At 38.0% G+C, this 72,089-nt stretch overlaps 1 protein-coding gene, 3 long non-coding RNA genes and 1 pseudogene across 6 annotated transcripts; 2 read left to right on the top strand and 3 right to left on the bottom strand.

Annotated features, from left to right (window-relative positions):
- Positions 1 to 28,967: 28,967 nt before the first annotated feature.
- Positions 28,968 to 30,383, top strand: LOC137239943 (uncharacterized). Its single transcript, XR_010949561.1, has 3 exons — positions 28,968 to 29,018; positions 29,074 to 29,215; positions 29,810 to 30,383. It is a non-coding gene; the product is annotated as an uncharacterized lncRNA (long non-coding RNA).
- A 6,117-nt stretch (positions 30,384 to 36,500) lies between these two features.
- Positions 36,501 to 39,097, top strand: LOC137239941 (uncharacterized). 2 transcript variants are annotated; one of them, XR_010949559.1, is made up of 4 exons: positions 36,501 to 37,518; positions 37,909 to 38,240; positions 38,298 to 38,442; positions 38,500 to 39,096. It is a non-coding gene; the product is annotated as an uncharacterized lncRNA (long non-coding RNA). The 2 variants fall into 2 exon arrangements; XR_010949558.1 differs by having other exon boundaries at positions 38,298 to 39,097.
- Positions 39,098 to 40,914: 1,817 nt separating this feature from the next.
- Positions 40,915 to 71,690, bottom strand: LOC137239940 (uncharacterized). Of its 2 annotated transcripts, none has more exons than XR_010949556.1 (5): positions 71,621 to 71,690; positions 71,391 to 71,531; positions 41,654 to 42,080; positions 41,064 to 41,396; positions 40,915 to 40,949 (listed from the first exon to the last, which is right to left on the bottom strand). It is a non-coding gene; the product is annotated as an uncharacterized lncRNA (long non-coding RNA). The 2 variants fall into 2 exon arrangements; XR_010949557.1 differs by having other exon boundaries at positions 71,598 to 71,626.
- LOC137239074 (putative nuclease HARBI1) lies at positions 43,846 to 53,222 on the bottom strand. Its single transcript, XM_067763988.1, has 3 exons — positions 53,159 to 53,222; positions 48,110 to 48,411; positions 43,846 to 48,054 (listed from the first exon to the last, which is right to left on the bottom strand). The coding sequence occupies exons 1-3, from the start codon at positions 53,220 to 53,222 to the stop codon at positions 47,443 to 47,445; spliced, it is 978 nt and encodes a 325-aa protein (XP_067620089.1). The 3' UTR covers positions 43,846 to 47,442.
- On the bottom strand, positions 69,540 to 70,274 carry LOC137239073 (DNA-directed RNA polymerase II subunit RPB2-like; annotated as a pseudogene).
- Positions 71,691 to 72,089: the final 399 nt, after the last annotated feature.

The following is a 72,089-nucleotide window of genomic DNA, read 5'->3' as shown; positions in this document are numbered from 1 at the left end:
GGAGCTAGCTCAATCACCGATAGCGGGGATGGATACGGTAGAGTTTGAGTCGGAGGAATATTGAGAATTGATAGGCACGATACCAATAAATGCTGAGCGGCTGCCGGACCTGAAAGTCGAAGAAGGGTTTGTTTTCAAAAAAATGATTGCAAAAGATGTAGAACTGGAGGAAAACGAATGGAAGTTGTGGGTGCCGGCAGCATTGACATCGACCTTAATAGAGAATGCGCACTGTTGCGAAACTGCTGCGCACGGCGGTATGGCAAAAACTTTGCATCGCTTGCGACGCTTATACTATTGGCCAAATATGGTTGTACAGGTCCGAAACTACGTCCGTGACTGTCAGGTTTGTAAGGAAAGCAAGCCCAGTAACGCTATTCTGAAACTTGGTATGCGATCGGAGGTAGTTACCGAACGACCCTTTCAGAAAATTTATATAGACTTTTTAGGCAAATACCCTAGGTCCAAACGAGGCAACGCCTATATCTTTGTAGTCGTGGATCACTTTTCGAAGTTCACGTTTTTAAAGTCAATGCGCGAGGCTACGGCCACCAACATTGTGAAGTTCCTCACCGAGGAAATCTTTCATAAGTTTGGTGTGCCGGAAATAATACACTCAGATAATGGACAGCAGTTTACCTCCAAACACTTTGCCAAAATGATAGAATCGTATTACATTAAACACTTGAAAACCGCGTTTTACTCGCCACAATCAAATGCCGCTGAGCGGGTCAACCAATCGGTCTTGGCTGCTATCCGTTCATATTTAAAAACAGACCAGAGGTATTGGGACCTATATCTGGCAGAGATTGAGTGCGCGTTGCGCAGCGCCGTACAGTCCGCAACGGGTGTGTCGCCATATTTCGCCTTGTTCGGCATGAACATGTTCACCAGCGGCGCAGACTATAAGCTGGCCCGGAAACTAAGTTCCCTTAACGACAGCGAATTACTATTGCTGAACGACAGCGACAGAATAAGATTAATGAGAGAGAAAATTAAAGAAAACTTACACGCAACCTATGAAACAAACGCGGCGCGGTACAACAAAAGAATCCGTGAAGTGCGCTTTGTACCCGGACAAGAAATATATAAGCGCAACTTCGTATTAAGCGACTTTAATAAAAATATAAACGCAAAGCTTTGCAAAAAGTTTGTTAAGTGTACAGTAACGCGAGCGTTAGGTAAAAACATGTACCTGTTGGAAACGTTGTCGGGAAAAAGCTTAGGTGCGTGGCATGCCAAGGACCTCAAACAATAGTCCTCCTTCATTCACTCACTATCTCTCCGGCGACGAGGGTCAAGTCGTCCGGAGATCACAACCGATCCATTATGTCAGCCAACCTGAAAGAAAGATAAACAAAATATCCATAAAGTAACTGGCTTATATATGAATTTTATGCATAATAATACTTCCCGTAAATCTATCTCCGGCGATCAGGGTCAAGTCGTCCGGGGAGGTCCAATATGGTGTACATACACAAATGCCCGGCATAGCTCGCGAAGCAGGAGACAGTGTCAGGTCGTAGGTCGTCCCCGCGTTGTGCTTCACTCACACCTTGGCCCGCTCGGATGTAGAGAGCCTCATAGGTATGTGCGTAGTACGCCGTCAAAACAGCAACATTAAAATACAAATTTAAAACATATGGACAAAAGAACCGAAAAATTACCAGCGGGTCCCTCCTAAACCGGAGGTGGTATCCACAGTATGTTTGCGCAGAACACTTTTCTACGTTAGCAGCCTTCGGCCGCGCTTATAAAACAGCACCCTGGTTGGGTCTGACACCGGTCTGGAGGCCAAAACTATATCCACGCAAAGCACTTATGTTCACAGTTTTTTTTGTTGGGTAACACAACAGAACACCCATCATACGAAAATCACCATCTTCCACTGCAAATATCTCCGGACAGAGATACAATTTTCATTTTTCGCCTTCGGGGCATTGTTCTCGAGATTAATACGCGTCGTGTGAAACCCCTCTCGATATTTTTTTGGTAGCACATCAGCATTTTTAACATAATAAAAATTATAAAAGTGTGTTTATAAAATATGTAAACGTGAGAAATGTCAAATGAAAATGTCCCAAAAACACCATTGTGAACTCACATAAATTCACAATGACAAAAAAGCTTTATTTGTAAGATGGGCGGGCATGATATGGTTAGAATAAGGACAGGGATAGATATAGGGTGGTCATGATTGCGATAGACAAAAGAAAGACCGTGGGAAACGGCATAAGGAAACGGTTCTTTTCAGCGGTTTGGATAGTATAAAAGGGGTAACTGGAGGAGAACAAAAGTTAAGTAACATATAGCATCATATCGGGCTACAGTGCGCGCGCCGCTTTTCAAATAAATGGAAATATATTTAACTTGTGTTTGTGATTAAGTTTGTTTAAAGAAATTCCCTGTGCGTGAGGATCCAGAAAGGATCAGAGTAGTGCCGTATAATTTCAACAATTTGTGAATTTTAATATAAGGCTAACTGCCTTCATGTAAAAGCGCGGCGTCGATCGAAGATTCTAAAAGAGAAGGGCGACACAAAACCCAACCACCAGGACAGGATTTCCTTGCGGCATAGAGATGTGGAATATTTAATTATCAGGTGAGTCCTTAAATGCTAAAGGATTTTTTTTATATAGACTTTCGCGCCGTTTGGGGTTCACGCGACCTCAAATTCGACTTCGGTCACCAACCTCCTCAATAAATCCGCAGGCACGGATTTGCCTGAGTGAAGATTCCCACTCAATCATTGGTTCTTGGATTCTAAATTATTGCCTTTTTGTTTTTTTTTTTTGATTTTTAAATTTCTTTTTTTTGATACACCACCGTGGTGTGATGGTAGCGTGCTCCGCCTATCACACCGTATGCCCTGGGTTCAACTCCCGGGCAAAGCAACATCAAAATTTTAGAAATAAGATTTTTCAATTAGAAGAAAATTTTTCTAAGCGGGGTCGCCCCTCGGCAGTGTCTGGCAAGCGCTCCGATTGTATTTCTGCCATGAAAAGCTCTCAGTGAAAACTCATCTGCCTTGCAGATGCCGTTCGGAGTCGGCATAAAACATGTAGGTCCCGTCCGGCCAATTTGTAGGGAAAAATCAAGAGGAGCACGACGCAAATTGGAAGAGAAGCTCGGCCTTAGATCTCTTCGGAGGTTATCGCGCCTTACATTTATTTTTTTTTTTTTAAATTTTTTTTTTTTTTTATATAATATTAACATATGTGTGACATAAGGCGCGTGAACGCCAAATCGGCTTGGGGAGCCTTAATTAAAAAAAATGTAATTGGCGCTAATTGAGATTTTCTTCTTGTAAAGGGAACCGAAGGTGGCCAGTGAAGCCTGTTCCAAGCGCCAGGGAATCACATTTTTTTCAACTTCAACATCCTTGTTTTTAAATGCAGCAATTTTTTTTCGCAACTTCAATATCAACTTGTTGCGAGTATCAACAATTTTTACAAATTCAACACCATTTTTACACAAATGCCACCATACAACATTTTCATCGAATAAAGCGTAATTGCATCTCATCATATTTTGATATTGCAATCTCATCACCCATAAATCCTTTTATTTGCATCTCGGAAAGCTGCGTCCAATTGGATTTGTTTATTCACCTAGCCATTTACCCTAACGTTGGAGCGACCTACCTCGTTATAGCAGTCGCCAAAAAAATTCACCAATGCCAAAACAAGAATGGCTGTAAATTCCTCTTCCACGCACCAGAATGCTGCTAGTCACGTTGAACAGACTACGAAAGCAACAAATTTAAAAATTCAAGAACGATTTTTGGCTTTCGTGGATTGTAACTAGAGCTTACGATTTCTTCTCCAACACAAGCGAGATTTTCGAGACCCGAGAAATCGACTTCTCGCGAGATTCTCATGTCTCGAAGTACTCGTAAATCTCGCGAGTTTCTCGACATAAACTTAATCGCTGTATGGACAGTATATATACACGTGGTTTTTTTTTACTTTTGACTTCTTACTTGATTTTATTGCTTTCCAATTACACTTAACTTAAAACATATTTATTATACATATAATCATGGTATAAACAAGAAGGTACATAGCATTGTGAATGATAACTAAGTGTGATATCTTATCTGTCAAATGCCTGACAGGATGTTCAATATGGCTACTTTTTAGCGTTTTGACAGGGTGTTCAATATGGCGGCGCCTATCTTCAACGGGTGATAGAAAGAAATACAGAATGAGACAGCGATAGTCAAATACAAATCAGGTGATCCAATCACTTTGGAATTTTGACGTCCATGCAGAAGATATCACACTTAGTTATTATTCACAATGGTACATAGTTCCACTCAAATTTAGGGATTTTTGAAGTTCCTAATCTTTGCTGTTTTGCTAGAAGCATTGCCATACCGTTACTATTTAAGCCGAAATTGTGAGTTCAGGATGAAAACGCAATGGTCATCTGAAACAATAATAATATGATTTAGCACGATTTATGTGCATATATAAAATAAAATAAATAAATGTAAGGCGCGATAACCTCCGAAGAGATCTAAGGCCGAGCTCCTCTTCCAATTTGCGTCGTGCTCCTCTTGATTTTCCCTACAAATTGGCCGGACGGGACCTATATGTTTTATGCCGACTCCGAACGGCATCTGCAAGGCGGATGAGTTTTCACTGAGAGCTTTTCATGGCAGAAATACACCCGAGGGGCGACCCCGCTTAGAAAAATTTTCTTCTAATTGAAAAACCTTATTTCTAAAATTTTGATGTTGCTTTGCCCGGGGTGCGAACCCAGGGCATACGGTGTGATAGGCGGAGCACGCTACCATCACACCACGGTGGCCGCGGATAATGACTAATACATTGGTTAATGACTCATATATTTATGGCAGCTTGATCCCTAGACAGAAAAAATACACGAAAAATCCTACTGTTCTAGCATGGCGCTATTATCATGCCTCTACAGTGGATATTTCTCAAGGCATGTTGAGAAAAAGTGTACCTCAAAAGTATGCAGTGAGTGGTAGGTGTTTAATTTGTTACGTTTGTGGGACGTCAATGCTAAAGGGGTACGAAATGTGTATAGGCGGGGCTTGCCTCAAGGTGACCCCTGGTACAACGGACAAAATAACACTTATAACTACTGCTAAACTGCAGAGCTACAGGGCAATGTTCTCCCTAAAAAATGATTTTACAATTTCCTCTTCAAGCGCCACGCTTGAATTATACAATAAATAAAAATTGTGGACTTGTGGCTAATTTATCACCATTCAATTTCATAAAAATTGCGTTCAAGTATGCTGAAGTCTTTCGAAATTTCGGTGTCGGTTTATAAGGACCTCCTTTGGGCACGAACGGACACTTAAGAAGGCTATATTCTTTTGCTTTGTATACTTCGATCCATGTTTCTTCCACCAAAGCAATTTTCAAGAGCTCGAAAAACTTATTAAAAACATTCTTTTCTAGGCTGATATTTCGTATTAAAATTTTTCCAACGCATTCGCAAATTTTTTATTTTTTTGTTTTTATTTTAAATAACTATGGAAGTAATTTAGTCGTATCCGTTGATATGATATCCATCAAAATTAGAAAAATTCGTAACATTTTTCAATCTGGTAGCTTGTTTTGGGTGAAATTGTCATTTTCCCCGCAAAAGTCTAGTGGTTAATGTCACACTAAATGTAACTACCTCCATTTTTTGTATAAAGCATATAATTTTGATCAAAATATTTTATTTTTTTAACGAGACATCGAGAACACGCCTTCTCGCGAGATTCTCGAATTTCGAAATACTCGCGAGCTCTCGACTTTCAATTCAGTCGCTGCACTGGCAGTATTCTATACATTTCGATGTTTTTTACTTGTGCTTTTGTGGACATTTTCGCTTGTGCTCGAGAAAAAATCGTAAGCTCTATATAAACAGCCAATGAATCGATTAAATTGAATGTCGAGAAACTCGCCAGCCTTTCGAGTAGTTCGAGACTCGAGAATCTCGCGAGAAGGCGAGACTCGTGAAAAATCTCTTTTCGTACAAGTTCGGGAAATCTTAAGCTCTAATTGTAACCAAAAAACCGGTCAGGAAATCGCTGATTTAATTTGCCATACTCTAGGTAAACATGAAATCCCATTAAAAGATTGTCGTGCACAAAGGTGCGATAACGGCGCCAATATGAAAGAAGCTTACAACGGAGCACAACATTACATTCTCGACAAAACTCGAATGCAGATTACTCGCCTAGTGCAACCCACAGTCTAAATTTATGTGGTGTTGATGCTGCAGAACGTTGTACGGCTGCAATTACTTTCTTCGGAGTTGTAAAAAAGTGTTTTACTATATTCAGCAGCAGTCCACAACGATGGGACATCCTAAAAAAAAAATGTACCGAGCTCTCTTCACAGTCTTTCAGACACTAGGTGGTCGGCTAGAATTGAGGCAATCAGACCATTCGCAAACCATGTTCCAGGATTAACACAAGCAATAAACGCATTACTTAAGCTAAATTTGACTGCACAAGCATACGGAGATGTTACCGGCATTCTCAAATACATCAACAAGTTCGAATGTATCTTGCTGTCCTCAATTTAAATACTGACTACCATTAATGAAAGAAACGTCGTACTCCAAGCTAGAGACGCCACCATAGATGTTGAGGTCCGACATCTAGATGCCTTATTAGCTGATTTGAAGTTGATCAGGAACCAATGGGAAACAATTTTAAACGAATGCAACAGTTGCTATTCAATTGAACATCTCGCCAAAGTTTCCGGACATTCGAAAGAGAAAACCCAAAAGACGTTCTGAAGATAATTTAAATGAGATGATTACGGATGATTCAGAGTCTTATTTTAAAAACAATACATTCCTGGTGATAGTTGATTCGGTAATCACTGGCATTAGTGAACGATTTGCAGCTATAAGAAATTTGAGCGAGACGTTTTCCTTTTTGTGGCAATTTGAAGACATGGATGAAACTACGGTTCGGGCGAGCGCAGCAAAATTTGCTGAAAAATACAAGTCGGACGTTTCTCAAAGCTTAGAATGCGAAGTAATGCACTTGAAACACATTTACGAAGTAAATTTTGATAAAGCTCTGTCACCATTGGAATTGCTAAATGCCATCTATGTTCAAAATCTGTATACAATTATCTTTTGCACTATATCTGTCACTGTAGATAGTGCAGAACGTTCTTTCAGCGTCCTTGTAAGAATCAAAAACTTTCATAGATCTTGTTCATCTCAAGAACGAGTTTCAGGACTTGTCACGCTTTGTGTTGAATCCGTTTTGGCAATATAGTTAAATTTTGATATTATCATAAAAAATATTTGCAGCGAAAATAGCAAGAAAAGCCACTCTTTGATATCCGCACCTTCTATATTGAATAATTAAAATTTATAATCATCATTAAATTTATCATAAATGTGTTAAAATATTACTAAATAACTAGAAAAATTATTTGAAACAAGATGTGGCTGTTAAAAGAGAATTTTATTTACGTTACAATAAAATAGTATAAATAGTAAATATTCTGTGTTAATTTTATTTTCAGCTCTTAGTCCAAAAATCATTTAGTTGATGTGGAAAAAATTTTTGTTGATGTAAGTAATTCATCAATACCCAACAAGCAAAGTAAACGTAATGTAAATTTATAAAAAGTTTTCTCACAAAACCTAAGTTTACAAAACGCTGATTTTTTGTTTACAAATTGTTTAGAAATAAGCGTGAAATAATCCAAACGACTCGTTGCTTTCAAGCTTATAAATGTAAACTTATAAAAAATTTCTAAAAGAAAGCTTGTTATAAATGTTTCCCAAAACTTTTTATAAATTATAATTTTTATTTCAATAATTTCAATATTATTAACAAATAAATATGTGTATGTATGTACCTAAATATCCATATGTACTAATTCTGAATTTCATGCATACATTAAATGAAGAATGGCTGCAATTATAATCGGTTGAAGGAGAATCCAGGAAACGGTTTAAATGCAGCCATTCCCTCTCATGAATAAACGTTTATGAAAATAATATGAAATTTTCCAAGTTGAAAAATATTGACAAATAGTTTTCTCGTCTTTTTTTTTTTGTAGACATTTACAATTTACTTGCACAGCTAAATTATTTATTAACATTTGCCCTCAAAGCTTATAAAATGTTTTCTGAAAAAAATTTAAATATATTTAATACTGAAAACGTTTATATAACGTTTAACACAGCAAGTTCCTGTTGGGTAATGATTCATGAATGAAACGTCATAATTCAAATTAATAAAATGTATTAGTGGATTTTTTATAAGGGGCCCGTAAATTGCTTAGTCCCGGGCCCGGATTTTCTCTCTACGGCCCTGATCCTAGGTACTAGTCATCACACTCCTCACCAATCTAGGGCGTTGATCAGACAATTAAATACAAGCGTTGGACGCGTCAAATTTCTATTGATAGTCATAAGTAAGACCAACTGAACCTTAATCAGGTTATGCTACGCCTCACATTTTCAGACCGTGCAGGCTGTCAAGTCAACCTAAATAAAACCGTATAATTAAAAAGAGAAACAATCTAAAATTTCGTCATATTTTGTAAGATTTCTTTAACATCTAAATCAGGGAGCCAAACTGTTATTCCTTTTGTAGTAGAAGTTTTTCAGAAAAAATTATTTTCGGACTGTAAATTTTTTGTTTCGAAAGAAATCATTAAATCCGGAATTTTATTTTATAAGTCCGAGAATTTAATTTAAACCGGGACTTTTATTTTTTATGGACATAATAACTATGGAACGGCTCATCCAAATGAGACAACTTTTTTTCATACAAAATAACTCTTGTTTCACCAGAAAGCGGTGTATCAAAAGCAATATCTCAACTGGATCAAATGGCGAAAAAACAGGTGCAAGTTTACTATGAAAAAAATAACAATAGCACTATGAGAGTTGGTTTTAGTTTTCTATGACAAATTTTCGGTATTTTATTGCTAACAAAAACTTTCAAATGACCATATATGTATTTAGGTCTCAAATCAAGACTTTTAGAAGAATCTATTGGTAAAATGATCATGCCATTTGGATGAACAGTTCCATATTATAGAGCCGGACTTTTATTTGTCCCTAAACAATAAAAGTGCGGACTTTACTTTTATTTGTTCATATTTTTGAAAAAAGTCCGAAAGATAAAAAGGATGCATGAATCGTCATGAACATGCTATAGGTATCCCCGTTATCCCATAAATTTTCGCCTAGGAAAATTTTTTGACTCGGACTTTTCGACTCAAAAACTATTAAAATGGATCTCTGATCTAAATAAATGAAAAGTTTATACAATTCAGAAAACGCCAAAATGCCCTCTTTCTGTCAACCTATATTTGGCAGTTGTCTAAAATTTTTCTTTCTTCTATTCTGATTTAAACAATTATTTCAATTAGGAAAAAAATGTATCATAACAATAATAATGACAAGATAATTATTGTTAGGCCTTGAGCTCGATTCGAACCCACGATCTTAAAAATCAGTAGGCCGATATAACAACAAAAATTGATAAACCATTTTATTTCCACATCATACACATTACACTGGTTAGATTTATTAACCGATATCGCGTAATCGATTTTTCGATAGGATTTGGGCTCAGGGAAAAAAGTTCCACTACGCATAACCAAAAAAATAATTTTAGGGCCAACGAATTTAAGGTTTTTTCATGACCTACTAAAAAATTTTCATTTGATTGTAAAATTTTCATGTATACCCTGTCCGACCCAAAAATGTCCACAAAAACCGTTGTCGGTAACAGTTTTTTGAAAAAAAGTATTTTTTTTAAACTGTTATCGCCAACGTTTTTAGCGGAAATATTTGGGTCGGACAGGGTATACATATGAAAATTTTTTAGTAGGTCATGAAAAAAACCTTAAAAATCAAAGTCGAAAAAAGTAAAAAATGAAATTTCGCAGTTTAAAAAATGATTTTTTTGGGTATACGCAGTGGAACTTTTTTTCCTGGGCCCAAATCCTATCGAAAATGGCGCGATATCGGTTAACTTTCGTCCATACAAATTGATCCACCCTAATACACATATTTGACCCTAAATCCCAAGTGATAGAAAAAATGCCCTATTACCGTTTACAACTCAACTTAGTTGGGTTGTAATTAAAACAACTCAACTTTAAAACAACTCAACTCCTGTTTGGTATTACGAATTACAACTTATTTCAGTTGAAGATGAATTGATGTTGCCAACCTAAAAAAGTGATGATTTGACAGATAAATGAACAGCTGATCAATTTGTGGCGGAAATTGAAGCATTTGCAAAAGTGATTTGTTTTATTAATGGCAAATTGGATATCAATTAAATAATATTAAATTTGGTAAAAGTCTAGTTGGGGGGTCGACTGCTCATATGTTACCAAATATGCTGCAAATACGCGACAAAAAATATCGCAAGAGGTGTCAAACGACGCGTATATATCAGTATTAATAATTCGAAGGCAGAAAATAAAAATTTCAACTCGTTCAAAAGATATTAGGGAAAAACCGAAAAATGACCCGCGGGTCCCTCCCAAACCGGGGGTGCGATACATAGTATTTTTGCGCAGATCACCTATCTGCGTTGGGTTTGGAGACCAAAACTATATCCGCGCAAAACACATGTTCACAATTTTTTTGGTGGGTACCACAACATTACAACAACCACATGAAAATCGCAAAATTCAACTGCAAATATCTCCGGACAGAGATACAATTTTTCTTTTCCGCCTTCGGATTATTGTTGTCGAGGTCAATACGCGTCTTTTGACACATCTCTCGATATTTATTGAAGCGTATTAGCAGTCGACCCCTCAACTAGACTTTTACCTTAAATTGATTTTATAACGACGAAAATTTTGGTGACAAAATTTGACATGTCGCGAAAACGGAAATAATTCGCATGATCACACCAATCAACTACACTCCTTGCTGACGGCAGCTATCAAAAATGCTGTGGAAATGATTTTAGTGTGGACTGGACAACATCTACAGTTTATAAAGAGGTTTTAGATATTGAGGAGCATATTTGTGTGAAGTGGATTAGGTTAGGTTGAACCTGCCGGTCCATGAGGACCTCACATAGACTGATTGAGTCCGTAGTGTTACCAGAAGTTTGTTTTAACGACCAAACTGAAAAACCCTATCAAAAACCAGGACCTATGTTATAAAATAACTCCGTCCTCTTGGCAAATACTAGAAGCTTCCTAGGACTTAGGCCACTTGCTGCTTCTAGATCTGACAGCTGTATCACTCCTAATAGCTGTAGTCTTAGCCTGGCAAGTGCAGGGCACGAGCACAGAACCTGCTCGATCGTTTCCTCCTCCAACCCGCACTTCCTACATCTGCTATCACTGACCAAGCCTAATTTAAAGGCATGTGACGCCAGAAGGCAGTGTCCAGTCAGAATACCCGTCATGAGTCTACATTCCTCTCTTTTTAATGATAGAAGCAACTGTGTTAGTCTAAGGTTGTAAGACCTACACATAATCTTCGACACTTTACAGCCCCGCGCTTGAACCCACGCCTTTCCTGCTTGGTCGATCTTGTGCACCTCTCGCCTTCGCTTAATCTCGCCCAGTCTAATTGGGACGTCTACGGAGCAAGCTTCAAGGGATGCGCCCTTTTTAGCTACTTCATCCGCTTTTTCATTCCCATCTATTCCGATGTGCCCTGGGACCCAATATAGATGTATGCTTCTCCCTGTCCCGAATCTCTCCAGGGACTGCTTACACTCTAACACACATTAAGATTCTGTGCTATGCGAGATTATTGCCTTAATTGCTGCTTGACTGTCATATAAAAGTTAACACGATTGCAGCTTGGGCTATTTTCTTCCAGGGTTTCTACTGCTCTGGTTACGGCTACTATTTCCGCTTGGAAAACGCTACAGTAATCTGGCAGCCTGTATGATCTGTTTATTTACGCATCAGCACAGTCTACCGCAGACCCTACTCCTTCCACTACTTTGGAACCATCTGTGTACACATGTATCGCCTCGTTTGAGCACCCTTGTGCCAACCGTCCACCTCTATTGTGGCCTTAAGATCGCCCTCGAAGCGCAGATAGGGAATTAGGTAGTCTGTTCGTCTTGTGATTGATGACGCTATACTACTATGGCCGTATAGTCGGCGCTCAATCTGCCCCGAGGCACCGAGCCTGGTTGCAGTTGTTAGCGCTATGTTCTTTGCTACCAGGTCTACAGGTGGAATGTGCAGAATAGCACACAGTGCAGCTGTTTTCAGGGCTCCCGTAATGCTAGGCATTGATAGTCTGCATACCCCCTCTAATTTTTTGAGGTAGGTTGCTTTTTGTGTGGCTTTCCACCAAACAAGAACTCCACAGTATAGGATAGGGCTTAAAATCGCTGTAAATACCCAATGAGAAAGAGAGGGCGATAAGCCCCACGTACACCCCAGCATTCTTTTACATGTATAAAGTTCCGTTGAAGCCTACTTCACGCTCTCCTCCACGTTGAGCTTCTATGACAGCTTACTGTCTAGGATGATTCCTAGATATTTTGTGCAAGGTTTCTCCTGTAGGTTCACTCCTCCTAACTTAGGCCTGATCCAATTTGGGAACTTGTACCTCTTTGTAAACAAGACCATATCCGTCTTATCCGCGTTGACTTTCAACCCGACATTTGATACCCAGGTATGAATATCCCGAAGCGCCCGATTCATCAATCAGCTAATCGTTGGAAGGCACTTTCCACTTATGACAATTGCAAGGTCATCCGCGTAAGCCGTAAGTTTTACGGGTCCCTCATCGAATCGCCTGAGTAGTTGGTTGTTGATCAGCGTCCACAGCAGAGGTGATAGCACCCCTCCCGCGGCGTTCCCCTGTCCACTGATTTCGTGGCCTCGTACAATCCCCGTTGTGATGTAATCTTCCTGCAACTTAACATGCAGCCGATCCATCTCGTTAAGACTGGATATACTTCAATGTAATTAAGACCATCCATAATCGCCCATTTAAAAACCTTATTGAAAGCCCCGACAATGTCTAAGAAGATTCCTAGAGACCACTGCTACAACAACAACAACAAGAATCCTAGAGCATATTCCTTATATTCCAGGGCTTTCTCTATGCTCATTACCACCTATGCAATGCGGTGTCTATCGACTTGCCTTTGTTGTAAACATGCTGTGTTGTGGAAAGCAGCTTTTCATCCACGTTGGACTTTATGTACACATCTATCAGCCTCTCAAAGGTTTTGAGCAGAAATGATGTTAAGCTAATGGGTCTATAGTCTTTGGGATATACGTGACCGATCTTCCCCACCTTTGGTAGAAAAGCTATACGAGCAGTTCTCCAAGAGTGAGGTACATGATTCAGTCTTATGCACCCATCGAATATTATTTTAAGCCGCCATCTGGGCCCGGCGACTTAAACTTAGAAAACGTCTTCATTGCCAATTCGATCTTGGTATCGGTCACCAAGCCCGGCACTACCCGCTCCTTTATCGAAGTGTTAGTGCTGTCTGCTGGCTCTTCTAAACCACCTCCCGATGGGAAAGGTGTATCGAGAAGCACCTCAAGGGATTCCTCACTATTACTTGACCATTCCCCGTTCTCTTTCTTTATTAGTCTCTGGACTATGTTTCCCCTAGCTAGGACTTTTCTCAACCGTGCTGTTTCGCTGGAGCACTCTATGTCTGTACAGAAACTTTTCCATGAGATTCTCTTCGTCCTGGAAATTTCACGCTTGTAGATCCTCAGTAGATCCCTGTAGTCGTCCCGACACGCGTCGCTATCCACGATCTTTGCTAGCTTAAACATTTCTTTTACCTGTATTCTTAGAAGACTCAGCTCATTGCTCCACCATGGCGGCTTTGGTTTTCCTCTGAATCTTCTTAGAGCGCAAGCTTTGTTATACGCAGTCATAAGCGTCCTTGTTAGGAATTCATTAGACTCCTCCAGTTCTTCCACTTTGGCAACCTCTTTGGGTTGTCCCAGTTTCGTTTCTACCTGTTTCTGGAATTTAGTCCAGTTTGTTGACCTAGGGTTTCTAAAGGTTCCTTCCTGCTCTACCCTCTTGAGGGGGATGCTGAAGCTGATATACGCATGGTCGGAGAAGGATGGTATATCAAGAACCATCCAATCATACCTTGATATAACACGTTCGGAGCTCAGTGTAATATCCAAAACATTGTTGGATTTTGGACCAATGTATGTAGGGACATTTCCCCTGTTGGCTATCTGCAAATTGGTTTGCAGGATGTAACAAAATAGGCAGGGCCGTAGAGAGAAAATCCGGGGCCGGGACTAAACAATTTACGGGCCCCCTAAAAAAAATCCACTAATACATTTGATTAACTTGATTTAATGGCGTCTCATTCATGAATCATTATTGATGGATAACATCAAAAAAAATTTTTTGCCACATCAACTAAATGATTTTTGGACTAAGAGCTGACAATAAAATTAACACAGAATATTTACTATTTATACTATTTTATTGTAACGTAGAAATAAAATTCTCTTTTAACAGCCACATATTGTTCCATATAATCTTTTCTAGCTATTTTGTAACATTTTAATACATTTCTGATAAATTTAATGATGATTATAAATTTTAATTACTAAATATAGAAAGTTCGGATAGGTATCAAAGAGTGGTTATACTTGCTTTTTTCGCTGCAAAATTTTTATAATAATATCAAAATTTAACTGTCTTGCCAAAACGGATTCAACACAAAGCGTGGGAAGTCCTGAAACTCGCTCTTGAGATGAACACGATCTATGAAAGTTTTTAGAAGGACGTCGAAAACACGGTCTGCACTAGCTACAGTGACAGGTATAGTGCAAAAGATACGTAAAACAACACAAATGTTGGGGAAAATCGTATACAGATTTTGAACATAGATGGCATTTAACAATTCCAATGGTGACAGACCTTTATCAAAATTTGCTTCGAAAATGTGTTTCAAATGAATTATTTCGCATTCTAAGCTTTGAGAGACGCCCACTTGTATTTTTCGACCAATTTTGCTGAGCTCGCCCGAACCGTAGTTTCATCCATGTCTTCAAATTGCCACAAAAACGAAAACGTCTCGTCCAAATTTCTCATAGCTGCAAATCGTTCAGTAATGCCAGTGATTACCGAATCAACGATCACGAGGAATGTATTGTTTTTAAAATCAGGCTCTGGATCATCCGTACTCATCTCATTTCCATTATCTTCAAAACGTCTTTTGGGTTTTCTCTTTCGAATGTCCAGAAACTTTGGCGAGATGTTCAATTGAAGAGCAACTGTTTTGTATTCGTTTAAAATTGTTTCCCATTGGTTCCTGATCAACTTCAAATCAGCTAATAAGGCATCTAGATGTCGGACCTCAACATCAATGGTGGCGTCTCTAGCTTCGGGTACGACGTTTCTTTCATTAGTGGTAGTCAGTAATTTGAACCAAATTGAGGACAGCCAGCAAGATTCATTCGAACTTGTTGATGTACTTGAGAATGCCGGTAATATCTCCATATGCTTGTGCAGTCAAATTTAGCTTAAAAGTAATGCGTTTAGTGCTTGTGTTAATCCTGGAACATGGTTTGCAAATGGTCCGATTGCCTCAATTCTAGCCGACCACCTAGTGTCTGAAAGACTGTGAAGAGAGCTCGGTACATTTTTTTTTTGAGGATGCCCCATCGTTGTGGACTGCTGCTGAAAATAGTAAAACATTTTTGTACAATTTCGAAGAAAGTAACTGCAGACGTACAATATTTTGCAGCATCAACACCACGTAAATTTAGACTGTGGGTTGCACAAGGCGAGTAATCAGCATTCGAGTTTTTGTCGAGAATCTGAGGTAGTGCTCTGTAGTAAGCTCCTTTCATATTGGCGCCGTTATCGTACCCTTGTGCACGATAATCTTTTAGTGGGATTTCATGTTTACCTAGAGCATGGAAAATTAGATCAGCGATTTTCTGACCAGTTTTTTGGTTACAATTAGATCTTTCGATTTCCCGAACTTGTTCGAAAAGAGATTTTTCACGTGTCACGCCTTCTCGCGAGATTCTTGAGTCTCGAACTACTCGTAAGGCTCGCGAGTTTTTCGACATTCAATTTAATCGATTCATTGGCTGTTTAAATAGAGCTTACGATTTCTTCTGGAGCATGTACAGAGCGTTTTACACACTGTCCAATTTCCTCACCAACTCACAAGGAATATAAGTAATTTTTTTGCCTACCTGCATACCCCTGTTTGCTTCAATACTTATTGAACACTTGCAGAAGACTGACAATCACAAAATCACCATAACAGTCAACCAGCTGATTAGCAGGAATAGTTCTGGAAACTGGAAAAAAAATAGATAGTTTTTGGTTGGCGGGCTTTTTGGCGGTCTGGGGTGGCTGTTTTTTTTCTTTTCGGTCTGGAGCTGCTAAGCAGGTAACATCAAAAAAAAAAAAAGAGGTCGTCGAAATATTACCACCGAACTGGGGAATCTGGTCCCAACAGAAAAAAAAGAAAAAAAAAACACCTAACCGAAACCTTTAGACGTTTCACTGCTCCTCTACATTGTTGCAATCGAAATTGCACATAAACTTTCGAAAGCTGCCTCACCGTTCGACGCCAGCGGCTTGATCATACCACACGAGTGATTCTCATGTGACCATTTCTTCACTGGGCGCTGTATTTGAAACCACACCTGAAATAATTATAAATTGCCTCATCAATCAAAGATTCACCACCTGGCACAAACTGCTTTGGCCAGATTATTTCGTGCATAGGAGTATTAGAAGTGCGGGTCCTCCTGAAAATTTCTTAAATACCTCAGCACGCAAGGATTCCCTGTACGCACAGCGCGCAAGTTGGTATGTATTAATGAAATTAGTATGTGGCTGTTGCAAACATTTATTAAATTGGTCTGGAACTGCCTGCCTGAATTTTCGCGCTATTCCCAATAGCCCAGGAATTATACAAATAAGCCTTAGGATCTAATAAACTTTATTGATATAGAAGTATAAACTATGTATCACACTCACTGAACATTCCCCACCTAAATTATGCAGCCTTACACTGTTCATTGTAATTATAAGGGCACAGTCCCAATACGCTTCGAATGATATACAGAAAATAATATATATGTTAGTATCCCTCGCTCAAAAGAGGATTAAACGTGACCCAAAACTAAGCTAGTTGTACATAAATGAAAGATGTAAAATAGGACGATATCAAAAAGAAAGACTAGTAAGAATTTTGTTAGTAAAATTACAAGGATCCAGACTTCCCTCAGTGAATTCATTCGTTTTGTATACTTATAAGCTGTGCTATCCATATATGTATATCTATACACGCGTGTAGGTATACCACCATCTTTTTTCAGATATGTATGAATAGTCTCAGAAAGTCATTACCCATTATTTTTGGTTCTTCTTATCAGTAAGCATACACTTGCGTCCCAGTATCCAAGGGTACCCTAGGGCTTCTTTTTTTTGGACAAATGCTACTTGATTAAGAAACCGCGGTTTGAATAAGTATGTACATATATTGAGGTAGGTCAATAGTTACTTTTGGTTTTACCTCCCAAGAAAAATCGTTAGTCATACTAGATATCGTGTAACGCTTACAATATAAGTTAGTTGATTTTTGTAAATGAAGATTTTGATCACCGATAAGTAATAGAAAAAGAAAACAAAAGCTAAAGCGTATTAACGTATTCTAAAATAACTAAGTGTAAGCAACTAAATTATAAGTAAAAATGTGAATTATATTAAATAAAGTTAGCTAGGGAAGTTTAATTCGAAATATGATGGTCTGATTCCTTAGGAAATGTGGGTGGTAACTAATGGGGCTTCATCACCAGCTAAAAGCCATGGAAGGGAGGGCAGAGGGCAGCCGTCCGATATTAACTGCGCTGCGAAGGTAAGGGGGAGCGGATTGGTAGCCGTGGAAAAGTACCAGTGAAAGTGTAAGTTTTAGGTTTGTTTAAATGTGTGCAAGACTAATTTATCTTGTTGACCTTGTTGGCGAGGGTGTGCTTTACTCACATCTATGTTTTTGGGAACTCACGCTGCTGAAGCTCCGGGATTAAGCAAGTGCACACGCCATAGTTGTGGGTAGGTGAAGGGCGCTCCTGAATGAGGAAGAAGGCGATAACGTCAAGGGGTTCATAACAAGCACAAGTGAAAATTTCCACAAAACCACATACAAAAACATCGAAATATATAGAATACTGCCAACGCAGCGACTGAATTGGAAGTCGAGAGCTCGCGAGTATTTCGAGATTCGAGAATTTCGCGAGAAGCCGTGTTCTCGATATCTCGTCAAAAAAATAAAATATTGTGAAGAAAATTATATGCTTGATACAAAACATGGAGTTACATTTAAAAAAAAAAAATGTAATGCGCGATAACCTCCGAAGAGATCTAAGGCCGAGCTTCTCTTCCAATTTGCGTCGTGCTCCTCTTGATTTTTCCTACAAATTGGTCGGACGGGACCTACATGTTTTATGCCGACTCCGAACGGCATCTGCAAGGCAGATGAGTTTTCACTGAGAGCTTTTCATTGTAGAAATACACTCGGAGCGCTTGGCAAACACTGCCGAGTGGCAACCCCTCCTAGAAAAAAATTTCTTCTAATTGAAAAACCTTATTTCTAAAATTTTGATGTTGCTTTGCCCGGGGTGCGAACCCAGGGCATACGGTGTGGCAGGCGGAGCACGCTACCATCACACCACGGTGGCCACCACATTAACCACTAGACTTTTGCGGGGAAAATTAAAATTTCACCCAAAACAAGCTACCAGATTGAAAAATGTTACGAATTTTTCTAATTTTGATGGATTTCATATCAACGGATACGACTAAATTACTTCCATAGTTATTTAAAATAAAAACGAAAAAAAAATGAGCCGCATGCGTTGGAAATATTTTAATACGAAATATCAGCTTAGAAAAGAATGTTTTTAATTAGTTTTTCTAGCTCTCGAAAATTCCTTTGGTGGAAGAAACATGGATCGAAATATACAAAGCAAAGGAATATAGCCCTCTTAAGTGTCCGTACGTGCCCATAGGAGGTCCTTATAAACCGACATCGAAATTTCTAGAGTTTAGCATACTTGAGCGCAATTTTTATGAAATTGAATGGTGATAAATTGGCTACAAGTCCACATTTTTTATTTATTGTATAAATCAAGCGTAGCGATTGAGGGGGGAATTGTAAAATAATTTTTTAGGGAGAACATTGGCCCTGTAGCTCTTCAGGTTAGCAGTAGTTATTTTGTCCGTTGTACCAAGGGTCACCTTGGGGCAAGACCCGCTTATACACATTTCGTACCCCTTTAGCATTGACGTCCCACAAACGTAATAAATTAAACACCTACCACTCACTGCAGACTTTGGAGGTACACTTTTTCTCAACATGTCTTGAGAAATATCCACTGTAGAGGCATGATAATAGCGCCATGCTAGAACAGCAGGATTTTTCGTGTATTTTTTTCTGTCTAGGGATCAAGCTACCATAAAGATATGAGTCATTAACCAATGTATGAGTCATTATCCACTACTTTTCAATAAATTGCATGTTTTATTGTATTCTCAATCGATATATTTGCACATAAATCGTGCTAAAGCATATTATTATTGTTTCAGATGACCATCGCGTTTTCATCCTGAAAGCACAATTTCGGCTTAAATAGTAACGGTATATCCAAGGCTTCTAGCAAAACAACAAAGATTATGAAACTTCAAAAATCCCAAAATTTTTTTGGAACTACCTTTTTTTATACCATGATTATATGTAAATAAGTTGAGTTAAGTGTCATTGGAAAGAAATAAAATAAAGTAAGAAGTCACAAGTAAAAAAAAACCAAGTGTATAAATACTGTCCATACAGCGATTAAGTTTATGTCGAGAAACTCGCGAGATTTACGAGTACTTCGAGGCATGAGAATCTTGCGAGAAGTCGAGTTCTCGATTTCTCGGGTCTCGAAAATCTCGCTTGTGTTCGAGAACGGCCAATTTTTAAATTTGTTGCTTTCGTAGTCTGTTCAACGTGACTAGCATCAGGCGTAGCATCAGCATTAATAACAAACTACTTGGCTTTCTTGCGTTGTTCTAATATAGTTCCCCTCACGTTTTTTGCACAAATTTATAAACAGCGTTATGAGCCAGCTGCCAAATGAAATATTTATTCTTAAATTTTAAGGAAAAGGACTTTTCAAAATGTTTTTCACACTGCACTATAATATTAAAACGATTCGTTGCTTTTGAAATTCGGCTTAAAAAATGCACATGGAACAACTAAAGACTCTCCTGAATTAAAAAAAGTCTTAGTACCTCTAAATCGCGGCCCTCCTCAGAAAATCCGGGCCCGGGGGAATCCCCATTCCCCCTCCCCTTTCGTCGTGCCTGAAAATAGGGATTCGCCTCTCTCGTTCGTATCTGCTCCTCCCCATGCATTTTGGTGCGCATTTGCATCCGCGCCTAAGACCATCCGCCCTTTGCGCCCTTCGTGCTGTTCTAGCCTATTGCACTCCATCGGTGGAACCTCCGCAGCATAGGCTATGTTGCCGGATGCCAGGATAAATGCCTGCTTATTCCTTTGCTCAACGGCCACCACTACGAGGTCATCAGTAGTTAATTACACTACTGAGGACCTCGTAGTGGTGGCCCTTGAGCATCAGCATCAGCCGTTGAACAGCAGCATATATGAGTGCAGCTGTTTCCTTACCATTACTACAGCCCGCACCCGTCCTTCCGTTTGCGCATAGTAACCCTCCTCAGGGGTTATAAGGAGTTCGCTCGACGCCACTTTACTGTGTTGGAGGTTTATCTGTAGGATTCGCAGCACAATTGGGCTGTTTGTCCCCCTCCAGCACATTCGTCGTGACGTCGTCGTCCTCCCCCTTGCCCTTTTGGTTTAGAGTGTTCGAAGCCCCCTTCAGCCTCTTGTAACTGTTGTGCCGGGTATTCCTCTGTGCGACTCACAGCACCATCTGGCTGTTGGTCCTCTTCTAACCCCTTCGTGGTAACGTCGGCTACCCCCACCTGTCTTTTTTCCCTTAGGCTTTTGAGGTCCTTTTCGACTTCGCCCACTTCCAGCGTGTTAGGATTTTTATCCTCGGGACTTCTTTTCCTCAGACGCATATAAATTTTGCCTGTACCAAAGGACATTTTTCTAAGCTGCGTGTACAATATATCCTCCGCCTGCTTGTTTATTTGGAAAATGTAGAACTGACCTTCCTCCGTAGGCCGAGATACAGTAATTACCTTCCCATCCTGTGTCGGTATGCTCGGATTCTGATTTTGCAGAAATCGCAGTGTATCCTCCGACTTCATCACGCATGGTATCCATACCTTAACTTTTGGTACCGTGGGGATTTGCACTTTATCCACCACCTCAAACCTCGTGTTCGGGCCTTGCGTTTGGAGGTTTGCAACCACTTCCTCCAGCCACCGCAAGCTCGCGATATTTTCGCACGCTATCATCTTCATACCATTATACCATCCCGCCGAACCAAAGGTTGGAAGGGGCTTACTTGGTTGTTCCCGCCTCATCTTAAGCACTAAGCTAATAAGCTCCCTTTCTACAGATCTCCACCTTTCAGCAGTCATCTGCCCGAAAGGACTGCTACGATCAACCAGCGCCACAGTCAGTGACTGCTTTGCCACATCACTCATCTTCTCGGGAAAAACCGAAGTCTTAGTGTTAACTCCCTTTGGCACCTCCGAGAAAGCCGGAGTCTTAGCTTTAACTCCCTTCAGCGTTCTCTCCCTTTGGCTTATCTCCTACTTCCGTAGTTGGAACTTCCCTCTGACTCGCAGCTTTCGAGGTAGTTGCTACCTCGCTATTGAGGCCCATCTGTCTTACAGCTTTGGGCCTACTTGTCTTGTCTATGCGACTGCCCTGCCATGCGGCTCTGCGACGGGGTCCTTTTTGCCTCTTGGAAGCAGGCTTATCGCCTTCTGCCGAACGTTGCCTCTTCATTCTGCCATTCGACGCATCTTCCTCCTCGTACTTTCTCTGCTCCGTACGCTTCTCCACTTTTCTACTCCGTTTTCATTTGTGTGCTTTTCCAACACGGAGTTCATTGAATCAGCACTACTCTCGCTCCACGAGTCCGACGCATCGCCTAATGCGTATTTGTCGTCCTTGGCTTGCGACTGAGTCCTCCTCTTATCATCCTCCTTATTACAATTTGGTAATGAGTCGTTCATCTTGGTCGTACGACCACCTGCCCCGCAAGGCGGGCTCAGCGGTCCAGTATCATATACGGGGAAAGAACCGTCGGCCAAAGCAGCGCCCCTTACTGTGGTAAGGCCATCAATACTTCCCGAGGTGGCCCGGTATCGGGAAAGCTCCGTTCGAATACAGCCGAATTTATCCCCTGGCTGCAAATCGTCCAATCGGCACGGTCCGCATAACACCCTGGATTAGGGGGAAGTGGATTAAAACCCATATGTCTCTAGAGCAAAGCGCTACAAAAACCGCATTATACTCTAAAACAGGATTCCCAGGAGTAGTGGGCAGTATCGATGGGACTTACGTTCCCATAATTTCACCTATTTTGGCTGCATCCGAACTGCGCCTTGCCTCATCCAACTTCGGGATGTCGCTCCAGAAGGTCAAAAAGATGTTCAATGTGTACAAAATTGCTCATTATAAAGATTGTTTAAATGAATTTAAAAAAGGTTTAATTACTCGCTTTCCATTTTTTTATTTATTTTCCAGCAGCGTTTTACAAGAAGGTGCCTCATCTAATTTTTTTCAAAAAGTATCAAAGGTGGTATCAAAAGACACGTTTCGACATCCGTTTTAAGAATTCGAAAGCGGAAATTAAACATTTTATTTCTATCGAAATATATTTACAAAAACCCATAAAATGGCTCCGAGAGGTTCCGAAATATGAGGCCCGATCCATAGTTTTTTTCACAGAATACCTTTTTGCGTTGGCGGCCTCCGGCCGCGATTTGTAAAAATAGCCCTGGTTGGGTCCAACACCTTTCTGCATGGGTGTGTACAAAAAATCTGGCAAAATACAACAACCACATGAAAATTTGAAACGAAATGATATGACAGAAATGAAATTTTTATTTTTTGCTTTTGGATTCTAAAAACGGAGGTCGAAACGTTTCTTTTGAAACCAACTTTGAAAAGTTTTGTTAAAAATTAGGTGTTGAACCGTCTTGTAAAACGATGTATATTGGAACAATTTTCCGTCATCCCTTGTCAAATTTGGTTTTTATTTAAAGCAAAGGCGAGCATTTGGTTCAACAAACAATGCCTGGAATTGAATGTTACTCCGAAATTCGCAAAAATAACAATAAAGGCAAATACCAAATCTAGCAGGAAAACAGTTAGAAATGCGGAAAAGGATTTTTTAAAATATGAGTTGGAAAGCTTGTACTCGAAGAAGGATGAGATAAATGCCGAGTTATTATCTATCCATTTAAGATTGGCAGAACAACTACCTACGACTGCATTAATGGAATGTTTCGACCGCATTACGACAGAGGTCGATCAGGAACTACACCAAAAATACAGGTCGCTGAACCGAAAATTGGACAAGCTGGCAGGACGACGAGAGGGTAACCAAAACCAAAACACTCACCAGTTTCATGACAAGTTCGTTAACCTCACAACAGTGGCCATTACCAAGGAAGAGGCACAACTTCTCGAAAAGGGCCTGAAGCACAATATCATGGACCAGAATACAGTAAGAAAAACGGAGCAAGCGATTGTAGATGCGGAGATCGCAATATCATTGATACCACAGGAAGAACAGGAGCACGCAAGACACATGTGCAGGGAAATCATAAAAAAGGAGGTGAAAGCACAGGAAGGACAAACATCGAATACAGAGGAGAAAACAATAAAGAATCTACGGCATAAACTGAGGAAAAACAATATTGTCACAACGAAAGCGGACAAAGGAAACACCACTGTGCTAATCGAAAAAGAGCAATATATATCCAAAACCGAGGATCTCATAGAGGAAATGAAATGTCGTAGAATGAGAGAGGATCCCACAGATGAATACCAAAAACAAATCAAAGTTGCTTTAAAGAATGCAACCAATAGTAGATTCTAACATGGCACATAGATTGGTCCAATTGAACCCTTCGGCTCCTCCACTGGTTGCGCTACCAAAAATCCACAAGCCGGACACGCCAATGAGGCCCATCATTAATTTTAAATCGGCACCATGTTACAAACTGTCCAAATATTTAAAAATGATATTGATAGATACTCTGGAGCTAAGGAACGAATATGCAATAGCTAACACAACAGAACTAATAGGGATACTCGAGACCGTAGAGCTAACAAGAAACAGCAAATTGGTATCTTTTGACATAAAAGATTTATACCCATCTATACCACTATCGGAGACTTTGGACATAGTTAGCTCAACAATAGTTCATAACACAAAAAACAAAGTGAAAAGTATGCAAATCACAAATACGCTAAGAACCACTTTACGTCAAAACTATTTTCAATTCAACAATAAAATATATAGACAAACAAACGGTCTTGGAATGGGAAGCCCCACATCAGAAATTCTTATGGAAGTGTTCATGCAAAATCTGGAAGAAAAGTACATACAGGAGCTGAAGTCCAAATTAGGCGTGTCATTTTATGCTAGATACGTGGATGACATAATATGCGTTTTAACTACTAATAACGAAGAGCTTGTACTAGAGTACCTCAACAAGCAGCACGGAAATATAAAATTTACAATGGAAACCGAAAAAGACGGCGGAATCAACTATCTAGACCTCACGATAAATATTGATAAAGAAGCCAAAAGATTTAACTATGACATATATAGAAAGTCAACGGCCACCGATACAATAATACACAATACCTCAAATCACCCTCAACAGCATAAAAATGCAGCATTAAGGCACTTGGTACATAGCCTTGAAAGAACACCGCTTACACAAGAGGCATATAAGAGAGAACTTGAGGTCATATATAATATCGCTGCAAACAACGGATATAAAAAAGCACTAGTAGATAGTAGTAGAATTGGCAAACTTCTTTAAAAAATATAACATTAACACAGCATTCAAAACAATCAACAATCTAGGGCGAAAACTAAGAACTAACATTAACTCAGAGGATCCGTTTAGCAGCCACGGCGTATACAAGCTTACCTGCGGATGCCAGCATAGTTACATAGGACAAACAGGACGGCAAATAAGAACGAGGTTCAGAGAACATATTAGAGATTACAACAAAAAAATACGGAATCCAAACATTATACCCGAGTCTAACTTCGCGAATCACATGGTCGAGAATGAATGCTCCCCAGCAAACATGAATAAAATAGTTAGGGTTCTTCACATACAGGAAAAGGGCCGACGTCTCAACGTACTCGAAAACATGGAAATCTACAAACAGAAAACATTCGCAGGTAGAATAATAAACGAACAGATAAACACAATTTCTGACACAATATTCGAGCCTTTAAAACTTGATTACAGGAAACAACTTAATCACACAGGTACAACAGCCAAACACACAACAACAAATAAACACAAAACAATTAACACACCAAAACAAAAAACCGACAAAGAAGGTCAAACGACTAAAATCACAGATTTCTACCTACCCCAGTCAGCCACACAAATCGATTATTAAACCACCCTCGGTTCTGAATGAATACACAGCACATACACATAACTAAATATACACAAGCTTCAATTTGACAATACCGGCTCATATAACCTACGAACTATAAATACAGGAAAAACGACAACAACAGATCAGAACGAAAATCGACACTGACGATGGCACAACGCCGAAACCGGTTTGTCTCAAAACCAAATTTGACAAGGGATGACGGAAAATCGTTCCAATATACATCATTTATACACTCTGTCGGAATATCAACCAAACAAGATAAGTCAGTTATTGCTTGTCAGGCTTTTAACTTGAACGCGAACGGACTACTAACAATTTACAAGCGACGCCTACTGAAAATGTATAAAGCAAAGGCGAGCATTTGGTTCAACAAACAATGCCTGGAATTGAATGTTACTCCGGAATTCGCAAAAATAACAATAAAGGCAAATACCAAATCTAGCAGGAAAACAGTTAGAAAAGCGGAAAAGGATTTTTTAAAATATGAGTTGGAAAGCTTGTACTCGAAGAAGGATGAGATAAATGCCGAGTTATTATCTATCCATTTAAGATTGGCAGAAAAACTACCTACGACTGCATTAATGGAATGTTTCGACCGTATTAAGACAGAGGTCGATCAGGAACTACAATAAAAATACAGGTCGCTGAACCGAAAATTGGACAAGCTGGCAGGACGACGAGAGGGTAACCAAAACCAAAACACTCACCAGTTTCATGACAAGTTCGTTAACCTCACAACAGTGGCCATTACCAAGGAAGAGGCACAACTTCTCGAAAAGGGCCTGAAGCACAATATCATGGACCAGAATACAGTAAGAAAAACGGAGCAAGCGATTGTAGATGCGGAGATCGCAATATCATTGATACCACAGGAAGAACAGGAGCACGCAAGACACATGTGCAGGGAAATCGTAAAAAAGGAGGTGAAAGCACAGGAAGGACAAAAATCGAATACAGAGGAGAAAACAATAAAGAATCTACGGCATAAACTAAGGAAAAACAATATTGTCACAACGAAAGCGGACAAAGGAAACACCACTCTGCTAATCGAAAAAGAGCAATATATATCCAAAACCGAGGATCTCATAGAGGAAATGAAATGTCGTAGAATGAGAGAGGATCCCACAGATGAATACCAAAAACAAATCAAAGTTGCTATAAAGAATGCAACCAATATAGTAGATTCTAACATGGCACATAGATTGGTCCAAATGAACCCTTCGGCTCCTCCACTGGTTGCGCTACCAAAAATCCACAAGCCGGACACGCCAATGAGGCCCATCATTAATTTTAAATCGGCACCATGTTACAAACTGTCCAAATATTTAAAAACGATATTGATAGATACTCTGGAGCTAAGGAACGAATATGCAATAGCTAACACAACAGAACTAATAGAGAGACTCGAGACCGTAGAGCTAACAAGAAACAGCAAATTGGTATCTTTTGACATAAAAGATTTATACCCATCTATACCACTATCGTAGACTTTGGACATAGTTAGCTCAACAATAGTTCATAACACAAAAAACAAAGTGAAAAGTATGCAAATCACAAATACGCTAAGAACCACTTTACGTCAAAACTATTTTCAATTCAACAATAAAATATATAGACAAACAAACGGTCTTGGAATGGGAAGCCACACATCAGCAATTCTCATGGAAGTGTTCATGCAAAATCTGGAAGAAAAGTACTTACAGGAGCTGAAGTCCAAATTAGGCGTGTCATTTTATGCTAGATACGTGGGTGACATAATATGCGTTTTAACTACTAATAACGAAGAGCTTGTACTGGAGTACCTCAACAAGCAGCACGGAAATATAAAATTTACAATGGAAACCGAAAAAGACGGAGGAATCAACTATCTAGACCTCACGATAAATATTGATAAAGAAGCCAAAAGATTTAACTATGACATATATAGAAAGTCAACGGCCACCGATACAATAATACGCAATACCTCAAATCACCCTCAACAGCATAAAAATGCAGCATTAAGGCACTTGGTACATAGACTTGAAAGAACACCGCTTACACAAGAGGCATATAAGAGAGAACTTGAGGTCATATATAATATCGCTGCAAACAACGGATATAAAAAAGCACTAGTAGATAGTAGTAGAATTGGCAAACTTCTTTAAAAAATATAACATTAACACAGCATTCAAAACAATCAACAATCTAGGGCGAAAACTAAGAACTAACATTAACTCAGAGGATCCGTTTAGCAGCCACGGCGTATACAAGCTTACCTGCGGATGCCAGCATAGTTACATAGGACAAACAGGACGGCAAATAAGAACGAGGTTCAGAGAACATATTAGAGATTACAACAAAAAAATACGGAATCCAAACATTATACCCGAGTCTAACTTCGCGAATCACATGGTCGAGAATGAATGCTCCCCAGCAAACATCAATAAAACAGTTAGGGTTCTTCACATACAGGAAAAGGGCCGACGTCTCAACGTACTCGAAAACATGGAAATCTACAAACAGAAAACACTCGACGGTAGAATAATAAACTTTATCTTTTCGTTTACAATCACCCCTATTGCGAGTGTCGATCAGCAGTAGAATAGAAATTTGTCGACCGAGTCGATTGTCTTTTATTTTCGTATTGTGTAACTCGATCGAAAAAAATTTGTACCATTGTGAATAACTCGCTGCAAGAAGACGAGAAAGAAGAAAACTCGCTGAATTGCAATCAGCTGTTTACCATTTGTTTACATTTTTGCCGTGTTTGATAAAACCAAAATAACAAAACATTTTTAAAATAAATTTAAATTAGATATTTTATAATAAATATTATAAATGGATTGTGTTGAGCTGTGGTTAAGTGATAGTGAGGAAGATGAAGATGCACATACAAGGCTAATAGAGCTGGCATGGGAAAGACGCAAGCTGAGGGATTCGTCGAATCCTTTGGAAATGGAAGATCACATGTAACTATCTGGATTTAATTTGTCTTAAAGTTAAAAATTTATTAAAGCTCCCATTTATACAGATTTTTGAAAAACTTTCGTTTACCGAAAGCTTCATTTGCGGATTTACTGGCATTGCTAGATGCCAAACTACAACCTGGTGTTAGAAAGACATCTATCCCAACAATTTTAAAGCTTGCAGCAACTTTACGGTTCTGCGCTCACGGATCATACCAGCTGAGTGTAGGAAATGACTTTAATATAGGATTCGGCCAATCTAAAGTATCCCTAGTTTTATCTGAAGTATTCCCAGCTTTGGAGGAATACGTTTGCAGAAATTGGGTGACAATTCAATATACTGAGGAGGAAAAGCGTCAAGCAAAGCTTTATTTTTTTGAAAAAAGTGGAATACCAGGCGTGATAGGTTGCATAGACGGGACGCATGTCAAAATTGTTGCTCCAAAAAAGGAATTCAGCATTTGTACTATAATCGCAAAGGATATTATAGTTTGAATGCAATGATAGTAAGTATTTTACAAAGAAAATATCGTGGAGTTGATAATTTTTGTTATTTCATAGGTTTGCGATAATGCCATGAGAATCCGCTATGTCAATGCCAAGTATCCGGGGGCAACGCACGATGCAAACGTTTTCAACATGTCCACATTGAAACCACGATTGGAAGATGACTACCGTAGGGGTGAAAGAAATATAATATTAGGTATGTAAAGTACTCCATACACCTATTTGTGAACGTGAAAATGGTCCGTGGTGATTTCTGAAGTTTACCCAAAGGCACAGTATTCCATATGAATTCTTAACAAATGAATACGACAGCATGACGCTCTTAATACCCGCCCAAAAATATTTGGAGGGGTGTCAAAAGATGTGTTTTGGACCCAGTATTGCGAATCCGAAATATAAAATAAAAAATGTTGCTTTTGTCAAGAGATATTTGCGAAAGAAATTGAACATTTTTATGTGCTTGTTGTATACACAAAAAAATTTTGTGTTAAACTCAGCCAGGGTAATTTGCTGTCGTATAGATTTAACAAATCCCTTTGCATGTTAAAGCACTGCAGCCAATAGATTCCATTTTCAACAAAATCTGTGATTCAACTAGAAATTTGGGGAAAATAAGAATATTCATTGTTTTGAATATAACAATTAGAAAGATATTTGTGTTGTAAAAAGCGGTGTAACAAAAATATATTAGACAAAAGAAATATATTCACGTTAGCAAGGAGGTGTATGGAGTCCTTAATGCTTAACTTATTTTCATAATTTTATGGTTGTAAAATATGTAAATATTTAGGCGATGCAGGTTACGCCCTACAACCTTATATGCTTACGCCATACCGAAACCCAGAAGATGGAACAGCAGAATGTATGTTTAACAGAAAACATTCCCAAGGAAGGAATATTGTGGAACGTACTATTGGAGTCCTTAAAAATCGATTTAGGTGTTTGTTAGGGGCTCGTGCGCTTCACTATGAGCCAAAGAAAGCTACACAAATAATAAACGTATGCGCAGCTCTTCACAACATTTGTTTATCTTATAATGTTCAATTATCAGGTGAAGAAATATCTGACTATCAAAACCCGAATGACGATTTCCAAGATAGCACAACATATGAAGGTGGTTCAGTGGCAAACGAAGAAGCTAGGGCAGTTAGAAATAATATTTTACAACATATGCAGTTCTAGTTTTACGATGATAACAAACAATTTTTATTTAAATTCATATTCAGTCCATTTTAAATTCAGAGTACACTTATTTTAAATTAACAAAGGCTAACTAAAAAAAATTCATGTTTTTTATTAACATAAATCAAAATATGACTTCATCTAAAAAAAATATCACAAATTCAGGTGTGAATAAAAAATGTATCTTAAAACTACTATCTACATAAAAAATCAAATTATTTCAAAGTTACTATTTACATTTAAAATATCGCATTGCCTTAAAACTACTATTCACATTAGTGCTTTGGTAATTCTCTCCTTCTCCAACTCCAAAATCTGTTCTTTCAACCTTAATTTATCTCTCCTATGCTTTTTCTTATTAATAATTTCTTCTTTTAGCAGTTTAAACTTTTTTTTCAATTTCTAGTTCTCTTGCTTTAAAGTTACAGCCTCAAAATTTAGCGCAACTAACCTCCTCATGTATCCTTCTATATTTACAACACTTTTCTTAATACCTAATGTATTTCTTTTCAGGGCCTTAAAATGTTTACTTTGAATGTCAATCTGCTTCTCCAACAGTGACCTTCTTGCTGGAGTTGCCTGTAGTGCAGCTCTTTCCTGGATCTCGCATGATACGCTTCTTTCAGGTACTTCATTTTCCTGCTCATCTTCAACAATTTCAGTCGACCTACCACCAACTCTTGTTTGGACCACCACATTGCCCATTCCAATTTCTTCGCCAGGGGGATCAATATAGGCGTCAATACTTAAAAAACTCATAATAGCTTCCTCTATCGCCGAAAACGTATGGACGTTATTTGGGCCTCCACCAGTTGCTTGGTACTCCATTCGGTTCTGCGAACATTTTTTCTTCGTTTTACTTTTCAAGTCCGTCCACACCTACAAAGGAATGTTCAGTATTTTCTTTATGGACGCTATATACAAATTTGTTTACCTTTAACCACTTTTCCCAAGAACGCATCGGTGGTCCCAAGCTATTGAGCTCAGCCGCTATCAATTCCCATCTTGATTTTCCCTGGGCTTTCCCACACACGCCTTTGCTAAATCAGGATGTTCTTGCATTAGCTGCACCAGTCTTGCGATTTGCCGTTTATTGCTTACAACTTTTGACCTGCAATTAAAATAACTACTTTTTATTATTTAGGTTTACATTTTTTACTTTTATTCAAATTTTTTTACTTTTTTTTTTTCAATTTTTAAATTTTTTCACTTTTTTTTATCACTTAAACGCTTCAACGACTGCAAAATGGCTGTAGAAAGACAATCGATCAAAAAAATATTCACAGTCGATAAATGAGCGAAAAACAAGTAAGGAAGGCTAAGTTCGGGTGTAACCGAACATTACATACTCAGTTGAGAGCTATGGAGACAAAATAAGGAAAATCACCATGTAGGAAAATGAACCTAGTGTAACCCTGGAATGTGGTTGTATGACATGTGTATCAAGTGGAAGGTATTAAAGAGTATTTTAAGAGAGAGTAGGCCATAGTTCTATGGATGGACGCCATTTAGGGATATAGCCATAAAAGTGGACCAGGGCTGACTCTAGAATTTGTTTGTACGATATGGGTATCAAATGAAAGGTGTTACTGAGAATTTTAAGAGGGAGTGGGCCTTAGGTCTATCGGTGGACGCCTTTTCGAGATATCGCCATTGAGGTGGACCAGGGGTGACTCTAGAATGTGTTTGTACGATATGGGTATCAAATGAAAGGTGGTAATGAGTATTTTAAAAGGGAATGGGCTTTAGTTCTATAGGTGAACGCCTTTTCGAGAAATGGCCATAAAGGTGGACCAGGGGTGACTCTAGAATATGTTTGTACGATATGGGTATCAAATGAAAGCTGTTAATGAGTATTTTGAAAAGGAGTGATCCTTAGTTCCATAGGTGGACGCCGTTTCGAGATATCGCCAATAGGGTGGGACAGGGGTGACTCTAGAATGTTTGTACGATATGGGTATCAAACGAAAAGTGTTACTGAGCATTTTAAGAGGGAGTGGGAATTAGGTCTATAGGTGGACGCCTCTTCGAAATGTCGCCATTAGGGTGGGCCAGGGGTGACTCTAGAATGTTTGTATGATATGGGTATCAAATGAAAGGTGTTACTGAGCATTTTAAGAGGGAGTGGGCATTAGGTCTATAGGTGGACGCCTTTTCGAGATATTAGGGTGGGCCAGGGGTGACTCTAGAATGTGTTTGTACGATATGGGTATCAAATGAAAAGTGGTAATGAGTATTTTAAAAGGGAGTAATCCTTAGTTCTATAGGTGGACTCCTTTTATAGATATCGCCATAAAGGGTGACTCTAGAATGTTTGTACGATATGGGTATCAAACGAAAGGTGTTACTGAGCATTTTAAAAGGGAGTGGACATTAGGTCTATAGGTGGACGCCTTTTCGAGATATCGCCATTAGGGTGGGCCAGGGGTGACTCTAGAATGTTTGTACGATATGGGTATCAAACGAAAGGTGTTACTAAGCATTTTAAGAGGGAGTGGGCATTAGGTCTATAGGTGGACGCCTTTTCGAGATATCGCCATTAGGGTGGGCCAGGGGTGACTCTGGAATGTGTTTGTACGATATGGATATCAAATTAAAGGTATTAATGAGGGTTTTAAAAGCGAGTGGCCCTTAGATGTATATGTAAGGGCGTTCTCGCGATATCGACCAAAATGTGGACCAGGTGATCCAGAAAATCATCTGTCGGGTACTGCTAATTTATTTATATATGCAATACCACTAACAGTATTCCTGCCAAGATTCCAAGGGCTGTTGATTTCGCCTTGTAGAACTTTTTCATTTTCTTCTACTTAATATGGTCGGTGTCACACCCATTTTACAAAGTTTTTTCCAAAGTTATATTTTGTACCAATAAACCAATCCAGTTACCGTGTTTCATCCCTTTTTTTCGTATTTGGTATAGAATTATGGCATTTTTTCATTTTTCGTAATTTTCGATATCGATAAAGTGGGCGTGGTTATGGTCGGATTTCGGCCATTTTTATACCAAGATAAAGTGAGTTCAGATAAGTACGTGGGCTAAGTTTAGTAAAGATATATCGATTTTTGCTCAAGTTGTTGTGTTAACGGCCGAGCGGAAGGACAGACGGTGGACTGTGTATAAAAACTGGGCGTGGCTTCCACCGATTTCGCCCGATTTTCACAGAGAACAGTTACCGTCATAGAATCTATGCCCCTACCAAATTTGAGAAGGATTGGTAAATTTTTGTTTGACTTATGGCATTAAAAGTATTCTAGACAAACTAAATGGAAATGGGCGGAGCCACGCCCATTTTGAAATTTTCTTTTATTTTTGTATTTTGTTGCATCATATCATTACTGGAGTTGAATTTTGACTTAATTTACTTATATACAGTAAAGATATTAAATTTTTTGTTAAAATTTGAATTTTAAAAAAAAATTTTTTAAAAAGTGGGCGTGTTCATCCAATTTTGCTAATTTTTATTTATCACATATATAATGATAGTAGTAACGTTCCTGCCAAATTTCATCATGATATCTTTAACGACTGTCAAATTACAGCTTGCAAAACTTTTAAATTACCTTCTTGTAAAAGTGGGCGGTGCCACGCCCGTTGTCCAAAATCTTACTAATTTTCTATTCTGCGTCATAACGCCAACCCATCTACCAAGTTTCATCGCTTTAACCGCCTTTGGCAATGAATTATCGCATTTTTTCGGTTTTTCGAAATTTTCGATATCGAAAAAGTGGGCGTGGTTATAGTCCGATATCGTTCATTATAAATAGCGATCTGAGATGAGTGCCCAGGAATCTACATACCAAATTTCATCAAGATACCTCAAAATTTGCTCTAGTTATCGTGTTAACGGACAGACGGACGGACGGACGGACGGACATGGCTCAATCAAATTTTTTTTCGATACTGTTGATTTTGATATATGGAAGTCTATATCTATCTCGATTCCTTTATACCTGTGAGCTCTGCTCAACTGAGTATAAATATAACATTAACACAGCATTCAAAACATCGAACAATCTAGGGCGAAAACTAAGAACTAACATTAACTCAGAGGATCCGTTTAGCAGCCACGGCGTATACAAGCTTACCTGCGGATGCCAGCATAGTTACATAGGACAAACAGGACGGCAATAAGAACGAGGTTCAGAGAACATATTAGAGATTACAACAAAAAATATGGAATCCAAACATTATACCCGAGTCTAACTTCGCGAATCACATGGTCGAGAATGAATGCTCCCCAGAAAACATCAATAAAACAGTTAGGGTTCTTCACATACAGGAAAAGGGCCGACGTCTCAACGTACTCGAAAACATGGAAATCTACAAACAGAAAACATTCGACGGTAGAATAATAAACGAACAGATAAACACAATTTCTGACACAATATTCGAGCCTTTAAAACTTGTTTACAGGAAACAACTTAATCACACAGGTACAACAGACAAACACACAACAACAAATAAACACAAAACAATTAACACACCAAAACAAAAAACCGACAAAGAAGGTCAAACGATTAAAATCACAGATTTCTACCTACCCCAGTCAGCCACACAAATCGATTAGTAAACCACCCTCGGTTCTGAATGAACACACAGCACATACACATAACTAAATATACACAAGCATCAATTTGACAATACCTGCTCATATACCTACGAACTACGAACTGACGATGGCACAACGCCGAAACCGGTTTGTCTCAAAACCAAATTTGACAAGGGATGACGGAAAATCGTTCCAATATACATCATTTATCCACCCTGTCGGAAAATCAACCAAACAAGATAAGTCTTGTAAAACGTTATATTTTTCCAAACAACTGCAAAATTGTATGAGACAACTACTAGTAATCAGTTGTCAGATTTTGATGTCTTTGACAGCTACACCAACACAAGGTTGTAAACGGTAATACCACATAAAGTTGTAAGACTAGACAACTCAACCGATATTTTTTTCGACAGGTAGAGTTGTAATCTGAAATACCAAATTGCTAAATTTCAACTGAAACAGAGTTGAGTTGTAAATGGTAATATGGGCAGAAGTCTGACTACTTGCTGGTAGCAAATTTCTTCGAGAAAAACCCATGAATTTATATTTTCTAAGATTGAGCGGAATATAATTAACGTAGGTAACTAAATTGTTTAGATCCGTTGGGAATAAATAACGTTCCTCAATCGACGAATGGGATTAAAAAAAGTATCCCATCGTCAGCATACATTAGGGGGACTCAATAAAGCATATACATTTATAAGGTGTAAAATTATATCTATTTACACACGTTGTTATATGAACGCACGTAGTAATATTCTTGATCTTTACTAAGAAATTCTAGTAAATGACTTGCCGATGCCGGAGATTTCTGATGAAAAGGACGGCAATTATGTTTGTAAGGTTGCATTACTTTAAGTTTACCGCGTTTACACCATGAAATGTGCGCGTAAATTTATACAAATTGTGTAAATGATTTTTCATACAAAATTTGACAGTTCGTTTACGCACTAGATAAATTTATACGTTTACACACTTTATAAGGCATTTATAAGGTTAAATGAGTCCCCCTATTATTTTGAAAACTTTAATTTATTAGCAATATCTTTTATGCAGAGCAAGAACAGAATTGGACCAAGATGGCTGCCCTGCGGAACACCAGAGGAAACATCTATGGCGACGGAATGGGAATTTTTAAAAATTACTTTTTGAGTAAGATCACCAAGATAGAAAGATATACAGCGGGTGAAACCTTGAATACTTGTTTAGTAAATGAAAGCTTTTGGGATTTAAAAAAGCATGGTTGAGATTAATTATTGAGTTTTTGTTTGTTAACCTGTTTTTTTTTTTAGAGTTTAGTGCACGAAACCGGTGAATTTTGAAGGTAATTCATTCTCGTGCATATTCTTATAAAATTTATTAAAGGGACAGAATTTTTCAAATCATCATAAAATATTTTTTTGTCATATATTTCTCTCTATCGTTAGGTCTACGTGAAATAAATTAGTCCCGAAAATATTTTTGGAAAATTTTAATTTTTGCAAAATTTATTCGCAAAATAAGTTTGTAATAATTACTAAAACTTTGTTTTTTAAAAAATCGTTATAATTCAACGTTTAGCCAAATTGAATGCGATGGATGGCATAGGAAAAGCAATTGTGTATATTTTGATATACTTTTGAAAATTTTTAATAAAAGCGATTTTTTAAATTTTTTGGTGTATCCTTGTTAAGGATAATTGGGTTTTATCAATGTTCTCAGCCTAGGAAAAAAACACAGTAGGTTCACTGGAACCTTGCAAACTGAATTCCGGCGAAAAAAAGGTGGTGACTCTTTTTTACGTTGAGCCATAAAAGCAAATAATTGCTCTACTCCCAACGTCACTATAATATATATTTCCACCTTTTAAAGTACTTTTATTCGATAATTGTTTTTGATTTATATTTCTCAAAGGCTCCAATGGTGATAACACGAAAAATGCGACTTGCATGTATGTATGTAAACGAGTTTTTTTAACCATTGTACTAATTTTTAATTCAAATGCTAACATAGTGTTTTATACCCAGCTGCAATAGTATACAGGAGGTTGGTAACGGCAAAAAGTAATATATAGAGTAAAAATTGGGATTTATATACATACATATAAAAAATTAGTTATTTTTGACAGAATTTGAAAAAAAAAAAATACATTTAAATACACCTCGCGAAAAATCTATATTTTAGAGAATGTTACTTATGTATACGATATAATGTGTAAAGTGCGCAGATGGGTATATACAGGCATGTTCTGAATTCCGATTCCGATCAATTTTTTCGGAATCGAATTGGATTGGTGTTCTCAATTTCGATTCCGACCAAAAATTATCGGTTTGAAAAGTATTGCCTCTGACCAGTCGGAATGAATATTAATTGGCAGATTAAACACAAATGTTGCCATATTTGTCTTACAAATAATTTTTCGTTTTATTTGGAAGAGTTATGTGTATATTTTTGTTTAAATTTGAGTTAAATATGCATAATAAATCTTTCTTTATAAACTTCTATCAAGAAATCTATTAGACAAAGAAACTGATGCTGATCGAAATGAACTCGACCTGTAGCGCTATACACTAACTTTTTTAACTACATTTGGAGATGTTGCAAGGCACACAGCAGTAGATCGGCGTTTACTGAGGGACATAGACACGATCCATTTGACCTAGCTTCCTCCGAGTTTAGGAAGTTGTACCGGGTGAGTCCTGACATTGCCAAAGACGTTGCGTAGCGCCTGCAGGAACATTTACGGTGCCAGAGGATCACAGGAATTTCTCCAGAGAAGCAGGTAAGATTTAGGTAATTCTATGTGGCACCACGCAACTGCTACCAAAAAAGTTTAAAAAGACGTGTATGAAGAATCCTATTCCTGTCAAGAAATATTTTCAAACAAAGTGTAAATTTTCACTCATCGTCATGTGGTTATTGCAGTCACACGTATTAGCTGTTCCAAAAAGTGCAGAAGTGAAATATTGGGGGTCACGTAAAGGGTGTTAGATGGGCTAAGGGTTATTGTTGGAGCTTTCCAATAACTTCATTGATTTCCGATTATAAATACCGAGGCTAAAACGTGACTTTTGGACCAGCTTTAGCAGATACGTGCTGTCGCATATGATTGCCAACATTTATTTATCCTTATTGGAAATTAACAATTTGGTTGCATACCTTCCCTTTACAGGTTTTGTGTGCATTGCGTTTTTATGCTACGGGATGCTATCAAAGGCCTGTGGGAGAACAGTGGGGCATCTCAATACGCCAATCCTCAATAAGCTGCTGCATCCATCGAGTAACCGGTGCCATAAACTCCGCCATGCTTTTTGAGGAGTTAAGTTCCCTATGACTGAGGCGGATCGTCAAGCAGCAAAAGAGGTTTTTAGTGACGCACCTGCGCCATTCGTTGGGGGTACGATAGGCGCAATTGGCTGTACGCACATTGCCGTTTTGGCTCCGAAACATCATGAGGAAGCGTACGTCAACCATCATGGATATCCCTCCATAAATGTTCAAGTGGTAAAGTTAATATAAAATATATTGGCCTATATATATAACATGTACATTTTTTCGTAGATATGCAACCCGAATCTAAAAATCTTAAACATAAATGCCAAATTTCCGGGGGCTCGCCATGACGCCTTCATATGGAGCTCCTGTGCTGTACGTCGAATTTTGCACAGAGACCATCAAAATGGATACCGGAACTTGTTTCTGATAGGTGTTTCTATCCAGTTTACAGCTAAATTCATGTAATTTTTTGATGCGCAACTTGCAGGATATTCTGGATATCCCTTGGAGCCGTGGCTTATGACGCCATTACCGAACCAACCCGAAGGTACGCCCAAGTTTCGGTATAACGAGGCGCTATGCAAAGCCAGAAATCCTATTGAGAGACTATTTGGTGTATTAAAAGGAACTTGGCGTTGTTTGTCGCAACACAGGACTCTTCAATATGAGCCAGGTTTGGCTGGTAACATTGTAAATGCGTGTGCAATCTTGCATAATATTCGTTTGGGCGACCAGCCAACTGAAAATGAAGACATGAACTTAGTCTTGGGCCCGCTGACGGACGACAATCCCGATAATATAAGTTCAGTGTCTTCCGCTGGCAAACGTGTCCAAGAGAGATTGATAAATACTTTCTTTTCCTAAACATACGTGCATATCGAGCCCTGTGCACAAAAAAGACGTGTGAGCCAAACGAGCGATTTTACAAAAGACGGGTTATTTTCAAGTTTCATTACTTCCAATTTTTATACTGCCATGAAATTTAGTACCTTACTTACTTACTTACTTACTTACTTAATTGGCGCTTAACCGTCTAAACGGTTATGGCCGTCCAACAAGGCGCGCCAGTCGCTCCTTCGCTCCGCCAACCGGCGCCAATTGGTCACACCAAGGGAGTTTAAATCGTTTTCCACCTGGTCCTTCCAACGGAGTGGGGGCCGCCCTCTACCTCTGCTTCCATAGGCGGGTTCCGATAGAAACACTTTCTTGGCCGGAGCATCATCTTTCATTCGCATAACATGGCCTAGCCAGCGCAGCCGCTGCGTTTTAATTCGCTGCACTATGTTGATGTCTGCGTATAGCTCGTACAGCTCATCGTTAAATCTTCTTCGGTACTCGCCATCGCCAACGCGTAGAGGTCCATAAATCTTTCGAAGAACTTTTCTCTCGAACACTCCCAAAGCCGCTTCATCTGCTGTTGTCATGGTCCATGCTTCTGCCCCATATAGCAGGACGGGTACGATAAGTGACTTGTAGAGTATGATTTTCGTTCGCCGAGAGAGGACTTTACTTTTCAATTGCCTACCTAGTCCAAAGTAGCATTTATTGGCAAGATTGATTCTTCGCTGGATTTCAGTGCTGATGTTGTTGCTAGTGTTGATGCTGGTTCCCAAATAAACGAAGTCTTTTACTATTTCGAAATTATGGCTGCCAACAGTAGCGTGGTTGCCAAGGCGCATATGCGCTGACTCTTTGCTCGATGACAGCAGGTACTTCGTTTTGTCCTCATTCACCATCAAACCCATCTTTACCGCTTCTTTTTGCAGCTTGGAGTAAGCAGAACTAACAGCGCGGGTGTTTAGGCCGATGATATCAATGTCATCAGCATATGCCAGTAATTGCACGCTTTTATAGTATATTGTTCCAGTGCGGTTAAAATTTAGTACCTACCTTCTATTAAGTACCAAATTCATTCGAGTATTATAATATATAAGTATTCATATATTAATTATTATTATTAATCCAAATAAAACAAAAATGAATTGAATAAGAAACATTTACATTTTTTTTTTATTTCATGGACTTTTGTTAAATTTATTAAACACATTGAAAAAGTTGTAAGTTTTAAAAATATTGCGGAAGTTAGTTAAAAGAAGTTTTCAGGATTATCATAGGAAAACTAATTTGTTGTTATGCAAACCTATAATATAGAACTTTCGTATCACATTTTTTTATTTTATTTTGGTTTATAAAGTAAGTATAGTTCGAAATATATGCACCTTTTTTCATGTAAGCTATTAAACAGTACCGTATTTATTTATGTTTTAAATGATTTATGATTAATACAATAAGATTTTATTAAATTAAGATTTATTAAATTAAGATTTTAAAAGAGTTTAACGGTTTCCTTAAAAAAAGTTGCATACGTTTCGCGTAATAATTAAACATATTTTTAAAAACTGAACATCTTTAATGTCTTTAACATATTTAACAAAAACGTCAACATCAAACGTTATATAAAACGAATAACAAAACAGGTACAATTCATTTCAAGTCGAATATTAAAAAAGGAAATTCATTTAAAATGACTAGAAAGTCAACCTTAATAGTATCGCTATCGTCAAATATAAAGCGCATTTTCAACAACTAAAAAGTATTTACATAGTCAGTGGGAAAAGGTAATGCATTAATGAAAAGAAGCATGAAACAGTAATCTATGAAAAGTTAAAAAAAGGCAAGCGAATGTAAAAAACTAAACTAAACTAACTCTAAAATGGCTTTATGGTTGATGTTAGCGATACGTATAAACTAAAAATAAATACTTAATTATTTGGTAAATTAGTCTTTGTTTAGTATTGCACCTGACAGTTATTTGAAAGCTTCGGCACACACTTCCAACCTTTTTCCCATTTTTTCAATTGCCTTGGCCATTGCAAACGTTGCCTCCGTCTGCTTTTCTTGATTTTCAGCCAACTTTATTTGGTTTTCGGCCAGCATCTAGAGGATGAGAAAATTTATATTTTAAATTTGTAAGGACACTGTTGGCATTTTTTAATTTAACTAAGGATTTTATATATTGTGAAATATATTGAACTTTCAATTATTTCTTACCCTCATAGTATCTGCCTGTTTCTCAGCAATCGCCAAAAACCTGTTTTGGCGCTCGGCCTCCTCGTCGTTGAATTTCGTTCTCGAGGACCTGCGAGGAGTTTGTGCAGAAGTTCTTTGGGTGGTTGTGGGAGACTATTTACTGACCTCATCCATAAGCACACTGTCCCTACATATGCCTGCGCCTTCAACATATCGGTCCCCAATTAGCTCCACGATGCACTTCTCTGTATCGGTCAAAAGCGCCACCGAGATCGGTCTATTTCCCGTTTGGGCCCGCTGGTTATTTATGTCCTTCACTCGATTGCTCGTGTGATTTTTTAGATCGCGCCAGACCTGTAAAAAAGTATGAACTATTAGGGTGAACCGTATTTTTTTTTATTTGAACTCTGGGCATCACATTCACTAAAACATATAGTATATCCCACAGGAAACATATATTATAGGAAAACTAATTTTCTAGATGTCTCGGTCCCTGCATCACCTAACTCAATTTTGTTTTCTACAAGTTATAGTATAACTACGCCCCAAACTATGTGGTGATTTTGGAGTCCCTAGGTCATCGGGAAGTTAGTTTTTTTCTCAGTACTTACCGTAAGCCATTGATCTGCACTCTTTGAAGCTCCTCCAACGGCGGTTAGCTTGCCCGCTAGCTTGTTCCACTGCTTCTGCTGCTCCAACTTGCCGTGCATCCGTTGGAATCTGCCGGACGCTAACCCAGGGACCTCTTCAAGCAGGTCCACCATCATTCTTATCTGCTCGGCTGTTGCTCGGCTTCGTTTTGTGGAGGATGCAGTTTTTGGTGCCATTCTGAAATATAAAATAATAAATAAAAGCAGTAAATGATCTAAATATAAAATATATATCAAAAATACTTCCCTTTGCTAAAATAGCTGCATAAAATTATTGGCCCGTACAAACAATTGATTGTTTTTATAAGCTTTTATTTAGTTTCACTTTTGTTGTCTGTAATGGAATCTTGCAAGTTAAATTTGATACACTTCCCGGTGTCCGATTGAGCTGAAATTTTGCACACATGTATAACTCCGATGACAATGCAATATTAATTTGTTAGAATTCGATAAATTAATCGATAACACAGTTATCGGTAAAGATTTGTATTTACTTTGGCATAACAGCCTAAGTCGCATACAAACCCGCCGGTACCTATCCGTGGATTGTGATATTTGGACGTGGTGAATCACGCGTATCACGCGTGGTGAATCTCAACGCTTACGAAAAGCGGAGACACAACCCTCTGTTGTATTTCTGTGTATAACCAACATAGCTGAATTTTTAAGGCTGTTTAACTCTAATCTTTTCTGTAATTTATTTTGCTTTTGGAAAAATTACCTATTTGAAAGAAGCTGGCTGAAAAATATTGGCATAACAGCTTAAGTTAAATCAAGAATGGAAAATTTGAGCCGATGTGGCAATTTCGCGCGTCCTTTGAACGAAATATTGACAATCTGCTGATCATCGCTAGGAAATTAGCGACATTCCATCAACTAAGCAGCACTTTAGCAATACTACTGTTATTATTTGGCCGCTCAAACACACATATATTAATTGTGCATTAAATCTAAAATATACAAATACACCATAATAATTTACAGACCAAAGCCATAATAATTTACACGGGTCATCAATTCTTTCTCTGATTCAAAATCTGAACTACCAGCGCTACCGTCAACAGCTCAGTGTCATCATTGCCAGTAGCGCCAATAACACCAAACTCGTGCCTGACACACAAAAGTCGTTTCACTCAATAGCGCAAGTAAAATGTACTACGCACTCACTACTAAGTAGCGTCAAAATTCGCTTGGAGTCATTTCGTCAATGAGCTACCATTGAGCTGACACCGCATTGGCGCTGGCGCCATGCAATTTACATCACTAAAATTGCGCGAATGCCCAGGCTCATGACTTCAATACTTATATTTACTATGCTTTAAACTTTGAATACACCTCTGAAGTTGCTGCGCATAAAATGTGTACTAATTAATTCCAATCCGCATTATACGCAGATGTAACTGAAATATGTGTTTTTGTTTCACCTCCTTTACTTATATTTAAAGCTTTTCTAAGAACAAGCTTCTATTACTTGTTAATAAAACGAACTAAAAAGTAAAAAATAAAATTAAAGAAAAAAAACTTTTTTAAAAATAAGCTTTTATTATTTTGGTTAATAAAATTAACTAAAAAGTAAACAATAAATTGACTCTAAAAAATATAACACTTTATAAGTTCATTGTAAGATTAAACGATAATTAGGCTTTTTCGTCTGCGACAAAAAAATTCTATATTGTACATAATTATATATTTTTAACATTAAAACTTTACACCTAAATTATTAAATCTTACAGTTTATATCACAGTCCTAATTGTTCTAATAAAAGCGTGTTACATTGCGATAGCAAGAAAATGAGATCCTAAATGTTCTTAATTATACCATCAAAATTTAACACGTTTTTTATTAGAACAATTAGGACTGTGATATAAACTGTAAGATTTAATAATTTAGGTGTAAAGTTTTAATGTTAAAAATATATAATTATGTACAATATAGAATTTTTTTGTCGCAGAGGAAAAAGCCTAATTATCGTTTAATCTTACAATGAACTTATAAAGTGTTATATTTCTTTAGAGTCAATTTATTGTTTACTTTTTAGTTAAGTTTATTAACCAAAATAATAAAAGCTTATTTTTAAAAAAGTTTTTTTTCTTTAATTTTTTTTTTCGATTCATCTTTGAACTTTTCGTAAATTTTGACATTTCACTACCAGCATTGCCACATCGAAATTATAGTTAACAAGTGTTGTTAAAACTAAGTTAGTGAATCGCATGTGTGATATTACAAACGAATGTTTTTATGTTAAAAATCTCGTATGTAGATACGTTAAAAGTTAGTGAATAGCGCTACTGTGCTGAATTCCGATCCAGCGCATGCGCAGTATTAATCGAAAAACTCATTATTTCCATGTGTAGAGAAAAAATATTCGAGTGCCATATTCGAAGAACATAAAATCTAAGCACTTTTATTTTTGGTCCTATGTTTGTTATTCTATTGGCATTATATGAGGAATTATAATAATAATTGGTATTATTTATAATTATTATAAAATAATTGCTAAAATACATCAAAGTAGTACAATTTTCGAAAATATTTAAGTCCAATGAATTTGTCACTATAAAAAGTACAACTAATGGCAACCCTTATTTACTTCGATCAGCTGATGTCTATTGCATAGTGTATCATACGAAGTGTGATAAAAATAAATATCTTACAAATATTTGGTAAAGACAAAAGATTTTGTAATGTAAGTATTCATTGGCAGTTTTACTTTGCTTTAATTTGTTCCAAATATGGATATATATATGTATGTTCATATGTTTCAGGGGAAGGAAGCGAAACCCAAAGCAGGAAGAAATCCTCTTATCCTTTATGCAAGGCAACGAAGCCATTGCTAGAGGTCTCACTAAAGGGGACAGAGTGGATGTAGAAGCAAAATGGGGTGAACTAACAAAGTCCCTGAATTCTGTTGGTCCTCCGTCAAAGATTTGGCTGGTTGGAAAAAGGTAAGCAAGTTCGTTTGGTTATTCTTTACTTTAGCTCCCAACTGCTAAGACTCAGCAACAAATTTTGGGAAAGGGGATGGAAAGACGCGTTTTGACCGTATCAATAATTGGAAGTACATTTTTTTGTTTCTGTGAACATTTATTGGCACCTTTCTGAGTTGGCTGCATTCGGCCACGATTTAAAAAAAAATAACCCTTAACCGATCCATCACCGGCTACGCGATATTCAGTATTACTTTGCTTTCTGCACTTTTCGGAACACTCTAAATGTGTGATTACAACAACCACATAAAAATTACGGAAAGTGTTCAACTTTAATTGCAAATATCTCGACAGAAATAAAAAATCTCCTTCGGATTATTGATAAGCTCAAAACGCGTATTTTTTTTATAACTCCCCCGGCATTTTTGAACGTGTTTTAGCAGTTGCGTGCTGTCGCAGAGAATAATCCAAATCTCGATTGCAATTTTCTTATTGTAGTAAAGAATTGTGGAGGTCCACACCAAAAATACACGATTCCAAAATTCTTTAAAATTTACTTTTAAATGCAGATCTCTTCCCTGGGCCCGCTTCTAGTACTATGCTCAGTTCATTCGAAACAACTTTTTTCAATTTACTTAAAATTATAAATAAGTGAATTGAGCTTTTTTGGTGTGGACCTTCACAGTTACTGTTTGTTTTCTTTTGCTTTTATTTCAACCCTCTTTGCAGTCTTGGGTCGATTGGAAGTCCACTATAAAGAAAAAGTTGTCAGATAACCGGCGCGAAGTGAATGCAACTGGTAGTGGACCATATTCCCAGCAGCCTATTTCACCGACTGAAGAAGCAATTGCGGTGCTCTGTAGCCTATATAAATCCGTAAATGGTACGGATGGCGTCAGACGCTATGGACCCGCACAAGCTCCAACTACAAGCAGCAACCGGGAAGTCCCAGGTGACGGCGCTGAAAAGTCTGCTGATGAAAGCAGCGACAGCATTGCAGAGTCAACCACAAATAAAGCTGCTAACACTGATCCGCGTGCACGTCGGCGTTCTATTGACACTTTTGAAAAAGTGTGCATGGAGCAAAATGCTGCATTTGATCGGATTTCCCTTGCATTCGATGAACTGCTAACATTCAAGAAAAAAGAATTGGAGATTAAAGAGCAGGAGGAAAAGGAGAGAAAAAGACATAACGAACGATTGGAGGAAATAGAGATTCTGAAGTTGGAAACTTTACGAAAATTTTTGTAATTGCAATGCTAAACCAATGCTGTGAATATCGATCTCTATATGTACATTAGGGTGTCTTTTATTATTTAAAATACTTGGGAAAAAGGACGCCCTAATGTACACGAGGAAGAACAAATATGTGTGCAGGTATTTTTTTGAGCAATTTTCGCCTACTTTGGCTTCAGTAAAATTATTTTAATAATTTTACAATTTTTGTTGTAATATCGGCCTACTGATTTGTAAGATCGCGGGTTCGAATCGAGCTCAAGGCCTAACAATAATTTTTTATCATTATTATTGTTATGATAAATTTTTTCTTAATTGAAAAAATTTTTTAATTAGAATAGAAAGAAAAAATTTAGACAACTGCTAAAGCTCGTTGTATAGATCCATTTCGGGAACTGCTAAATTCCTTCATCGGCAACGTTTAGGCGCCGCTGCTATAACCATTCAGCCATCACAGCGGTTTTTTGTTTGTCTTCATTAATCCTACTTCTATTTTGGTTCGTGCCAATCGATATTCACAACACTGCGACATTTCTATAAACGTATATGTTAATGAGTGTTAAAAAACTTGTAAATATTAGTTTACAAATTACACAAAAATTTAAATAATTTTCGGAAAAACTTTTATGTTTGTAGTGCTAATCTTGAGTCTATAAAACAAATTTCTAAAGTTTTTGCAAATTTTGCATAAATTGTTAACTTTTAATTTATTGTTTGTGTAATATACATATACCCCATTTCATAATCATAAGGTCACTCTCATGGACATGTTCTAATTAAATTAATTGCCAGTTAGGAGCCGTTCAAATCTGCGTCCCAAACTTTTTGAATATTCTTTTAAAGAAAAAAATTTCTAAAAATTAAAATAAATTTCCCCAGACTTAGGAGTTATATCCCTAGAATCTAGAATATGATGGAGTTTCGGTTTTTTAAGTAGAAGTATTTCAAAAATATGTCAACGTTTTTCAAAACTTTTTTTAACTTATTTAACATTTTTTATTTAAGGCGTATATTTGAAAGGCTCCTAACTTGGAATTAATTTATACAAAAATTAAAATTTAAACGAAATGATAAACAAAATTAGAACATTTTAATATGAGTGACCTTATAATTATAAATGGGGTATATATTTGCATATCATTGAATAGAACATTAGGAAACATAATTTTACTGAAGCCAAAGTTGGAGAAAATTGCAGGAAGTTATCTATACGCAGACTTTGGTTTGGATAGAGATTCGAATCAAGAATCAGAAGCATCTTTGAATTGGACGGAGAATCAAATCACAAGTAAAATTTTTCTTTTATTTGAACAAATTATTAAAGACAAGAATAAAGCGATTGCCAATTTAACACATTAATTTGACCAGCAGTGTACCTGTAAAAATACATGTGTATATTTCAGGGACGTTCTTGTTTCAAGAGGATCCATTAATAATAACACGTAGTTATTGGAATAAAAGTTATAAATCACCATTATCAATATAATCAATTTATTTTACCAAAACCAATAAATATGAGAATTTTTTTTAACAGAGTGGTGGAAAATTATGAGGGGGTGGGAATATCAGAGGAAAAGTAAGAGGAGTTAGGAATATGAGAAGCAAAAGGCTAAGGAGTGTGTGATGAAAAGTGAGAGGAGGAAGGTGGAGAAAATGGGAAGAGAAAATTCAAAACCCTGAGAATGAGGTTTCCGCAAGGAAAGTGCGAGCATGACCTCTGCGCCATCTATAATGAGCTGCTCAATTGGTTCATGCTCCTCTTCGGTTTCAGCATTTCTATCTGGCATTTCGTGATTCCTATCATCTTCGTTGCTTGGAACGTTACGCTTGCGGCAAATGTTGTGTAGCGCAGAACAAACATTGGTAATCTGCGCAACAAACTGTGGATCATAGTGCAGAGTCCCTTGCAAGCAACGAAACCGACTTTTGAATAAACCTATAGTAAGCTCAACCATATGGCGGGCTGTAGCATGCTTTTTATTGTATATATGTTCCATGGATCCGTGTTGTGGGTTCCTGTATGGTGTCAACATAAAACTTTCTAGGGCATAGCCAGAGTTCGCCAAAATCCAAGAGTTTTCGGTATGATTATTGATGTAGAATTGTCTCACATCACTTTGATTCCAAATGAAAGAATCATGGCACGAACCAGGGAGACTTGCATCTACTGCTATTATTTCCACATTGTAATTACAAACCTGTAAGAGACATTTCATGATTTCTAGCCAAATATTGTAATATTTGATAACATACTATCATAACATTAACGCTAAAATATCCCTTTCTATTGAAAAAGAGGGACTCGTCCACTGCTGGCTTTATTGTTTTCACGTGAGTGCCATCTGCGCAACCAATGACACCCGAAAAATTAAATTGCCTGTAGAAATATTGCTTGGATTGATCTATCTCCGCAGCAGATATATTCAATTGAATATTTTCTTCACAAATACAGTTCTCCAATTCCTGGATAGTATAGTGTAATATCTTGGAAAAACTACTTCTGCCTACGTTTATGTCCTGATCCTTAGCTTCAGCCAGTTGGTATGATCCAGTAGCTAAAAATCAGAGTGTAGCCGTTAGTTGCGTAGTTGGTGAAATAAGAGGATGTCTTTCTGCCAACCTTTTGCCTATTTTGCCGAGGAGTATTTTAAAAATATCCTTGTTCACGCGGTATGACTCCTCAAATCTAAAAATTCCCAATTAGTACTTGAGCTTATACATTATCTTGAGAAACTTTGAATGGTACATTGGATAACTAGAGTTATTCTCGAGTCGACGAAAACGTTACAGAACTATACTAGTGATCGGCATAGGGATATCAAAGAACTGATGCAAATTCAATTCCCGGTATAATTATATTAGAAAAGTAGATTAAAATTCAGTCTGATGCTAGCTCTTAAATTATAATTTCGGAACGCCACACCTTTATCAACTTTAAGAAAGATGACTACAATGGCTTCACCGACTTTACGGATAACGTCTTTTCTAATCTACCCAGTTTATGTTGCGCAATAAAATTAACCAAAATGGCTGGGCGGCGCGGCGCCTTCAATTTTGTCGCCGCACTTAGTGGGCAGAAACTGCAAGGAAGCTGCAGGTCTGCCAAAACACTGCACTCACTACTGGATGTCATCTTATGACTCCTGAACACTGTTTTTATGTGATCTTTTAACGCTAAAGATAAGACCACAAATATAGCTATCCATTATTCCTCTGTAGGGTGTAGCTACTCCCTCCATCCAGCAGTTTTATTTAAGTATACATACTTGCAGTCCAGTAGCGCTATTCACTAACTTTTAACGTATCTACATACGAGATTTTTAACATAAACACTTTCGTTTGTTATATCATACATGCGATTCACTAACTTAGTTTTAACAACACTTGTTAACTATCATTTCGATGTGGCAATGCTGGTAGTGAAATGTCAAATTTTACGAAAAATTCAAAGAGGAATCGAAAAAAACAATAAATTTTTTGTACGCGCCAATAATTTTATGCAGCTATTTTAGCAAAGGGAAGTATTTTTGATATATATTTTATATTTAGATCATTTACTGCTTTTATTTCTCAACTCGAAAGCCATATTTTTATACTCAGTTGAGCAGAGCTCACAGAGTATATTAGCTTTGATTGGATAACGGTTGGTTGTACAGGTATAAAGGAATCGAGATAGATATAGACTTCCATATATCAAAATCATCAGTATCGAAAAAAAATTTGATTGAGCCATGTCCGTCCGTCCGTCTGTTCGTTAACACGATAACTTGAGTAAATTTTGAGGTATCTTGATGAAATTTGGTATGTAGATTCCTGGGCACTCATCTCAGATCGCTATTTAAAATGAACGATATCGGACTATAATCACGCCCACTTTTTCGATATCGAAAATTTCGAAAAACCGAAAAAATGCGATAATTCATTGCCAAAGGCGGTTAAAGCGATGAAACTTGGTAGATGGGTTGGCGTTATGACGCAGAATAGAAAATTAGTAAGAGTTTGGACAACGGGCGTGGCACCGCCCACTTTTACAAGAAGGTAATTTAAAAGTTTTGCAAGCTGTAATTTGACAGTCGTTAAAGATATCATGATGAAATTTGGCAGGAACGTTACTACTAGTACTATATATGTGATAAATAAAAATTAGCAAAATTGGATGAAGAACACGCCCACTTTTTAAAAAAAAATTTTTTAAATTCAAATTTTAACAAAAAATTTAATATCTTTACTGTATATAAGTAAATTAAGTCAAAATTCAACTCCAGTAATGATATGATGCAACAAAATACAAAAATAAAGGAAAATTTCAAAATGGGCGTGGCTCCGCCCATTTTCATTTAGTTTGTCTAGAATACTTTTAATGCCATAAGTCGAACAAAAATTTACCAATCCTTCTCAAATTTGGTAGGGGCATAGATTCTATGACGGTAACTGTTCTCTGTGAAAATGGGCGAAATCGGTGGAAGCCACGCCCAGTTTTTATACACAGTCCACCGTCTGTCCTTCCGCTCGGCCGTTAACACAATAACTTGAGCAAAAACCGATATATCTTTACTAAACTTAGCCCACGTACTTATCTGAACTCACTTTATCTTGGTATAAAAAATGGCCGAACTCCGACCATAACCACGCCCACTTTATCGATATCGAAAATTACGAAAAATGAAAAAATGCCATAATTCTATACCAAATACGAAAAAAGGGATGAAACATGGTAACTGGATTGGTTTATTGACACAAAATATAACTTTGGAAAAAACTTTGTAAAATGGGGTGACACCTACCACATTAAGTAGAAGAAAATGAAAAAGTTCTACAAGGCGAAATCAACAGCCCTTGGAATCTTGGCAGGAATCCTGTTAGTGGTATTGCATATATAAATAAATTAGCAGTACCCGACAGATGATTTTCTGGATCACCTGGTCCACATTTTGGTCGATATCGCGAGAACGCCCTCACATATACATCTAAGGGCAACTCGCTTTTAAAACCCTCATTAATACCTTTAATTTGATATCCATATCGTACAAACACATTCTAGAGTCACCCCTGCCCCACCCTAATGGCGATATCTCGAAAAGGCGTCCACCTATAGACCTAATGCCCACTCCCTCTTAAAATGCTCAGTAACACCTTTCGTTTGATACCCATATCGTACAAACAATCTAGTCACCCCTGGCCCACCCTAATGGCGATATCTCGAAAAGGCATCCACCTATAGACCTAATGTCCACTCCCTCTTAAAATGCTCAGTAACACCTTTCGTTTGATACCCATATCGTACAAACATTCTAGAGTCACCCCTGGCCCACCCTAATGGCGATATCTCGAAAAGGCGTCCACCTATAGACCTAATGCCCACTCCCTCTTAAAATGCTCAGTAACACCTTTCGTTTGATACCCATATCGTACAAACATTCTAGAGTCACCCTTGGTCCACCTTTATGGCGATATCTCTAAAAGGCGTCCACCTATAGAACTAAGGATTACTCCCTTTTAAAATACTCATTACCACCTTTCATTTGATACCCATATCGTACAAACATATTCTAGAGTCACCCTGGCCCACCCTAATGCCGATATCTCGAAAAGGCGTCCAGCTATAGACCTAATGCCCATTCCCTCTTAAAATGCTCAGTAACACCTTTCGTTTGATACCCATATCGTACAAACATTCTAGAGTCACCCTTGGTCCACCTTTATGGCGATATCTCGAAAAGGCGTCCACCTATAGAACTAAGGATTACTCCCTATTAAAATACTCATTACCACCTTTCATTTGATACCCATATCGTACAAACACATTCTAGAGTCACCCCTGGCCCACCCTAATGGCGATATCTCGAAAAGGCGTCCGTCCACCTATAGACCTAATGCCCACTCCCTCTTAAAATGCTCAGTAACACTTTTCGTTTGATACCCATATCGTACAAACATTCTAGAGTCACCCCTGGCCCACCCTAATGGCGATATCTCGAAAAGGCGTCCACCTATATACCTAATGGCCACTCCCTCTTAAAATGCTCAGTAACACCTTTCGTTTGATACCCATATCGTACAAACACATTCTAGGGTCACCCCTGGCCCACCCTAATGACGATATCTCGAAAAGGCGTCGACCTATAGACCTCATGCCCACTCCCTCTTAAAATGCTCAGTAACACCTTTCGTTTGATACCCATGTCGTACAAACATTCTAGAGTCACCCTTGGTCCACCTTTATGGCGATATCTCGAAAAGGCGTCCACCTATAGAACTAAGGATTACTCCCTTTTAAAATACTCCTTACCATCTTTCATTTGATACCCATATCATACAAACACATTCTAGAGTCACCCCTGGCCCACCCTAATGGCGACATTTCGAAAAGGCGTCCACCTATAGACCTAATGCCCACTCCCTCTTAAAATGCTCAGTAACACTTTTCGTTTGATACCCATATCGTACAAACATTCTAGAGAACTAAGGATCACTCCTTTTCAAAATACTCATTAACAGCTTTCATTTGATACCCATATCGTACAAACATATTCTAGAGTCACCCCTGGTCCACCTTTATGGCGATTTCTCGAAAAGGCATTCACCTATAGAACTAAAGCCCATTCCTTTTTAAAATACTCATTACCACCTTTCATTTGATACCCATATCGTACAAACACATTCTAGAGTCACCCCTGGTCCACCTCAATGGCGATATCTCGAAAAGCCGTCCACCGATAGACCTAAGGCCCACTCCCTCTTAAAATGCTCAGTAACACCTTTCATTTGATACCCATATCGTACAAACAAATTCTAGAGTCAGCCCTGGTCCACCTTTATGGCGATATCCCTAAATGGCGTCCATCCATAGAACTATGGCCTGCTCTCTCTTAAAATACTGTTTAATACCTTCCATTTGATACACATGTCATACAACCACATTCCAGGGTTACCCTAGGTTCATTTTCCTACATGGTGATTTTCCTTATTTTGTCTCCATAGCTCTCAACTGAGTATGTAATGTTCGGTTACACCCGAACTTAGCCTTCCTTACTTGTTTTAAATAAAATGTAATTTTGCACAAACCAAACGAAAGTAAACAATGTTTTAACAGCTTACAAAAAATCTGCATTAAAATAACACATGCCAAATCGACTACGTTAAATTATCGGGTTTGGAGTTGGCAAAAAGTTAGTGAATCGAAAAAGTGTTAAAATTTATGTTAAGCTAATTTAACATCTCCAAATGTAGTTAAAAAAGTTAGTGAATAGCGCTACAGGTGTCTAAAGATATTCACACGGGATCTTAGCTCCCGATTTTTACGATTCGCACGCATAATAGCACGTCTTCTTGCGTCTGCGCATGCAAAAACCATAGCTGCAGGCATTTTTTAATTAAAATAAAATTTTATGATATTTAAACCAAAACACATAAACAAAAACAGCTGATTAAACTGGTTATCGAATCGGAGTGAAAACGATTCGAAATCGACTTCGAATCAATTTTTTACAATCGGAATTGAGAACAGCAAATAGAAACCGAGTCGAAATCAATGTCGTTTTATTTTTCATTCCGAGTCGGAATTCAAAACAGGCCTGATAATGTTCGGCTTTATTCGAACTCATAATTTCCTACTTTCTTTCGATCATTTTATGGACATCATATACAGAAGGTACAGAGATTACTCTACATTCTAAAGTGGTTGCATCGATTGATACAAACGAATGGTATGATCGAGTACCAGTTATTGTAGTGGCTTGCTTAAACGATTCATTAAGACGCCCTCTTCAGCTGTATGCTCTTCAACTGAACAAAAATCAAATGCGATATTATCAAAATATATGCGTGCCCATTCATATAACATGCGAGGAGTTGTTAACTGGTCATAATATGGGCATTGTAAACTGGCTCGTGATGCTAAACGTTTCACCGTTCCTCCCACGCCATCACATGCACCATTGCCATGTGACGTTGCGAAAAAATGCCACTCGCTCATTACACCGAAGTCAGTCCTGTGATAAAGTAAGTTCATAAAATTGTTCTTGTTTTTGTACTGCGCCGCACACCCATCGGAAAAAATACAAGCTTTTTGACATTTTCGCAGCCGACTTGTTGCTTTAAGTATGCGATCATTTTTTTGTTGAAAAGATGAACTGCAGTTGTGTCGTGTTTGTTGCACTCTGATATGATGGCATAACATTCATTCATAATTTCATCTCCAAGCTTATAGTAGATAACGTAAGGGTGCAAAGTTGCCTGATCATTTGACCAGTGGTATGACTGAACCGCATCCTGAACTACAAAACTATAATTCTCTGCGAAATCTAACGTGGCAAGGAACTCGCCACTCTTCAAATTTTCCTTTATCTTCGAAAAGAACTCGCTCTGTGTTTTGGCAACGAAATCATGCTTTATATATGGACGTATACCCTTTTTAAGGTCATGTAAAAATGTCGTGATCGATTGTTCTTTTTCAATTAATTCACATCTGAATAAAGGAAGATTTTTATATGCACATTTGATTTCAAAGCTTTGAGAGGTTATAAATGTTGCTTACCTGTCCGTGCAAGTCCATTGTTTGTACCGTACATTTGGGTTTTCAAGTTCATTTTCTAGACCGTTTAAAATATAATCGTCTAGTCCTAGACAACGTCTGTAGCTTTGCAGAATACATAGTTCACTTTCTGTAGAGCAAACTATCTTCTTCACCATATCACCGAGAGAAAACCTTTCACCGCATCCTGCAACTTTAATTGCGTCGTTTAAACCTTGAATTTTAAGTTTCATGTTCTGGTGGATTTTGCACACGCATACATTATGGCTCCCACTACTTCCCACAACAATGCAATACTCGGGCCGCAGCTTATTGAAAGAGGAGAGACTTATTTTAAAACTTGTGTTTTTCGTTAGAAATTTAGTGTGTAGCTCTTTTATATCACCCAATAAAAGTCGGTTTTGTACCCGCTGCTTCAATCCATTTATAGTAATGTAGTCTTTTTTACCAGGAATTACCCTGCTACACTCGTCCAACAAATAAAACTGCGTTACTTTGTCCACCACACTCCTGGGTAAAGAATGATCCTGTTTTGCCTTTGGAATGGAGCAAAATCTAACTGAGTTTCGTGATTTTAAAGCAGTCCCTGCCATGTATCGCGTTACTCCGAGTTTACTACTTAATGGCGCTGCTGACCACTCAACCGGAGCACATGTAAGTAGACGCATTTGTTCTTGCCTATTAGTAAGGTTAGACAGAGCGACTTTCATTTCAGCGGTTACTTTTGCGTCTGAAAGAGTATCTTCTGGTCCTGACTCCTTGCTTTCCATACGAGATACGAAGAAGTACTCCTCTATTATATGAGAATTATACATGTATGTAAATAGGTGTGCATAATGACCATGAACTGTTTGATAGTATAATCAATCATACCTTCTGAGTCATCAGTATTTAAGTTAGGTACGTTGTTGTTGTTGTTGTTGTAGCAATGCTCGCCCCACCTAATAGCCGCGACCGATCACAAATTGTCATCAATATCCTCTAACGGGAGTCCAAGGAAACTTGCCGTTTCAACAGGGGTGGACCATAAGGAAAGGGGTGTTAGAGGCGTTGGTTCCACATTACAATTAAAAAGTTAGGTACGTCATGTTCGGATTCGCTCGTTTCGCCTGTTTTTGGAAGTTCTGCTTTTCTTTTACTTATTTCTAACCGACACGTAGCACACAAATACTTCCCGATTATCGTTTTAGAATTAATCCCCCAATTATCACTCACTAATCTTAATCCATGCCAAACATGGTTGTGCTTTTTTTTCACAAAGGATTACAAAAGCAATTTGGTGCTGGCATGATTACGGAAATTTCCAATTATAATATATTTAGTGTAAATAGCTTGTTGACCATGGTTCAACTATATACAGGTTGGCTCATCTGCAAAGCAACAAAATATGTCTGTTCAAATTGTCAAAATCTGTGTATTGGTGTTGGTGCGAATGGTATGGAATGGAAACATAAAACTTAGCAGTTTTTGTATGTGTAAGTAAAATGTTGCCAATGTGTTGGTTTCATTTTGAGTTTGCTATCTCCTTTTGACAATCCCTTCGACCTTGCAATGACATAAATAAAATCAGCTGATGAGATGAGCCAACCTGTACATAATTGAACCATGCTTGTTGACTTACTGAAAATTGTCTGCTTCCTGTTTCGAAAGAAATATAAATCAAAAACAATTATCGAATAAAAGTACTTTAAAAGGTGGAAATATGTATTATAGTGACGTTGGGAGTAGAGCAATTATTTGCTTTTATGGCTCAACATAAAGAGTCACCATCTTTTTTTCGACGGAATTCAGTCTGCAAGGTTCCAGTGAACCTACTGTGTTTTTTTCCAATTTTTCCTAGGCTGAGAACATTGATAAAACCCAATTATCCTTAAAAAGGAGACACCAAAAAATTTAAAAAATCACTTTTATTAAAATTTTTCAAAAGTATATCAAAATATACACAATTGCTTTTCATATGCCATCCATTTCATTCAATTTGGCTAAACCGTTGAATTATAACGATTTTTTAAAAACGAAGTTTTAGTAATTATTACAAACTTATTTTGCGAATAACTTTTGCAAAAATTAAAATTTTGCCAAAATATTTTCGGGACTAATTTATTTCACGTAGACCTAACGATAGAGATGCAAGTTATCAAAATATATGACAAAAAATATTTTATGCTGATTTGAAAAATTCTGACTCTAAACTAAGTAGGAAATGAGTTATAAATGGGAACGGAATGGAAAGAAGAACTTAATAATAAAAAGACGAGAATAGCAGTTTTCATTGATCTTAAAAGAGCTTTCCAAACTATAGATAAAAAAATATTATTAGAAAAATTGGAAGGAATAGGCATTAGAGATGTTAGACTGATTGGTTTAAAGATTTCTTAACAAATCGTAAACAAAGAAGAGTAATTGGTTCGAAAATATCAGATGAAGTGGATGCTAAGATTGGCCTAACCCAAGGCTCTGTTCCTGCTCCAATTTTATTCAATTTTTATATTAATGATATAAATTCTGTATTGAAATTCAGCTCCATAAAACTTTTCGCTGAAGATGGTCTAAATTCTATAAATGGCAAAAATGAAAATGATATAAGAATAAAGATACAAAGTGACTTAAACGCCCTTTTTATCTCTCTGTGTTTAGCACACAGATTAAAATTAATATAGAAAAAAGCTAAATACATGCTTATTTCAAAAAAAAACATTGCTAATTTTAAAACTGAGTATTACAATAAGTAATATTGAAATTGAAAACGTAAATACGATTAAATATTTGGGTGTAAAATTTGATGCCCATGTTGACTATACAGTAAGTAAAATAGCAAATAAATTATGGTTTATTCAAAGCACTTGTAAAAACTTAGTAATTATTACAAAGTAAAGGTTTATAGATCCGTAGTTGAGCCTTACTTTATTTTTTGCTCAACAATATTTTTTATTATGAAAGACTCGCAAATTGATAAGTTGCGAAAAATGCAAAATAAAGCAATTCGCTTTATTTTAAGCAAACATTATGATACTACTATAAAAGACATGCTTCTAAGTTTAAATTGGATGAGCATTAAACATCGAATATTCTTCAACACAATGAAATTTATTTATAATATAAAACACGGAAATTTTCCAGAGTATATCAGAACAAGTATTACATTTAACTACGAGGTCCTGGATATAAATACAAGGCAGAGAAATGATTTTAAATTGACCAATTATAAAACCGAATCAGAACAAAATAGTCTTTTTTACAAAGGGTTAAAATGGTCCAAGGAACTATCTGAATAAATTAAAAATTGTGATAGAAACTTATTTAAGAGCCGCTTACCTGATTACTCTAAATCTAGGCCGATTAAATGATATAGTTGTTGAGATTTAAATGCATTAGTGATACATGTGTCATAAATAAATTTTTTAAGTTAAAAATTTAGATTAAGTACACATTGTTAATTAATGCAATCATATTTTTAAGTTAAGTATGTGTCGTAATAAATAAAATTAAAATAAAAAAAAAAATTGAAAAAATTTCATTGTGCATTGGTAGCTTGATGCGCTAAACGTCAAGCCTTCAATACATGGATCGCTGATGATGAACCGCCATGGGCTTAGAAATAGTCGGACATACGGTCTATGAACTTCATTTTATTTTAATTTACTCATTTTCTATGTATAATAAAAAAAATATACAAGTCGCGATGTACATATGTACCTTCGAAGAGAATTAAGCCCGAGCGTCTTTTTCAATTTGCGTTGTGCTTCTTTTAAATTTTCCGAAAAATCGGCGGGACAGGTCCTACATGTTTTACGCCGACTCCGAACGGCGTCTGCAAGGCAGATGAGTTTTCGCTAAGAAGCTTTTTAGAAATACACTCGGAGTGTTTGCCAAATCACTGTCGAGGGGCGCCCCGAAACAAATTTTTTTTCCTAATTAAAAAAACTTTTTTCTACATTTTTTTACTTGCCTTGCCCGGAAGCTGAACCCAGGATCTTTGGTTTAATAGGCGGAGCACGCTCCCAACCCAACACTTCTAAAATATAAATTTTACAAAAATATCAATCCCGCTCTCGAAAACGACACAATAATATTTAATTTAATTTATTTATTTATATTTATTTATTCAGTCTATGAACATACAGTTCTTACAGACTGCCAATAATGGTAGATACAAAAAATATTACGACAAAGATAACAAAATATACATGTAAATATTGTAACGAATTTAGAGCAATTCCGCTTATTTGCAACCTTCTACTAACGTTCGAATCACTAAACTGTTGAATAAATAACGCCACTATTCAATAATGCAAAATGGCCTTTAATAAAGTACTTCCCAATAACACTTATACTTCGCAACTGAGAGCTTGCTTAAATCAAACTGACTTGTCGTGCCTCAACTATTGCTGCTTTTATGCTGTTTGGTTTCCTCGTTGGCATATTTTTAGGCGCTCCTATTTATAGAATTTACTAGTTAGTTACCAGCTATAAAATTACCAGCTATAACTACGATTATAGCTTCTCATATGCGCGTGTGTATGTGAGTGATACTTTCACAAATTATTGCCTACTTTTTGGAGTATCTCAGATATATGCATGTGTTTGTGCGTTGCTCTCCGCTGCTTGTATGGACATATGTATAGACATAATGATTGATTTATTGATGTGCATACAAGTCACTGCTTAGTATTGGCTTAGAGATGATAGTATCCCTTAGTGTTGCTAATATTCGTCACACTGCCCTCTACCTAAGTCTGATCGTGCCAATCAGAAAAATTTCCCGATCTAAACGCTGCCAGCATCTCCAAATTAACCACTCTTCTATTTCGTGGTTTTCCAATTGCTTGTATGCGGTAGATGACATCACTGATCCTCTTCACAACTCTGCACGCGCCTTCCCAACTGCACCAAAATTTGGATGGAACACCTTTCCGCCAGTGAGGGTTGTATAACAGTACCAACTCTCCCTCCAAGAAACCTTCCGAATTATTGTTCTCATCGTACCTGCGTTTCATCTTACTACTCGTTATCCGGTTGTTGTTGTTGTTGTTGTTGTAGCGATAAGGTTGCTCCCCGAGGGCTTTGGGGAGTGTTATCGATGTGATGGTTCTCCCCACCCCCAAGCTCCATGAGGAGCTTAGGGTCGCCAGAGCCTCGTCTGTTAGTGAAACAGGATTCGCCGCGGATAGGTGAGGTTGAAAATTGGGTTTGGAGAAGCTATATATTGCGCTGGAAACCTGAATGGTTGCGCTACACAGCCCCTTGAATCTGGTATTTTAGTTTTTACGACAGGCATACCTCGTTCCCTCACACTCTGTTGTTTGGCCAATGAACTACTTTGTAGAGCTTGCTGTTGACGGATTGGCTTCACATAATCAGTATCGTTCCGACGTTTCCGACGTAGTGCGCCATGGCCTGAAACCACCCTTGCATTCTTTCTGGGAAATTCTTTCGTTCGTTTTAGTGCGTCCGTTAGGGTTTTTCAATGCCAGTCTCGCAGGTATCTTTGATTTTGCTTTGTTTGGCCCATTCGTTCCATCAATCTTTGCCCGATCTACTGTTTTGACTTTGGAGGTCTTTGTCGAATCGCCTCCACCATTACTCGCTTACTGCTGAACCCTTTCTCCAAACTGAAGTTGAGTGGTACATCCTGGTTCTTATAGCGCATAATCCTTCCTTGCATATCGACCCTGATGTCATGTGTTTAGGCCACAGGCCTAAATATATCTCCCCTCCCTCGTAACATAATGTTCTTCTTTCCTTCGTTTACTACCACCCACATATGCTTGTGATCACTAATACACACAGGCATGTGTGAGTGGTGGTACGCATGTATCTTAGATTTTTACCGCTGTGAGCCCGCGGTATAGCAACTTTGTTGCCGGGAAACCCAACGAAGGAGCTGTATCTCGGGTTCATCGGCTCATGTCGCAAAGAGGCTCGTCCTCTTTTAATCCAGCAGCCAGCAAAGGAACACGCAATCGCCCGTTCACGTAAGTTGTCAATTTCATTAAATATATTTTATAATTTCCGAAAATATATTTAACATTTTCATTTTCACAACATCTGTTAATAATTTTCCTTAACACTTGTTGTATTTATACATATTGAATAAAAACCACTGTGAATTTCCCTTTTATTAATACGAAACCTTTTTGGTGTTTTTTATTTTCTTCCTTTCTTTTCGCCTTAAACTATTTTTTAACAAATACGTAGGTGCGCGCCGTTGCCGCCACGTACTTGTTCATGGTCCTTAGAGCCAATCAATAATAATTACAGTCCACTCAACTCTCTAGGCATTAAAGCAAATATCAGCATACCAAACTCGTGAGAATACACAGGAAAAACCAAAAATTTCAACAGCAAATAATACAACTTTCTTGGTGATACCAGCGATTTTATATCCAATATACAACAACTGATAAATTTTGGTGGTACCTTTTGGAAACATCCAACAACAAAATTTAATTCACATTCGAGTACTCCGGATCAACGAATTAATAAAGGTACGTGGTTGAAAATATTCCGTGCTAGGTAGGGTTTTCCTTTTCACTTTTAATAAAAGTTCTAAATAAAATTACAAATTACAAAGTGACTCTTTATATGTAATAGTGCAAGTGATTTTGTTTTTTTTTCTTCGTGAAGTGAGAAGCTTTTACTTTGTCCAAAATAGAAAAAGGCGCTTAACGCAGTTATTTAAAGTTTGTGCAACACGCCTTGTGACTATCCGGAACAATCCCCCACCAGCGGTAAGATTTTCCGGACACAGCTCAAGGTAGCACAACACTGCTCTAAAGGGTTAACATAACCTCAAACACCGATTTGCGTCACTTTTCTATTTTCACCTTTGCAGGATTTATCTGAAAAAATTCATTTAATCCACTGCACAAAATTCGATTTGGTAAGGTTACTTTTTCAGAAACCTGTAAATTTATTTTAGGCGCACATTTAATTAAATAAAATTTTCTTCCACATAAAAATCGCTTGCACTTATTTACACGGGCAATACGTTTGCAATTTAGTTTGGTGCTATAGTACAAAGTGCACTTAGTTACATACACATATATTGTTGTTGTTGTTGTTTGGGTGGCCAAAAGGCTTATTTCTTGTTCAATTTTTTAAAAATTGAATTATTTTTATTTTTCACTTGCGGCAATCCACAAATCAGTTTTTTACTGATCTAATTTTTGTGATACAAAAGATCACAGCCCTTGGTTAAATTACCAAAAAGTCCATAACGAACGTTCATACATTTCTTTATCTTTTCACTAACACCACTTTCTTCACTAGCCATTACTTATTGGCTTAGACAATTCAGTAGCAAATCTGCATTAGCACATTCCTTAACATTTACGTGGGTGCGCGCCGTTGCCACCACGAAAGTGTACTTATCCCACTTGGCACATAAGCCTCTGTATAGTCTTTTCACGTTAGCCATAACTTATCGGCTAACACAATCAATTGGTAAATTTGTGCATACATACGCATACACCAAATCCTTTCACTTGTCACATTATCACTTCCAAGTTCTGTCCTTTGGCGACATTTTCACTCACTACTCTCTGCAAAGGCAATTTCTGTATAAACTTTTGGGTTTTTATTTTTATCCACAATGGAGACCTATACACGCCAAGCAGATGCAGTGACGGAGTATGAAAATGACTTCAACGACATGTCACCTTCACAACACAGTAAACACTCCCTAATATACCAAAGGGATGAGTTAAAAACTCTGTGGGAAGCTACGAAGGTGACATACGAAAAGCTCTTAGGTTCATCAGAGCTTGATTCAAAGGACTTATCGGCTATCAAGAAGAAGCATAAAATGTGCTATTTCAGCTTCCTAAAGTGTCAGGCGGCAATAGCTGAGCTTTTGGAAAATTTTGAAAAGAAAGATAAGAAAGTAGATGTCTCAGATAATATGGAATATCATGTGCGCCTGCCAGCATGTGATACGGATATTTTCAAAGGTGACTATATTTCATGGCCGTCTTTTAGGGACATGTTCACTGCCATATATATTAATAATAGTAAACTCCATGCAGTGCAAAAACTATACTATTTAAGGCAAAAAACTCAAGGGGAGGCCAAAGAGATAGTGGAACGGTGTTCCTTAACAACAGACGGTTTCGATACAGCGGGGAAAAATTTATGTGACCGATACGAAAACAAACGTATCTTGGTCAATGCCCAATTAAAAATTCTTTTTAGTTTAAAAGCAGTTGAGAGCGAATGCGGTAGCTTCATTAAAAAACTGCAACGTGAAATAAACAATTGTATCTCAGCGCTTCAGTGTCACAAGATTGACATATCAAACTGGGATGCAATTCTAACGTATTTGTGCTCCACAAAACTGCCAGAAACCACACTGGCTCTATGGGAACAAACCATAGAAAATAAAACAGAAATTTCAAAATGGGCAGATATGGATAAATTCTTATCCACCAGATTCCAAACGTTGGAAACTGTCGTAGATATAAGAGGGGATACGGTTTCAAAACCCTCTAAGCCACATGCTTCTCGTTCCTCGGTAGATACATCGTCGAAAAGATTAGGGTCCTACCAGGCAAGTGCAACAGTAGCCAAACCTACGTGTAAGATATGCAAAAGTCCTGCACATCGAATTTCAAAGTGTGAAAAGTTCTTACGTTTAACACCCAATAAACGGTTTGAACAAATTAAGAGCAGCCGTGGGTGTATAAACTGCCTTTCTGCTGGCCATTCGGTGACAAAGTGCACCAGTCAAATGAACAGTGCCACATGTCATTTAAGACATCATACGCTGCTTCATATTTCGAATCAGCCAAAACCAACAAATACTCCTGACACTATCGGAGCATCTACCTCACGGGAAGCTCAAATACGACGCAATGCTGAAAGAGAAAACGCTCCGATTAATAATGTGAACTCATGTTACGCAAACACAAATAAAGGGGTATTACTAGGGACAGCTCAGGTCAATATTCATTTTAATGGTGTTGACTATTCGGCGAGAGCCCTAATAGACTCGGGATCTGAATGTTCATTCATTACCGAGAAACTAAAGCGCAGAATTAATCTACCATCCAAACACCTGCATGCCCAAGTTTCGGGCATCAATAATACAATGTCTGCACAAGTAAAAGAAGCGTGCAACATACAACTGCGGTCACCAACCGACCCATTAATCGAGATCAATACGATCATGCTGGATTTACCACAATTGACAGGGAATCTTCCAACTTGCCAAATAAACGCAATGACTAGGCAAGCATTCCCTGACTTAGTACTGGCTGACAAACGATTCTTTGTCAATGAGCCAGTCGATCTAATTCTGGGCGGAGACATATACCCCCAAATTATGTTAGGCGGCATTAGGAAAGATGTGCTAAACACATTAATAGCACAGGAAACGGTGTTCGGCTGGATTTTGAGAGGCCGGACAGGTGCGGTTGATACAAATGAGACCCTAGTTTCATATTTCAATGAGGTCACTTTAGATAAACAATTGGCGGCTTTTTGGGAGATGGAGGAAATTCCAAAGAAAAGGAGCATCAATAACGATGACACTTACTGCGAGGAGCTATACAAATCCACAACAGTTCGGAACAACGATGGCAAATACGTGGTCTCCTTACCCTTTAGGAAAGAGTTTAACTTAGGCCCCTCATTAAGAAGTGCGTGCTCTCAATTCTATCGCAACGAGACACGACTTGCGAAAAACCCAGTCCTTCAAACGGAATACAATAGAGTTGTATCCGAATATGAAACTTTAGGGCACATGAAACAAATAGGCAATATTTCGCCAGACTCAAATGACTGTTACTTCCTACCTCACCATGCTGTTATAAAGGAGGGAAGTACAACGACAAAAGTCAGAGTCGTATTTAATGCATCTTGTCCTACCACTAATGGCAAAAGTCTAAATGATGCCTTATATCCAGGTCCGATTCTTCAATCCGACCTGACAATTCTTATACTACGTTGGCGGCTGTTCAAATACGTATTTAACAGCGACATAGAGAAAATATATCGCCAAATATGGGTCAATGAAGACCAAACAAAATATCAGCGAATCATATTTCGCAAATGCCCCAAAAACCCAATTAACATTTATGAATTGAAAACGGTAACTTTTGGGGTTAATTGTGCTCCGTATCTTGCGATTCGAACGCTGCACCAACTAGCTGATGACGTGGAGACATCGCATCCAATGGCACAGCATCGAAATTGCAATCAAGGCAAGGGACGAAATATCATTGGCATTGCAATCGGCAGGTTTCCCATTGCGAAAATGGACGTCCAACTGCAAGAAAATCCTACAGGGTATACCGAAGCAACACCTATTAAGCGAGGATTTTCTTGAGTTTGAAGACACCAGCATGGTAAAAGCACTCGGTATCAGGTGGAACGCCCATTTCGACTACTTTTACTTCACAGCGAAACCCTTTGACAATAACCACGCCGTAACAAAAAGGTCAATACTTTCTGCGATCGCAAAACTTTTCGACCCTCTTGGCTGGCTGGCACCAGTCGTAATTGTAGCCAAAATAATAATGCAAAATATTTGGTTGGAAGGGACAGGCTGGGATGAAGATGTGTCTGAAACTACTCTACATCGGTGGCAATCATTCATGACGGACTACGAAAAGATCAACGATATACGCATACCGCGATGGGTTCACTACACATTGAAGGACAATGTCGAAATACATGGATTCAGCGATGCCTCGGAAAAAGCATATGCCGCCACTGTTTTCCTGAGGGTACAAACAAAAGATCAAGTCTTCACCAACCTGTTGATGGCCAAAACGAGAGTAGCCCCGGTCAAAACCATATCATTGCCACGACGGGAACTCTGCGGCGCAGTCCTACTTGCAGAAATTATAGAGTCGGCCATAGAAAATATGCAACTTTCAAACATTAAAGTAACTCTTTGGACAGATTCGACTATAGTACTGGCATGGATCCGAAAACCACCATGTTCGTGGTCAACGTTCGTGGAACATCGAATAACTAAAATCATCGATAAAGTAGGAGACAAAGTATGGCGGCACGTAGACTCCGCGTCAAATCCTGCAGATTTGGCGAGCAAAGGCCTCTACGCTTCGGACCTAATCGACAATTCTTTGTGGTGGCAGGGACCTTCTTGGTTACAAGAAGACAACGAAAATTGACCAACACAAGAAGAAGATTACAATACGAATATGGAGGAAAAGAGGGTGAAAGTTCATACAACTTTGGTCAAAAATAACTTTGATATTCTGGATAGGTTTTCCGATTTACCAAGGGCTTTGCGGGTTATATCCTATATTCTTCGGTTTTTCCAGAATACGCACCCAACAACTAAAGCCTCCTTTAAAAGGGATTCTCATTCGATAGCCTCTGACGAAATAGAAAAAACAACACGAAGATTGATAACAGTATGCCAAAGGCAACATTATCAAGAAGAGTACGCAAATTTGAAGTCAGGAAAACTAATAAATGGCAAGAGTGAGATTCTACCCCTGAATCCATATATAGACGAAGAAGCATCATTCGAACTGGGGGGCGGACTGGGGCATCCAAAGACATGTCTCATAACGAAAGTCATCCCATTATCCTTCCTTACACTTGCAGGTTATCCAGACTTATAGTTCAATCCTCTCATGAGACCACCCTGCATGGAGGGAACCAGCTGATGCTACGTCATATCCGCACTCAGTACTGGATCCCACGCGTTAAAGTCATGATAAGTTCGGTTATCCACAACTGTAAAGTCTGCACTATTTACATGAAGCGGACACAAACGCAACTTATGGGGATCCTTCCGAAAGAGCGCACCACTTTTACTAGGGCCTTCACAAACACTGGGGTAGATTTCGCGAGACCATTCGATATAAAATCCTACCGAGGGAGGGGATATCGAATTTCAAAAGGATATGTTTGCCTGTTTGTCTGCTTTTCGACGAAAGCCATCCATCTCGAAGCGACAAACGACCTTAGTACCGGGTCCTTCCTAGCTGCCTTCGCCAGATTTGTATCCAGACGAGGCTGTCCAAAAAACGTTTACTCCGACAATGGTACTAACTTTGTCGGAGCTTCTCGATCTTTACGATCCGAGTTTAAAGCATTTCTGCGTGAAGCAAGGGACGGAACAGTGAATAAATATAGCCATCACATTTTAGAATGGCATTTTATACCGCCAAGCGCCCCTCACATGGGAGGTTTGTGGGAAGCGGGGGTAGAATGTTTTAAGACCCACTTTAGAAAGATCGCGTCCGATCATAAATATACTTTCGAAGAGTTTACAACCCTCTTATGTCGAATTGAGGCCTGCCTCAACTCGAGACCTCTAAGTCCCTCATCCAACGACCCTTCCGACCTGGAGCCGCTTACTCCAGGCCATTTTCTCGTAGGTGGGCATCTTCTAGCTCCACCTGAACTCTACTGTAGTGAAAACCCTGCCACCATTGTAAACCGATGGCAAAAGATGAAAGCCCTTCATCAAACCTTTTGCAAAAGATGGAAATCGGAATATCTCACCGAGATCCAGAGACGGTATAAATGGAAACATCCACAATCCAACTTAAAACCCGGGGACCTAGTCGTCATCAAGGAGGATAACCTACAACCAAACGAGTGGAGAATGGGGAGAATCGTCAACACACATCCAGGTTCCGATAACCGTGTACGTGTTGTTGACGTCAATACAATTAAGGGACAAATTAGCAGACCAATCGCGAAACTGGTACTACTTCCGGCCAACGACAACGAAAATGAACTTTAATAGTCCGCACTCCTTTATCCCAAATAACCCAGCTCTCGTTCACCCCGAACGAGGCCCACACACAAATAACCCAGCTCTCGTTCACCCCGAACGAGGCCCACACACAAATAACCCAGCTCTCGCTCCCCAGAACGAGGCCAACAGAACCCTAAGTCAGATATACTGTCTGCCACATAATACCTTTTCCAACGATTGCGTGGCTGCCCCGCTGCCACCACGCAATTGTTCGAAAATAGTTTAATATCGCAAGGAACCCCAAAGGAACTTGTTCATACCATTTCATTATATAAGCACAAGGAAAATGTATTTAATCGTTTGGGAGGAATATTTGACTGCTTTTCACAGTCTGTTTCAGATCATATTCGTGAACATATTTCAATCGTTTGGTCGAAATTTATGAATGATTTTCGGATACGATTATCATATGTTTATTCTTCACATCTCATACGAAATAAGATCTTCAACGGAAAATTAACTTTTAACAAGTATCATATTCATGACTCACTCAAAAAAAGATAATCAGGACAGATGCAGAAAGTTGAATGAATATTGGGTAAAAATTGTTGATCACTAAAAGTAACCACATTTGGTTCAAATATGATTCCATAATATGACTGACAAACTATATTCAGTTTGCCATAACAGCTTTATTGCTATTGAATCCCTAATAAGGAATTTTAAATTGTTCCAAATTTAATTTCCTTGGTTTATTTCGATTTAATAAATTTCATTCTTCTGTAAACTAAGCAATAGTAATCTGATCAATCAACAAACCGAACCTTATGAAACTTAAAAATTAATAATCTAATTAGGAAATTTATTAGATCTGCTTATTCGGCCGATTCAGTAAAGTAACCAGAAAATCAGCCAATCAGCGTTTTTAAATTTTGGTGTAAATGCTACAATCCATGAAAGCCACATATTTAATAATTATATGAAAGGGCATGTTCTTAAAGTTTCACGAATGTTATTTAATTAATTAATGAATGATATTCTCACTAGACTTACAAATGCCTTGATAACCTTATCAGCAAGTCACAACAAACTCGTGTTTTAATAAATTAGTCTTTATCCAAACGAATCTCAGTGTAAACTACTTATGTTGGATGAAGCAATACCCGAGAACCAATTGCGCACAATAAAGGGCACACCAAATGATAGCAGTTCATGAAAAATATATGAAAACATAGCATTGCACATCTAACAAGCATATTGTCTCTATAGAATCTTGCCAAATGATTTAAATCGTTCAATTAATGTTTCGTTGAAACTAAAATGGCGTGTACAGTATTGGCATATTCGGCTACGATTAAAAACGAAGTTCCTGTCTGACTTAAAACAAGGCAATGCCATCGCTCTCCTATAATTTCAGGATTAGTTCCTTCAGCGCCTATACAACCTTGAAACACGATTCTAGTTTCATACCGGCCCCCCAATATCCACCATTGACATTGTGCCATAAACCAATTGTATAGACTCAACTATTAGACTTTTTGCAACTTGTTGCTTATCTTCACTCCAGTTATTGTGTAAGAATTTAGCGAAATAATATGATGATAACGCTGATAAACCAGTAAGCATAAAGTCTTCATTATAATGCATACCAACTAACATCCATGCTAGTTCAATATTTTGTTCTACCTGACACATACTAGCAATATTAGTTCGATCCTTAGATTCAAGCGTTTGTTAAATTATAAATGAGAGCAAGTCTAACGTGGTAATGTTGGATGCCATTCATGAACAACCGAACCTCCCTTCCTGAATTATAAAACTGATAAGAAAGGCCTACAACGGTCGCCGGATAAAGTTCTTCTCTCAAACGAAACTTAACCAACATTTCATAGAGCGCACAAAGGGCATCGTGTGTGGGATCCTTCCGTAAAAGCGGTGATATAACATAGAAGTGCATATATGCCTCGGGCAAGAGGAACTTGTCATCCTGTCTAAACCATAATTCACAAACCTCCGTTTGTAGTATCTTCTTCGGGGCAATGGGTATCTCAGGTTTGCCCAATGCAAACGGTCATCATTGTATATAAATCGATTTGGTTTGGGCAAGAATAACCTGAGCGGCCATTTCTGTGGCATTTTAATAATTGCATATTCTGTTTCGAATACTCATTTCCTTTTAATGAAATAGTTTTAAGAAACAATTATGAATTTTGTAAATTGTACTATACAATGAATTAGGCTTTTTTGGCCGTAATAAATAAAATAATAATAATAACCATTTTTCCCTTTTGTCATGAGTCACACCCTCATATTTGTGTTGGGACGTAATCATTATGTTGAACCTAAACTCATTTAGATGCTTCACAACCTCTTTGATAGGTTCCTCATTGGTTTCAGAGTACAACTAGTACCAGTACCAAATACAAGTCAACTAGGATTATTTGAGCTGCATAAACCATGTTAAATTAAAAATATACGGATAATGGACGAGAAATACGTCCAGCATCTGTATAAATTCTTTATTAATTATTAACAAAAAAAAATTAATTCTTATTTCGCGATCACGTATATCACGAATCATTGACACTTCCGAAGAAATGATATCCATCTGACGACGCAGTTTTCTTAAAGTCCTCATCAATTGTTCAGGATCACGATATATACCAACCCAACAACCATTGACGGATATCAGCATGGGCAATGGCAGAGGGTGCAATTTCTTCTAAGTTTTCCATTGACCACTCTTCCAAGAACTCTGGGATGGGTGAGGGCTGCGAGCCGACAGAAATGGAAGCCATAAGCGCCAAATTCTTTACCAATCCGACAGCAGCCCCTTCCGGTGTTTCGGCAGAGCATAACATACCCTATAAAGTATTGTGTAACTGACGTGGTTTAGCTAATTTGCCATCACGACCAACAGGCGAATTGACACGTCTCAAATGTGATAGCGTGGAAGCGAAAGTCAAACGATTCAATACTTGAAATACACCAGCACGAGCCTGATGGGTTTTTTTCTGATCACCCCAATTGCCAGTAGCAAGTGAGCAACGCAATACACAAATAATAGCTTATACAATTTCAGTATCGCAACCAACACAACAATTACTACAACAAAGTGGCGTAACAAGTGGTGCACAACAATTACTTACATATACCAGCTTCAGCAGCAGCACCTTCAATGGCCCTAACTCAAACTTCATCATCGTCCAACACACTCACAACAGACGTATTGGCTAAGAAGGATCGCGCACAAGCAGCAACAAGTGGCAGTGTAGTAGTGTAGTTATTGGTACTCAACGTATGACATGCGGCGACTCGCCAGTCTCATCAGATGGCGCGACAATAGTTTCGGCGTTGAACAGCAAATACAACATGGTCACATTATGTTGGAGAACTATATGTCGCCACACGGTACGAATGACGCAACACACTTTAACCCCATCAATGAGATGTATGCACACCACCATGGCAACGTTAATATACACCACAATATGCTAATAAGTGGTGGAGGTGGCACTCCAATTAGCACATCCATCTGATGGCAGCAATACAAATGCAGCAAATACTTTAATTATTAATTACGGTCATAATAACAACAACAATCACAAAAATAACAATTTGCAACCAACAGCAGAAAGTTTTCGCTTCTAAATACTTCCAAACAAAACTGGAAAACGGCGAATAATGATTTTCAACGCTATTCAGATTTAACGCCATGCGAAGAGCGCAGACCAACAGTTATTGATTTGGCAAATCAACCGAATGTACTATGTAAAATTAATGGCTGGAAAATTCATCATCTACGTTCTCAAATGGAAGATTTGTGTGAGAATGAATCGAATGGTTTTCATCAGTTGAGTAATATGTAAAATCTTGATGGAACCACACGTTGAATAGACCTCATGCAAAAAAAAAAAAATTAAAATTATTTGATTTCATTTTGTACCTTAGAACTTCGATCGCTTCGACCTGTGCATACGGCTACAGTGCATGTGATAAGAACTTTCTCGTTTAAATACTTTGTCGCATCCCTTATATGATATGTACTTAGGTTTCACTTTTGCATGTGCTTCACGGAAATGGGAGGGACAATGATCAGCCTTATTAAAGCTGTGACCACATTCTTTACATAAATGGGGTTTGAGACCCTGATGAGTACGAAAGTGGGCTTCGAAATTTTCTCGAGTATTACTACGGCGTGAACATAGATGAAAGTGAAGCCTTTGATTGTACTGTTTTTGAGTTGGCTGTTCACTTTCATATTCTATGCCACAAATACCATTCTGAGTGGATAGTGGTTGTAGATATATATATACCTTGTGTACGATCCGTATGTGTAGTATTACTGGGAGGGCTTGAGCATTTTACAGCACCAATAACATCGGTTGATGTCTATTTTTAATATCACATATATTTAGTCAGAGTCGTAATATGACTGTTCATTGAAATATTTTAACCTGAAAATGCAAAAACAAAATTGATTAATGAAAAGAAAAGAAGAAATGAATTATGGAAAATATTACAATTCACTAGCTGCCATACTCACCACCGCGTGTTTTAAAGTCAATGAATTATTTTTCATTCAGGAAATGAAAAAATTTTAGCAAATGTCAAATGTCTACACTTTACTTCTGACAGTCAATGCATGGCAACACCGACATTAGGCCTCATGCGCAATCATCTCGCGCACTACACGTCACGTACTACATGCCGCACTACACGTCACGCATTACATGCCGCACGACATATCGAGCACAATACGCCACACATGTCGCGTATTACATATCTCGACCAATCATTCATTTGTTCGAGATTTAAAATACTTAATTCAACATTATCGACAATACACGTCAAAAATAATGTTGAATGGTGGAAGTGCAACTCTGTAATACCTTTTCAGCCAGGTTTGGAACCGTTCCTTGTGGTGGCAGGCCACTTGTTGTGAAAACAAAGTTCACCACAAATCAAAAGTAAATTTTAGGACTACTTCGGTGACATCTACCGACATAAATAAA

This window comes from Eurosta solidaginis, chromosome 2 (assembly GCF_040869045.1).
Source record: "Eurosta solidaginis isolate ZX-2024a chromosome 2, ASM4086904v1, whole genome shotgun sequence".
Taxonomy (NCBI): Eukaryota; Metazoa; Arthropoda; class Insecta; order Diptera; family Tephritidae; genus Eurosta; species Eurosta solidaginis.
Note: the sequence above shows the minus strand (reverse complement) of the source record. Positions and strands in the feature narration are given on the sequence as shown.

Excerpts from the sequence above, each read along its gene's own strand:
- LOC137239074 (XM_067763988.1), bottom strand. The coding sequence starts at position 53,222 with ATGCCTGCAGCTATGGTTTTTGCATGCGCAGACGCAAGAAGACGTGCT. Across the intron at positions 48,412-53,158 it reads TGCTATTATGCGTGCGAATC|CTACTGGATCATACCAACTG; the intron begins GTAAAAATCGGG and ends TCTGATTTTTAG. Across the intron at positions 48,055-48,109 it reads TTAGCGTTAATGTTATGATA|GTTTGTAATTACAATGTGGA; the intron begins GTATGTTATCAA and ends TGTCTCTTACAG.